Source organism: Lissotriton helveticus, chromosome 7, assembly GCF_964261635.1.
Source record: "Lissotriton helveticus chromosome 7, aLisHel1.1, whole genome shotgun sequence".
NCBI classification, from domain to species: Eukaryota; Metazoa; Chordata; class Amphibia; order Caudata; family Salamandridae; genus Lissotriton; species Lissotriton helveticus.
In genome coordinates, this window is record NC_136068.1 from 700,324,847 (window position 1) to 700,396,935 (window position 72,089).

Consider the following 72,089-nt stretch of genomic DNA (forward strand, 5'->3'; position numbering starts at 1 on the left):
GTCATGGCACCTACACTGTTCTCACTCTTTGTCAACGGGGTGGTTGACTTTCTGTCTCTGACCCCCTCGGACGCTCCGGTGCTGGCAAGAATACATATCCCAATCCTCATGTTTGCGGACGATACTCTAATAATATCAAAGACTCCAATGGTCTTCAAAAAGCGCTCCAACGTTTTGAAGAATTCTGCATTTTGCGTGGTTTAGAAATAAACACCGAGAAAACAAAATTCATGTCCTTTAATGAGCATGGGTCATTCAAGGGAAAGATTTTTATGAACAAATTGCCCCTGGAAAAGGTTGATTTCTTCACGTACTTAGGTGTTACTTTACAGAACAATATGCGGTGGAACTGCCAAATCGATCGGGCTGTTCTGACTCACAAACGCCAAGCAGGAATTCTTCTAACAAAGTTTAAGACCTCCTTGACTAAACCAATTAGCCCTGTTTTAAATATTTACTGGATGAAGGTCCTAAGTTCGGCCCTGTATGGAGCTGAGCTCTGGGGGTTTGAAAATCTGAAGTCCCTGACCCTCCTGGAGAACGCTTTCTTACGTAAGGTCACAAGTCTTCCACAGAGCACCCCTTTATTACCCTTGCTGATGGATCTTGGTAAAAAGCCCGTCTTGTTCTTAGCTAACCTTCGTCCCCTGCTGTACTGGCGCAGGTTATGGTGCATCATGGAATTTGAACATTACGCTAGGGGTCTCATGGATGTTATCAAAGCTGATTCATTCCACAAAATCAAATGGATAAAGGAAATTCGATCACTCCTAGGAAACCTTGGGATGTTAGAGCTTTGGGATGACCCTCTAAACGCAGTTTTTCCTTCAAAAGAAACCCTGAAAGTAAGGTATTGGGCATTGGTATTTTCATCGATAAGTTCTCATGGCCTCTCAACCCACCTTACGGGCCAGTTTCTCGAGTTCAAGTGCAGCCTAGGGCTGGAGAAATACTGGGACTTGATCGAGAAACCTTATGACCGTAAGCTGTATTTTCAATTAAGAGTGGGTGCGCTCCCAACTCGGGAATACACTTGCAAATGGGCGGGTTTTGGAAATGAAAGGTGCGTTAATTGTCAAGAACAATGTGAGACAGTGGGCCATATATTATTTTTTTGCCCTCTTTACAATGTACCTCGTAAAGTGTGGATAAAACCAGTATGTAGATTGTTGGGTACCAGAAGGTATATCGATGCGTTGCGCATCTTGTGTAAAGATTCTTCCCCCCTTTCTGTATTGCTGTTGCAAAGTTTTTAAGTTGGGCATGGCAAATTCGTCTGAAACAACTAGGTTTAAGGACACGGGAGTGACAGTTGATATTGATATTAATCTAAGTATAGATGACTACGCTTCCTCTCTATGTGCTGTGGCTTTTGCAACATATGAGTTGTTATAACTATGATCTGAACTAGAAAAATGAATTCTTAGATTTGTTTCTGAATCTTAATTTTATGCAATCATGGAAGTTTTAATTGTTCGATGGTTATGAAATGGTTTAATTGTATCTTAAATAGTTATTGGATGATTTTAGAAATGTAATTGTATATGTACTTTTATGACTTAACTGTCGAATAAAGTTATGAAACGGAAATGTATTGAATGAGTCCTGTTGCAACCGATCTTCTCTTGTTTATGGACTGGATCTCAACGGAGCAGTCCTGGATACTGCTATCGCCTCCATCTAGGTACTGGCACACTCTTTTACTTGCAGGTCTGTATGGGCCCGCTGCTGGTGGTGGTGACTTCTGGGCACCTTCCGCATTGGGAGTGCTTGAGGCCTTAATTGGGTCAGCTAGTCACAGAAGGTCTCCATCTGAAATGTGAAATGCGCAACCAGGTTAGCCAAGGGTTGAGGCACTAAACTTACCCAAATGGTGTTAGAGGGAGTCCACTTAACCCTGCAGAGAGCAGACGCAAGTCGACTAATATTGCCCTCCGGCACTCTCCATGCTAGACAATGGAGACATGGTCTGCATGGGCTTGTACTAGACTTAGCATAAGACTGAGAATGTTTACTTCCTGTAAATTGCCTCAGCTGCTCTTCAGCACTGCAACAGTACTGCAACAGCTCTGCCCACCGAAGCGGTCATTTCTGTAACACAGTCGAAGAAATGTAAAGGGTTACAGTGTAGGCCAGGTGAAACAGATACTTGGAATGTCATTGTCATGAATATAGTGCAGTGGGAGAGACATGCTTTAAAATTCGAATTTTTAAAAAGTACTATAACTTAAACAGCAAGCCTCACAATACGAATATGGAAAATCACGAGGACGTATTTTTTTTTTCACGAAACATCCTATAGAATGTGGCACAGACAAAAAGAATGAATAACTTGAAAATAGGCAAACTCTGGTGGGGAGCACTGAGAAAACTTCAAGGCTAAAACTGGAGACCATGTACATGCCGCCCTTGTGTCAAAAGAAGCTAGGTAAATAATCACGCTTAAAGCGCCTGGCAAGCATTATCTGACATTAAATTCCCTTGTTCAGTATTTTTAATTCTTGCCTGTAGTGCGAAGATGTATATTTTTTCCAGGCCCTGGGCTGATGTTGGGAGGGCCGCGAGGCAGGAAAGGATGCTGTGAGTGAGGAGGAGACGTGCTGCGGGCAGCATTGAGGTGCCAAGAGACGTGTAAATTGGACGTCTCGCCTGGAGCTGTCTTTGGAGAGTAGAAGCCGAAGAACCCGCAATCCAATTTCTTCAAATACAAATGTTTCTTCAAATAAAGAAGCAATTAACGTGTTTATTTGAAGGCTCGCCTGCCCATCTGGTGTCTAAGGAAAATAACATGATTCAGTCGAGTCAGACAGTTTTGACACGGACAGTAGCGATGGCCCTTTCTTTCTCTTGGATACAAGTGCTTTTTCATAATAAATCACTGGTTCTTAGCTATGTTCATGCTGCATTTCTTCCAAAGCTATCCAAAGTTTATAATACATTTAATAAAACGTGTTGCTGCATCACAACAACATGTTTTATGGGTCAGTGTTGGTGTAACTGGCTTCGAATGGCCTCATTGTGGAACAAAAAGATAAACAACTATTTCGTAACTACCACAGTGCAAATTATCCACAATTTGCCCATAAAAAAGTTCTCCTGCAAAATAGCCAAAAAAAGCAATTAGTGACCGAAAGAAATTTATGCGTGACCAAATGAATTAATATTTTTTTAATCATCAAATCATGACAACATGATTTAACCAATGACAACAAATAAATATTTGTTGTGGTTAGTAATTGTGAACATTGTGCTGGTTATGAGCTTAGAAATAATCAGGAGGCCCCCTACGTGGCTTGATTGGGACCAGGGGAAAGATACTTGAAAAGATCTAAAATGTCCCTAGAGCATGTCTCTTATGGATTACTTGGTTAGTCCAGAAGAAACTATGCATCCATCATAGGACTAAGCTATGTTTCGTATCAACCTTACAACCACAAAAGTATGAACTTACTCATATCACAAAATTGGACTCAATATGGTATGCATAAATCAATGGTATTTAGCAATTCCTAGACATGATATCTAAACACAATACTAACAAGACAGTAGATATAGGTGCACACATTTTTTTCTTTGGCAAGAGTGTGGTTGCAAAATTAAAAACATATATTTTTATTCGATATACAGTTCATTTATTGTGCAATAACAATCACACATAGACATTTCAATACATCATATAAAAACAAAATAATAAAAGATTACACAACCGTAAGTTAAAATTGTTCAAGAGAACAGGTGTCGACGCAGCGTTTCAGTGTAGATAATAGGCACCTTCTTCAGGACTGTTTCTCTTAGTATTCAATATACTGGGTTTATTAGGAGACACTCAATAATCTCACGTCCTCATCTGAATGTGCTCATTTGAGACTATACCCGCACCAACTCATCTGCTTGGTATCTAAGGTTTCATTTCTGTATATTTTTAATTGCAAAAAGTACCCCGCCTTGGAGTAGCTACCGATCAGGATTCCGTTGCGGGATATTTCGAGAATCGCTGTAACCAGGCCCAGACTGCCTTTTGCCACGGCGTTATTAAAATCAAGGGTTGTCCTCAAGATTCTAGACCGATCGAATTATATGTTGTCGGTCTCCCTGCTCCTTACACGACGGCGTCTCTGGGTTTCTGCAGAAACAGAATCTACTGTCTTGTTAGTATTGTGTTTAGATATCATGTCTAGGAATTGCTAAATACCATTGATTTATACATACCATATTGAGTCCAATTTTGTGATATGAGTAAGTTCATACTTTTGTGATTGGTTATGAGCTTAGCACACCAAAACTCTGATTGTCCTGTTTAAATTCCGAGCATTTTCCCCTTGTTATATTTCAGGAAGATTGACTTGCTGAATTTAAATGAACATCGCGCTCCTAACTTTGATCTCTGCTCAGGTAGCCATTTGTACAATAATCATATTTAAATGAGCTCTCGTACCAGGAACCAAAGTAGTCAAAGGCCAAAAAGTGATATTAGTAAACATATTGTTCTGAAACATCAGCCCAGCAAAGGTGACAGAGGGAAAAACATACATATATTTTTATGGGCTGTCACGGAAGAGCAGTAGCGCCTCGATATAATGTGTAAAGCTGGAGTCCATGTACACTCTGTGCATCTAAAGAAGTTGGGGAAATGTTCGGGCTGAACGGCCCTGCCATGAAGTTCTCAGTTTCTGTAATTCTACGTTGTCCCTACTGAGTGAAAATATGACTTTTTTTATTATGTTCATCAGGGGAGCAGAAGCTATTTGGGTGAGAAGACATGCAGTGGCAAGCATGTAGCTGCCAGTAAATGAATACCTTATTAGATAGCGTGCTTGGAGCCAGAATTTGAGTGGAAATTTCAAAGAACCCACAATCCGATTTCTTTTTAACACAAATGATCCTTCAAACAAAGTCAGAATTAACATATTTATTTTATGGCTCGCCTGCCCATCTGGTGTCTATGGAAAACTAAATCTGATACAGCTGAATAGACACATTTTGACACGGATAGTAGCAATTATCACTCCTTTCTCCTGGATTAAAATGTTTAGCCATAATAAATCCCTGATTCTTAAATAGGTTTGTGGTGCCTTTATTACACAACCACATAAAACAGAAGACATATTCACGAAAAACATGTTAGCTTGTCTTTTTACAGTATATTCAACTGTTTGGTAGGACAAACTGTTTTCCGGTGATTCTAGTATGCTACAGCATTTTAAAGGTATTAATTCAATATTACCAAAAGGGAGGCTGGTTTGAAATTGAAATTGAGACTTCGGCTGTTTCACAAAGATTTTGCTATGACTGAATATTTAATTAATTCTAAGGTAAGGACCGATTAATGAAAAATATAGTACTAACTCTGCACCAAAGATTTACATCTATGTGTGGGTGCAGAGTCACTCCCTTTTGCGACTCACAGACGTTTTCAGATGCAAACAAGAATAGACTGGGATGAGGACGACAGCAAATATCAGGTATTAATTCAGGAATTCCACCCATCACCTTTTGTATTCGTCAGTGAGAGGAGAATGCTCAGATGTGGGCCCGGTGCTCACTGTGCCACTTGAATCAAGTTGCACATTACTGATGAGGCACACATGGGCTGAACTCGGTCCGGAAAGCATGAGTTGTGTATCAGCAGAGACATGATTTGGCAGTTTGGGCTGGAATGTTACTCTTGGAGCAAGACTAATATGCATGTTGTAGGCCTCCTTTACAAGAACTGACGCATCGCTGCGTTAAGGCAGCGATTCATCAGAAATATTTGCGCTGCATTACATCATTTTTTAACTCCATGGATGCGTCAGATTTACGGGACGGGACACCATGGCGAAGGACAAATTTACACTTCCATGTGACCACCGATGTAGTGAAAACTGACGCATGTGCAGGCAAAATGATGTAAAGCTGGTAGCGTTATGTAAAGCAAAGCTAACCAATTTTGCGTCACTCTGAGTGCTTCAATCGTCAAAATGCAAGAAACAAAATGACGCTTTTGAAGAGAGAAAAACAACTCACCGAAGGCAGACATGAGCTGGGAGCGGAGAACAGTGGCTAGGGCAACAAGGTGGATGAGGATGTGGACTAACGGCTAAGGCGGTCGACCTCGAAACAGGGGAACCGGGTTCGAGTCACAGCAGGGATGCTCAATATCCTGTGATTCTGGGCAAATCACTTAATCTCCCTGTGCCTAACAAAATAAATGTTTTGATCTGTAATGCAGCTGGTGCTCATGTAAAACGCTCTGATACCTTTGGAGCGAGTTTGCGCCCTATTAAACTAAAAAAAAAAAACAACAACAACCCCTGCGCGAGCCAGGATGTCCATACAGAATCCCTGGGGTAGAGGAAGAGGAAGTGTAACTTCAGTGCAGCGGAGAATGACATCTTGATCGCATAGGTGACAAATCACAAGCATCAGCTCTTTGTCACCCCCAATTGCCATTGGGAGAAAAGAGGCCACTTGGCAGTCTATAGAGGCCAACATCAAAAGTGTTGGACAAGCTGAGAGGTTAGTGACCAATTGCAAGAAGCACTGGCATAATTATAAGCCCAGGAGGAAGGAAAAACTGCCAAATAGACTGAAGGCAGTCATGCAGACCGGAGGAGGAGGACCTGTACTGGAGTTCCTAGACAGGACAGTGCTGGCCACGAGGACCAACAAGACCGACAGGATAAGTGGAAACAAGGGACACTAGGGGACCATGCTATGTTGTTCCTTTCCACTGAGCTGTGTGCAGGGGAAAGGGTAGGAATATTTCTTATGTACAGTTAAACATCACATAAATGTAAGTCACACTGCCTAGTAACATGTTGCACAGCTCAGTCCACCTCAGTCATGTTTGTCCATTCGATGTGTGATGTGCTGCACCATGCCAGGGCCACCTTGGTATACTGGGACTTGTAGTGGAATGTATAACATGAGTCACCAGAACTGCAAGTCCCACAATACACAGCAAAAATCATGGAATGGAACAACACATCATGCATGGATACTTGAAGCCTGCCCTACCTGACTGTGACAATGCAGACCACCTTGCACCATGGGGCTAGTATGTCTAACTTGAGCCTATGCACCCAAATCAGGACTGCAAAGCAATGCTATGAAATTGGCTTGTTATAGGATAAACTCCTCGTCTGAGAGGAGGATCAGGTGTGGGGCATGTGAAGTATCAGAACGTAGGAAAATGTGAACAGCCATGTGTATACTCACTAACATGAAACTACATTGCAAGCAGTTGTCGCCGTGTGTGGGGTAAGAGCACACAGTTGTTCTCTGCCATGGTAGGGACCACACAAACTTCTGTCATGTACTAAATCAATCTGGGGTGGAGTAAAAGGCAAGGAATGCACACCAGATGACCATGTGTGTTGAAATAAAACATGGGCCCTCATTTACAGGGAATTGATGTAGGGCAGGGCTTTGCTTGGCCTCATCGATATGGTTGAGGGGCATCAAAAAAAGGAACGCTCTGGCGGAGTAAGCGTTTCATAAAAAGCCCTATGGTGTGGAGCCCGGTGGGCCCCTGGTACTGCAGTGCATTGTAAGTGTGTCTGATCACACTGAACTGGTCCTTTGGCTGAATGCGAAGACATTCATAGCAAGGAGGTGAATAGGGACATGTGTACTCCAAGTTAGCCTGACCAATAAACATGCACTGCTATATCTGAGTGTCACACTTGTGTCACAGGTGGGAAGGGATTACAGAGGAGAGCCCATTGGTGTACTATATCCCATGTGTTATGTTGACCTGGGTGAGGGTGTAACACATGGCAGGAGGGAGTTTCAAAAAGGAAAAATCTTACCATGCCACATATGTCAAAGTAGGAGGACATGAAACAGGAAGCTGTAAAGTGACAGAATGAACTACATTGCCAACACAAAGGGCAGGTTTCAGGGATGGTTGGAGGGGGAGGATTATAGACCTAGTAGTTTGGCAAACCTGGGTAGGTACATGTCACCAATTCCAGCACTACAAGCATGTGAGGTACAGCTTGACCCATAGCCCTCAAATATATGCAGCCATGTCAATCAATTTAATATGTACATGCATATTGTTAGTTTTGGAGTCACATGAGAGTCAATGTATGAACTGGGTTTCATCAGAATGTGACAGTAAGTTGAGTTCCTTGGCATAAATGAGTATTGCCAGAGGAGACATGTACACGTACAAGTGAGCGGCCCTGGGGTAAACAATTTGTGATGCTCTGCAGTTAACCAACTCTAGCAGTGATGAAAAGGGGGAGCATCAGTGCTACCAATCAACCTAGTTTCACAGTGCCCATCCCCTTAGAATCAGCACACAGTGCCCACTGTCCACAATTATGAATGCAACTATCTGTGTAACGAAATCACATGAGTATACACAAATAGGAAACCCATGGTGAGTACATACCCTCACACATACCTGCAGTGTAGCAAGGTTGTCAGCTGTGTAGAGGTGTGTGGATGTGTCTGGAAATTGAACCCTTGTACACATGAAAGCACATTGTGGCATGCAGGACAACACAATTAGGCAGAGTACTGTTGTATACTGAGTGAAAGGCAGATTGCAGGATCAAATCAAATACTTGACCAAACCCACATTACCTTCCCAGGATCTGTGGTCTGAGTAGTGGCCACAGAGAATGCAGGCACCCTGTGGACATCGGCCAATGTACACAATGATGAGTTTGGGGTAAATACATGAAACCACAAGCAATGTAGCCATCATGTAAGAGTTGGGTCATCACCAAGGCAGATCTGTCCTTTACCGCAACTTTCTTGCACATGCATGACAGTCCAACTAGCTGTGTAACTGTGTTGCAATGTGTGTCATGACAGGAAAAGTCATCCTTTTTACACAGTGGTGAACAATGCTCAGATACCAGCATCTGAAAAGGCAACAACAGTGATACTAGGCCTCAATGATTATGAGTAATATATTTTCAATTCATCAATGTAGAACTGAGAGCGATTGAGTATAAAGTCTGTATGTCAGCCAGATAATTCATGTCAACATCTAACAATATTCTCCATTAACACATCTCTATTCCATTGCAGAGGGAGAAGCAACACCAGCTCACCAGCTGCCTGTCCCGGATGAGGAACCTGCTGAGGATGACAGCATACCAAACCTTGACCAAGACACCCTCCAGGAAAATCCTGGCCTCCTTGGATTCACCCCTCTCAGGTTGCAAAAAATGCGCAGACAGCGTTGCATGGTCTCCTGAGGATCTGCTTACTGACAGGCATACCCTAGCAGACAGTTCAATCCCAGGCCTGGACTCTGAGGACCCCCAAGTTGAATATCAATAGCGTGAGGTAGGAATTCAGAGTCAGCTGGTAGATGAGATGCAGGCTGGGATGGAGACAATGGGTGGCACCCTATAGGGAGTCCAAAGGTGCCTCAGTCCCAATTAGGACAGGTCCGAGGCAATAAAAGGCAACTACTCTACCCTCCACTCCATGGATTGGATCAGTCCCTGGCTGGCATCACACGAGGCATGAACAACTGCCCTGCCAAAGTGGGACCAGTGGAGTAGCCTACGAGCTGGGGGTGATTCGCAACGTCCTCAAATCTATGGAGAGGAAGCAGGTCTCCTACATAGGGACATTGGGTGTCTTTCACTGAGGCGTTGTTGCCATGATTGCAAGCCATCATGCCTTTCTCACCACAGTGCTGTCTTCCTTGTCGGCACAGCCAAATGCTGCTGGAGATAGGGGATCCAAATATTCTGCCTCTGATGTTTGTGTTCCGGATGTATGACATTACAACGCATGCTTTTACCACGCATGCCTTTACAACGCGTTATTTACAACGCATGCCTTTACAACGCATAGCGCTTTGGGGTGCTGGATAGTGAATAGTTTAATTTACTATTCCAACTCCAGTCCCCGTGGATAGTAGGGAAGGTGTTGGATAGTAAATTAAATCTATTCCCTATCCTAGAGCGCCCCCCAGCGCAATGCGTTGTAATGGTTTGCGCTGTAAATACCTCGTTGTAGAGGCACTACGTTGTAAAAGTTGCGTTGTAAAGGTTGTACACCTTGTGTTCCTCTGTCGCCTCCTGCACCAACAACACACCCTCAGGGGAGGCAGTACACACATCAGAGGACGAAGATGTGGACTCCCACATTGTCTACCGAAGAGCTGCCCAGTAACATTTGTCTGTGCCTCATGACCTGTTTCTCATTGGACCTATGTTCAGCTTGACCCATTTCCCTGAAATACATGCAGCCATGTCAATCAATTTAATATGTACATGCATATGGTTAGTTTTGGGGTTACATGAGAGTCAATGTATGAACTGGATTTCATCAGTATGTGACAGTAAGTTGAGTTTCTGGGCCTAAATGAGTATTGCAAGAGGAGACATGTACACGTACAAGTAAGCGGCCCTGGGGAAAACAATTTGCGAGGCTCTGCAGTTACCCAACTCTAGCAATGGTGAAAAGGGGGAGCATCAGTGCTACCAATCAACCTAGTTTCAGAGTGCCCATCCCCTTAGAGTCAGTACACAGTGCCCACTGTCCACAATTATGAATGCAACTATCTGTGTAATGAAATCACATGAGTATACACAAATAGGAAACCCATGGTGAGTACATACCCTCACTCATGCCTGCAGTGTAGCAAGGTTGTCAGCTGTGTAGAGGTGTGTGGGTGTGTGTGGAAATTGAACTGTTGTACACATGAAAGCACATTGTGCATGCAGGACAACACAATTAGGCAGAGTACTGTTGTATGCTGTGTGAAAGGCAGATTGCTGGATCAAATCAAATACTTGACAAAACCCACATCACCATCCCAGAATCTGTGGGCTGAGTAGTGGCCACAGAGATTGCAGGCACCTTGGGGACATCGGGCAATGTGCACAATAATGAGTTTGGGGTAAATACATGAAACCACAAGCAGTATAGCCATCATGTAAGAGTTGGGTCATCACCAAGGCAGATGTGTCCTTTACCTCAACTTTCTTGCACATGCATGACAGTCCAGCCAGCTGTGTAACTGTGTTGCAATGTGTGTCATGACAGGAAAAGTCATCCTTTTTACACAGTGGTGAACAATGCTCAGATACCAGCATCTGAAAAGGCAACAACAGTGATTCTAGGCCTCAATAACTATGAGTAATATATGTTCTATTCATCAATTTAGAACTGAAAGCGAATGACTATAAAGTCTGTATGTCATCTACATAATTCATGTCAACATCTAACAATAATCTCCATTAACACATCTCTATTCCATTGCAGCGGAAGAAGCAACACTAGCTCACCATCTGCCTGTCCCGGATGAGGAACCTGCTGAGGATTACAGCCTACCAAACCTTGACCAAGACACCCTCAAGGAAAATCCTGGCCTCCTTGGATTCACCCCTCTCTAGTTGAAAGAAATGCGCAGACAGCGTTGCAGGGTCTCCTAAGGATCTGCCTACTGACAGGAGTACCCTAGCAGACAGTTCAATCCCAGGACTGGACTCTGAGGACCCCCAAGTTGAATATCAATAGCGTGAGGAAGGAGTTCAGAGTCAGCTGGTAGATGAGATGCAGGCTGGGATGGAGACAATGGGTGGGACACTAGAGGGAGTCCAAAGGTGCCTCAGTCCCCATTAGGACACGTCTGAGGCAATAAAAGGCACCTACCCTACCCTCCACTCCATGGATTGGATCAGTCCCTGGCTGGCATCGCACGAGGCATGAACAACTGCCCTGCCAAAGTGGGACCAGTGGAGTAGCCTACGAGCTGGGGGTGATTTGCAACGTCCTCAAATCTATGGAGAGGAAGCAGGTCTCCTACATAGGGACATTGCGTGTCTTTCACTGAGGCGTTGTTGCCATGATTGAAAGCCATCATACCTTTCTCAGCACAGTGCTGCCTTCCTTGTCGGCACAGCCAAATGCTGCTGGAGATAGGGGATCCAAATATTCTGCCTCTGATGTTTGTGTTCCTCTGTCGCCTCCTGCACCAACAACACACCCTCAGGGGAGGCAGTACACACATCAGAGGACGAAGATGCGGACTCCTACATTTTCTACCGAAGAGCTGCCCAGTAGCATTTGTCTGTGCCTCTTGACCTGTTTCTCATTGGACCTATGTTCATGATCATGCCAATGCACTCTTCAACTGGCACTGCCCCCTATTTGTTTTTCCACTTGTTGATCTTCTCCATTTGTGGACTGTAGATGTGGACTACCTTCCCTGATGGCCTCAGCCTCACTGGAAGACTTGTCTCCTCCAAATGTCGCATGCCATGGATCCCCCTTTTTACATTGTATGGCTCTCAAAAAATGGGGTTGTTGCTCAAGGACTGCTACTGTGATCCTTCATATTTGCACAGATATAAATAAATGCACAACCTGCGTGTTGAATGTATGTTGATGTTTGAGCTAAAATGACCATGTTGGATGTGCAGGTCTTACAGACACTGCCTACTATCTAAAGGGAAATGTGTTTGATAGACCCATGGAAAAATCTACACAGGCTAAGAGAAATAGTTAATGTGAACCCAATGTGCATCTAAACTAGCAAGTAGTTACCCAAGGTCACATGCATGAAGTGCAACAATCAGTCAATGGTAAGGCTGAATATAATTTCTGCCCAGGTGGGGGCTACTTCCATGGATACTAGCCAGCAAACAATGCTGATGTGACAATAAAATGGTGCAAGGGAGAGTGTGTAAGTGGCTGACTTCAGTGTGTGACCCAACACTTCCTTGATTAGACACAATGGTTTGACATAATCATCCATACAATACATGCAGCATCACTTACACACAAAGTGCAACAGCAGGTGAATAACTTTTTGACTTTGTGTCCATTCACAGCAAGAGTGCCACTTACAGTGCACAGTCATGTGTGAAGATCCCTTAAGTGACTCCATTGCAAACTTGACAGGGTCTTCTCCGTAGGTGTTTCACCTTATTACACATGTATACAAACAGTGTCTGGAAATCTTACAACACGTGCCTAACACAACCTAAGCATGTATGACAACTCCTACTCAGTTATTCATTAAGCAGGTATGTAAGTGGAAAACATTGTTTATTATTATCATTATAAAACTCTCTGAAATCTAAAAGTAACTACACTAACTTACTTATCCTATCTAAATTAGCACTAAGCTTACCTATGCTAACTAACCTACACTACCTTAACTTTAAAGTATCTTAACCTACCTAAACTTAACCTCTACTTCTCTAACATGTATCACAACAGACATGTTAAGCATCAACTTCCCACCCCCTTTAACCTCTTAGCTGTGGGGTGTTTTCCCCCCGCTGTGCAGGGGGGAGGGGGGCCGCGCACGGCGCCGCTGTGCTGGTGACGTGCTTGGCTCGTCATGAGGCACAGCGGAGCTGCCCTCATGACGAGCTGAGCTCGTCACAGCCACACCCGTTTTCGAACGTTCAGCACAGCGGGGAAATTATCCCCGCGTGCGAACGTTCCAACAGCTGTGACGAGCTCAGCTCGTCATGAGGGCAGCTCAACCGTCCCTCATGACGAGCTCAGCTCGTCACTAGCACACAAGGGGTTAATACATATTTTCGCACGATACCAAAATAAACTACACCTATACACAAACTGCCTAAACATTAAAACCTAAATAAAAAAATATTTTTTGGTATTCTTTTTAATGACCATGTCCTAAACATTAACCTCCCACCCATATAATTACTAATACTAAACGAATTCATCCCTATTCTACCACCTATCCTAAACTCTGCTAAAATACTAATCTGTAAAAGCAAGATATAAAAAACAGGGAAAGAGCAAAAAATCAGAGGGAGTCCTAAATCTGTGCAGCAATCCTATTCACCGACTGCTGCAATGTCTGCATTTACATTAGAGTGGCTATTTGAAGTTCAATGCCAGCCACATGTAGTTTGGGGTCTGAAAGTTCTTTAAGGGCCTGTTTTTCGAATTCCGATGGCTGTCCTGGGGTTGTAGTCACAGGCTATGGTGCTTGTGCCGGCTGAGATGTAGAGGTGCCCGGAACCATGACTGATCTGCCTCCATGGGGCACATTGATATTCTGGCTGGTGTTTGCCTTGTACTGCCCTTGTTGACCCTGATGTGCAGACTTCCATGTCCCATCCTCGTTTCCTTCAACATACATATGTGCCATGTGCCGGGAAACCTGAGGATGGGCTTGATGTGGGTGTAGCTTTCCAACCTCATAGGATTCTTAATATTGGTATCCTGACTACACTGTGGTGCCTTGTCCAGGTTGGATATTATTCTATGTTGATGCCTGTTGTATGAATGACATGTTTGGCATCATTGTGTTAAACTTTATGTGTTGCACATTGTTGGATTCATATATTTGTCATTTGTGGTACTTCCTTCGCAGAACAGGTGATTCGTCCCATGGCTGACATCCATCAATGCCTCTTTCTGCCTATGTGTATTTGGGGACACACACCACCAGTTTTGTTGGGACATATGTGTGTTTGGTGCTGTTGGTGTTGTAATGTTATACAGGATTGAGATAGAGACTTATCTGGGACCTACACTGACATGGCATGCCACACCTTGCGTTTCCCCGTACTTCTTCCTGTGTTGCTCCTGTACCTTTTGGTCAACATACAAGTATACTGCTATGTGTACACACTTGCTAATTTACACAGCACTTGTTCTCACCCCACTGAGCTTGTTGACCTGTGACTGATATGAAGAGCACCATTGAGGAGACACTCAGCTCAGACTTTTCTTCGCTGTTGCTTTAATACTCATAATTGACATCTCTGTAAAAGTTTGAAAAAAACGTTATCTGGTACATAAAAACATATCACCATAAATTCTATCGGTACCAATTAGGGTAGTTGGTTTCTATTCACCTTTAAGTCTTGTTTTTCACATAGGCACTATTATAAATCACCTTTTTTTGGTGCGTTATGTGTGCATATTATGGTTTCCTTCTCTCTACTTTTGTTTTGTTTGATCTTATGGCATTTAGCATGTTTAAAGTTTTCTTTTGGCATTTAGCTTTTTACACTGTGTTTCTCCTCATGGTGTTGGGCTTTGGCCTCTAGTTACAAATGACTGTACTATACTTTAAAAATATTTGTTTTTTTTTTAGAAGTGATATTAGCGAGGGCTTTTTTTATTGTGCTGGTTCTTTTGAGTGTCATTAGCACATGGCTTTCCCGAAGAAGGCATTGTGCCGACACACACTTAGATAATTGATCAAAGCCACATGAAGATTTATTTAAAAGAAATCCATCCAAAAGAATGACATAATGATTGTATTGTCTGCTGATCATAAAATCAAGCATCACTTTTGTTATGACAAAACCATTGTTATATATATCTCATGTACTCTGCTCTTTCAGGTGTGTGTATATTTTGAATGAAGTAATTGTGTGTTGTAAATTTCTCTGGTTTTATGAAGAATACCTTGACTTAAAAGTGTTTCGTATTAATGAGAATCCAAAACGAAATAATTAAACATATGTTTGTGCTACACCCTGTACGTAATTTTCTTTGAGCCCTCTTTTTTCAATATGTTTTCCAATAACATATGAATATGAATTAAAGGATTTGAGTTGCATTAGGTTCTTGTACATTGATCTATCCTATGTCCCTTAATGATTTCCTAATTTTAATCACATAAGCAAGAAAGGACACAAGGGCAAAACTAGTTTTGCATCTTGCATATCCATAAAAAATGAATAAGCTGCTGTGTGTAAACAAAGCCCTTCCCTAAAAGAGGACATAAGTACTTTTTCCTACCTTCATTGTAAAATTTACAGAAGATGACTACATGCTTTGTAGATTGGGGGGTTGCACTGTCACAAGGGCACTTATAGTCCTTGGGAGTCCAAGTACAGCCTGTGGGAAATGCTGTCAGATGGTGGAAGATTGAAAAACAAACTTTAGTCACTAGGAACCTGTGGTAGGTGTTACGAAACCTTCCCAGATACTGCTGCAGTCCATAGGAACTTTGATAAGATGTATAAAGTGCAACTATTGGTTGGGACTCGGCCCTGCTTCTTGTTATATGCCCTATTTTTACTTTAGCCAGATGCTTCAGGGTATTTTTAGAGAACCGCCTTATACCCCCTGGATTCTCCCACAGGTTAGTAATATTGTCAGCTAAAATGTACCGGGCCTTTTTAATTTCAGCCAGCCATGGAATCTTATGTGCTTCATCTAGTGACATACTGTCCCTTATAATGTCCTGGGTCAGGATAGGTTCATTTTTTGTCCAGACTGAATGCCAAAGCAGCATATGTGGCAGCGACAATTGTCTTGGCAGTATATAATGAAGTTTATTGGCTTATATAGCGCTGAAACATCCATGAGGGTATCTCTGCGTTTGGGAGGGTGGGGAGCATCAGAGACCAGGGGAAGATTAGAAGAGGTGGGTTTTTAGCATCTTTCTGAATTGGGCTAGATTTAGTCCAGAACGTAGATGAAAGGGCAAATTATTCCAAAATACCGGGGCGAGATAAGAGAATAATTTGCCAGCGCTGCGTGCCTTTTTGACTCTGGGGGTGCTGAGCAGATACTCTGTGCTGGACCTAAGAGTCCATGCAGGGGTGTAGGAGGAGAGCTTGTTAGAGAGATACGATGGGCCTTGACCATTGAGGGCTTTATAAATAATACAGCCTATTTTGACTTTTTCCCTCTTTCTTATTGAGAGCCAATAGAGTTGGTTCAGGAGGGGTGCCGAGGGTGTTCTAGCGGGGGCGTCAAAAAGTGAGTCGGGCAGCAGTATTCTGCACTACCTGAAGTTTATTTATGGCAGTTTCATTAGCTGGAAATAGGAGGGCATTACAGTAGTCAAGTTTACTAAGTACCAAGGCCTGCATAAGCGTTTTCTTGGTGGATGAGGGTAAGAGGGGGAAGATCCTTCGCAGGAGGCCAAGAATGTAGAAGTAAGAGTAGTGTTAGCGTGTGTATCATGGGTAAGTTTGCGATCAATCCTGACAGCTAAGTTCTTGATCACTTCTTTAGGGGTTGGGGCAGTACCCAGCTCTTCCGGCCACCAGGTAGGTGACCAATAAGTGGCAGCTCCTTCAAACAGCATGATTTCAGATTTGACAGTATAGTTGGCCCGCATCCAGGCAGCGATAGATTTCATGCCTTCAGAGAACATAAGTTCGATGTCAGTTGTGTTTTTATCAAATGTAAGTAGGAGCTGAGTGTCGTCAGCGTATGAGATGGGATGAATCCCAAGGATCTCATGAGTCTGGCCAGAGGGGGTGACGTAAATGTTTTTTTCCCTACTGACAATTGAGGAATCATGAAACACGTGTCTAGGGATACGAATTGAAACGAATAATACAGCACTGGCTATGAACACTTTGAATTGAATTGAGCGAGAAATAATGAACTACATGAACCACCATGCAAGAGGTAATGACGTTGGGGCGTGTCTGGTGCGCTCCCACCCCCCTAAAAGTATCAAATTCCTGTGAGCTGACGAGCTAGGGAGCCTGCACCTTCATGCTGTGAGTGGAACTGGTCCTGAGAGATGAGGCAGCATGCCCTGCAGTCTATGAACTTTGCTTTTTTTCCCTACTGACGATTGAGGAATCATGAAACACGTGTCTAGGGATACGAATTGAAACGAATAATACAGCACTGGCTATGAACACTTTGAATTGAATTGAGCGAGAAATAATGAACTACATGAACCATCATGCAAGAGGTAATGACGTTGGGGCGTGTCTGGTGCGCTCCCACCCCCCTAAAAGTATCAAATTCCTGTGAGCTGACGAGCTCGGGAGCCTGCGCCTTCATGCTGTTAGTGGAACTGGTCCTGAGAGATGAGGCAGCATGCCCTGCAACCTATGAACTTTGCTTTTTTCCCCTACTGACGATTGAGGAATCATGAAACACGTGTCTAGGGATACGAATTGAAACGAATGATACAGCACTGGCTATGAACACTTTGAATTGAATTGAGCGAGAAATAATGAACTACATGAACCATCATGCAAGAGGTAATGACGTTGGGGCGTGTCTGGTGCGCTCCCACCCCCCTAAAAGTATTAAATGTTAAAGAGGGTCGGGCTCAGGTAGAAGCCTTGCGGGACCCCCTTGCTAACCTTGGTAGTGGTGGATTTGAAGGTTCCCATAGTGACGGTCTGCGTTCTGTCTGTTAGAAAGTTGGTAACCCACTTCAGTGCCATCCCTTGAATGCCTATTTCATGGAGTCTGTCAAGTAGAATCTGATGGGAGATAGCATCAAACACTGCTGACAAGTCAAGCAGCACCAAGAGTGCTGCTTGACCATTGTCTATGGCCATGCGAATGTTGTCAGTGACCTCAATAAGGGCGGATTTGGTGCTATGTTTAGCCCGAAACCCAGATTGAGAAACATCAAGATGTTGGTAGGTCTCCAAATAATCGGACAAGTGTCTATTGATGTGTTTCTCAATAAGCTTGGTCTGTAGGGGTAGAAGAGATATAGGTCGGTAGTTGCTGATTTCAGTAGTGGGGATCTTGGGGTCTTTGCATATAGGTTTGATTTGGGCATCTTTCCATGCAAGGAGGGAGGTGGCCAGAGCTTAGGGAGTGGTTAAGGATCGAGCAAATGGGAGGGGCCAGCTGTTCAGCAAATATGGCAATAATCCTGGTGGGGATGATATCCATCGGTGAGCCAGATTTGGTAGTCTCAAGGAGGGATGTGACTTCCATCCAACAGAGTCGAGGGCAGGTGTGAAGTTGAGCGGAGGTGGCGTGTGTATCAGGGGGCTAACCGTGGAGGGGGAGGAAATGGTATTGGCAACAATGATATTCTGATAAATGGAGTCAATATTTTGAGTAAGATATGACGCAACATTATTGCATAGCGACTGCGAGGGGGATTCCACAGTATCACATGCAGAGGGGTTAGAATAGGCCTTAACTATTTTAAATAGTGTCCTGGAGTTAGAGCATGCCTTCTCCAATTGATGAGCAATGCAGATTTTACGTGTGTTTTTGATGTTGTTATGATAGGCTGCTAAAGCGCTTCTGTGCGTAGCTTTATCTTGTTCTTGATAGAGAAGTCACCAAGTATGTTCTAGTTTCTTGCACCCCCTCTTTTCGGTGCGTAGGGCAGGGGAATACCAGTCAGAGGCAGAGGATTTGTGGGCGTGGGTGACCGGCTTTAGAGGTGCTGCTTCATCCAGGATGCTGGAGATGATGTTATTAAAATGCAGAAATTGTTGTTCAACATTGAGGTTACGAGTGTCAATGTCCCAAGTCAGAAAAGGGGAAGTGAAATGGTGGACCTTGATTTTATGCCATGATCTGTACCTCTTGTCCGTAAGGGGTAAGGAAGTTGGTGTGGTGGAAGGGCTCGTCAGATAGAAGTTTATTAAAGAGTGGTCCGACCAAGTCAGAGGAAGTGTATCCCCACATATAATATTTTGGGAGTTGGAGAGGATGAGATCTAGGGTGTGCCCCGCTAAGTGTGTGGGGTCATTATTGATTTTGAGGAGACCGGAGGAAGCCAGATCCTCCAGACAGGTCACTGCTTCGTGATTATTGATGTCCTCGCTGTGAATATTAAAATCCCCTAAAAGTAGGAAATTGCGGGAGGCAACAATATGGGGGAGATGAATTCTAATAGACAACCTTTAAAATCATGCATCAGGCCAGGAGGTCTGTAAACCAGGGCCCCTTTCCAGCTATGTGGGGGGTGTAGATCAAGTTTAAAAATAAGACATTCAAATAAGTCTGTGCAGAGCTGGTCAAGTATACTGACAGATATCAGATCTTTATGGATAATGGCTACACCTCCACCCGCTCGCTCCAACCTTCAAGCCTTTGGATGCGGAAGCCGGGTGGCAGAGCTAGAGCGATCGCTGGAACCGCTGAAGGTTTAATCCATGTTTTCGTAAGGAATCCGATATCAGGATTATTGTCCTGAAAAAGATCACAGATAGCGGTGGCATGTCTGGGGAGGGATCTGAGATTGGCTAGAAGGCCATGCCATGTTGTATGATTAGGTGGGTCAGCGGGGGATTACTTTGGGGCCCTGAATCAGAGATGGAAGGTATGCCAGCAGTAGTAGGGTTGGGGGTAATGGTATCATGTCCAGTATACGCTTCGACCCAAGTTTAGCAGCAAAAATGAATATAGTCTTGTTATTCCTGACCATGTTAATGACGGTAACATCTTTATGAATTATCCATTCCGCTTTTTTTGTAAAATCCAATGCCAAATCTCCCAAATCCTTCCACATGATTAAAGTTTATATTTTTTAGCCAGTGCAGTTGAAGTGGTTCAATCTATCCACACAGAGTGAACAGACACATTGAATCCGAGTGACTTTGTCTCTACTGCTATTGACAGATTAGTTAGTGCAAATGAATGTGGCAGATCATTGTGTACAGGTTGCAGTGATATGTTCCTACTATGTGCACATGGCACATATTTTGGAGTGTGGCACCGTGCAGTGCATCAAACACTGCACGGTCACTGAGTAAGGGCAGTAGTGCACAGAATTTAGGCCATACAGCACTTTTCAGAAAATCCAGCCTACACTCACACTCAATGTGCTGCAGTGCAGAACTACATAGACTCTTGCACCATAGATGCCAGGGCATGCATTGCAGGCAGGATTGTGTTTGTGCATGAGGGTCTCCTTCTAACTCCCAGTTAAAAATAAGCACCTAGATGGTGTCGTTGAGGTTGACAAACTGTTTTGTATGATTCTCTTGTCTTCATATACAACATCCAATGTGTCATTTCTTATTTCTTGGTTACCAATGTGCAGGAATGTTGATGTATTTCAGGCTCAGCGCCCCGCTCACAGACAATGCATCACTTTTAGAAAAATCCATAAATATCACAGCATTAGTTTTGTGGAGGATTTTGGGTGGGAATGCCTACCTTGCATATAATATTTTCTGCATTGTGCAGCCGGTTCTGGCTCAGATTTATTCTGACGCAGGCATAGAAAAAACAGATGAATTTGTCCAGAGTCGTCTACTTGGCCTGTACATCAGTGGCATGGCGGACAAAACAACAAAGTACAGGCCTGTTGCCATAGTATTTACTAGGGACTGAGATGAATTCAAGCATTCCACCCATCACTTTTCTGTATTTCTCAGTGCAACACCCTAGGGTATGCCTAGACTTTGGTCCATCCCTTGCTCACTCCATCACGGGAACCAATCTGTGCCATACCAACAAGGCCCGAATAGGATGACACTCAGAGCGGACATGCTCTGGGAGTTTGGGCTAGACTTTTCTATTGTAGAAGGACCAACACTGAATTATATACGGCTGGTTCCTTTTTGAGGTGGCAGGGTAGGCAGAAAATGATGGACTAGTATGTGACCCCTGTATTTACCAGTTTTGTAGATTAATTTATTCATTCCACCTGGCACTTTTTCGTATTCTCCTGAACAACAAGTTTTGAACTCTGAAAAATAAATGAAAGCAGGAACCTGAATGGTTACAGACTTCACTGTATTTTTATATGACAGTTGTAAAGCCTGTAGTCAAAAGAAACCCACCATTTTGAGGTCACCATTTTTACTTTCTACTCAGAAATTGAGAGAGAGAACTGAGAGAGGAAAGCTTCTGTTGTGGAACATGTATGAACGACGTACTGGACACAGCCAGCAAGCTGCAGCAGCCATTTAAGTCATCTGGTATTGAACATCACGAAGATGATATATTTGAAGTGGCAACCACTTCTAAGGGGGGAAGATTATCATTAGCATGAGCATTCTTAGTATGGGAAAAATTCACACACTCCAGGCAGAAAGTGAAAATAAACACATACATGTGATATGGAATTTGTGATACCAGATCCTCCAGTGTGGACATCTCGTATGTACTCTTTAGGCATAAATGGATTGATTAATCTCAGAGCCATGCACCTCACAAACACTCCAGAGACAGAGTAGAAAAGCTGTAACAGGATGAATAGGAAGACAAAACACAAAGATGTAGCCCAGAGATCCCAGATATTTTGCACATACTCAGCGTCCGCTCCTTCGCTTAGAAGGAGGAGTGTTTCACCTCCGGAAAAATAAAATTATAATAACACCATGTTATTATCATTTTATTTTTTGATCTTGGCTTTAGGTGTTGGGTGGGGTTAGGCTGCCTACAGAGCAGGGGGAGGAGTGGTGGGCACTTTCTAAGTGCACATCATGATTTGTCTGACCATGTTGGGCCATCCAAACAGTCATGCACACTTGCCATGTCCTCCATCTAGGCTGTCTTATACTGCCTGGGTTGAGAACATGCACAGGCTCCAAGTTTCTGTCTGAGCCCCGAACCATGGCACTCAGACCAATCATGACACTGCTGTCATGCTGGTGACAGCAGTGTTGTGATTTGCTAGGGGAGTCTGGGAGCATGTGGGCTTCCTGTTTCATGGATTCCTGCATCGGACGGAGGAGAGGGGGCAGCTTGCAGGTAAGTGGATTTTACCTTTTTCCCCCTCCCACTTCCCTCTGTGCCCCACCACTACTGCCCCATAGCTGCTACTACTGCACATACTGCAATCATTGAAAAAAATATTTTGTTCTGGAGAAATGAGCAAATCGGTTGTCTCGAGTGCATTGAAGAAATGTCAAAAAGCCTTCTATATAAGTTTGAAAAAGTGAAGAAGCCACAAAAACAGTTCAACAAGATAGTTAAAAATACTTTTTGAAAAAGGTAAAAAATATATAAAACCAAAGAGGCATAAAAGTTAAAAAAAAATTAAAAAGAATCAAAAAAGACTTCAGCAATATGTGTCTTATTAAAAAACACTCAAACACACACAAGAGAACCTAAATCAAAGTGGGGGTTGTCCACCCATGGTGGGTTGGCAAAAGTGCCAGTGCTACACACTGCTGAAGGGCCAGGACCATTAGCCTGTCAGGCCTTGCACACTTTCCCTGCCGCACACAGTTGAATGGCCAGGACCTGCAGCCACAGGCCATGCACAGTTTGGTTTGGCCGCCTGCAGCGAGTTGGGCGGAGGGCTGGAAATTAAGTCAATCGTTCAAAGCTAATGAAATGCACTGAAATTTCACAGTAAAAGCTCAGTTATAGTTCGGGCTCAAACTCACAAAACCAACAAATTCACCTGTTGTAGGTGCCAACACACATGCCTTAACCCGCGCCTCCCTCCATACTCCAAACAACAATTTGACAATGGTACAGAAGCAAAGTAATGTGCTGTCAAGAAGAGAAACTAATGGGGTGAGGTTGACTATTCTAGTTCCAATATCACAAACATTTGGGAAAGAGCATTTGTTGGAGATATGAATATTTACTCTTGTAACTGTAATCTGAGTACAACTGAAGAAAGGTTATAAATAAGAGGAGTGTGATTTACTATTATAACATCAATTTAAGCAAACAGGCAAAATGCATAAATAAAATGGATGACACTATCTTAACCCCTGTACTACATATGTTGGGGACAGTTCATAACTCGGGGAAAACAACATTTATTATTTCAACACTAATCCAAGTAAAATTTGGGAAAATGTATACATAAAAGGGATGAGCTGTACTATTTTCTTTAATGGAGAATGAGAAGCACACACAATGTGTCACAATATTTCTCTATCATATCAGTCAGTTGTAACCCATTTCATAGTCTTCTCTTTTCAATAATGAACTGTAGTAAAATATATTTGTCTCAATTTTCCCAGGATCAGCCAAAGAAAATGGTTTGGATGTTCTTGAGTGGAAAATAATTTGTATTGATCATATGTGTGACTTCATAAGATAGATAGAAAAAGTAGCCCAGCTAACTTGTATTATGCCTCACTGGGACTGCATCAGGGATCATTTCAATAATGGTCAAGAAATTAGTATCCAAGCTTCTTATTCAATCAGTTACAAAATCTCAAAGTATTACTTTTATTTCTTAATCATGGACAGTCTGTGTATGCTCAAACATATTAATTCTCTCACAAGGTCACTACACGATCCCCCCTGTTCCAAAAGATATTCTTTATTCTTCAAAATGTAATGCATCCATCAGATCTTCAGTAGTGTGCCTAATGGATGCTACTAATAGAGCCAAACATCACTTGGGTCAATGACCACTCACAAATTAACTTGAAACTTGGGAAAAGTGGCCTATATACAGCCAGAAATACATAGTGTTTTCTTCTGTGGCAACAAAATGGTGTTTTTGTCTGTGGTGGGCAGACAACCTTAAAATGATAAACTAGTGGTAGTGCATTAACTATTGTTGTGAAATCTAATATTATGATTCCAGTCTCGTAAACGTTGTGGAAAGTACATTAAGCAGAGGGATGAGATTTACTAAATGAACTTCAATCCAACTGCAATTGTCGAAATAACATAAATTAAATGGGTGAGATTTACCTTTCTAACTCCAACTAAGGAAAGTGCACATGTTAGAGGATTGAGATTTATAATTATTCTTACTCAGGTGTAATACAAATGTTTACATTTTAGAAATTGGTATGGATCATATTAAAAGAAAATATATAAATGTATTGTATATATATATATATATATATATATATATATATATATATATACATACATACATACATACATACATACATATATATATATATATATACATACATATATATATATATATATATATATATAAAATAAAAAATGTGTTTCTCATATAATATACTTTCAGTTTAAAAGAAAGACATTAGAAATATGACATACTAAAATAAATTAGATAACTATATAAAAAAATCAGAACGCAAATTCAGTCTAAAATCTAAAAAAGTGATTTTGAAAACATTTAAATACATCAGAATTTTTAAACCTCTTAATTCACAATTTTTAAGAAAACACAACCCACAAATATTGGAACCCCCACAAAAAGCACCCTGTTTAATAAAACACAAACCGCATAATTAGATTTTTACCTCCACAAATGCACACTACTCATCCTCCCCTCCGGTAAATGCCACAACCCGTAATTGTATTTAAAACAAAATATATAGCCTAAAAACAATTACCCCCAATCCATGCAAAAAATGTACACAACTATAGATTTTATGTTAAAAATTAAAAATATTGTTCATTATAAATTAATCATTTAATATTCACATTTTAAATACATCATTGTCAGCCCTAGCTCATTAAATAACCATCAACATGGACACTCCAGCTCATTCTCAGGTGGAGGCCATGACTCTGTCTCGTGCTAAAACATTTCAACAGCCATCATTCCCAGAGCTTGGAGACATTGCCCATCCAGGCTAATTTAGGCCTTAAAGCACTTGTAGGACTCACCCATGTGAGACTGGGCAATTGGCAGAAACATCAAAGGTCCCTCAGAGGCTGGAGGAGAATGGATTGAGCCCTACGTCTTACCACAGGGAAATGGAAGGCATCTGTGTCACCCTCTTACTTCATCTCAGGTGAAAAAGAGGCCTCTTCCCTCCACTTTATGAATAATTTTTGCAGAAGGCCAAGTCTGTGTTAAGCACAGAATTTGAGCATGTTGTTGTACGCATTAAAGCTGCTCAATAAGATGGGCAGCATCTGATGTTACCATTTGGCATGAGATTGAATCAACTACAAATTGCACTTTTATTATTCGAGTCCAAAAGATTAGGAACTCTGGGACTGTACATTTCACCTCTGGAATGACAAAGGGCCTGATTACGAGTGCAGCGTTGGCAGTGGTGGAGGTCGGTCTGCCTTATTACGACTACATGTTATGTTATGTTATGTTAATTTTATTTTTATAGTGCGCTGCTGCCCCAGCAAAGGGGCGTCCAGGCGCTCAGACAGGTACTATAACATAACACGCAGAAAATAAGAGGGAGCGGCTACTCAGAGGCAGAAAACAAAAAAGTTTTAATAGCACGCCTGAAAATGGACAGATCATTCAGAGCTCGGATGTGCACTGGGAGCGAGTTCCACAGTCCCGCGGCAAGCACCCGGTAAGAGCGACCACCCATTCTACTAAGTTTGAAACGGGGGCAGACCGCCAAATGCAAAGCCTCTGATCTTAGGGATCTCTGAGGAGTATAGGGAGTGAGCAAGTTAACAAGAGCCGGCGGCGAGGAGAGTTTCATGATTTTAAAAGCCAGACAGAGCGCTTTAAACTTAATCCTCTGTCTGACCGGTAACCAGTGAAGGGCAGAGATAGTACCAGAAACAGAGCAATGTCTGGGAAGACCAACAATGGCCCGCGCCGCGGCATTTTGTACCCTCTGAAGCCTGGATGCCTCAGCCTGATTAACCCCTAACATCAGCGCTCTTCCGCAGTCCAACCAAGATAGAATCGAGGCTTGGACCATGAGCTGCCGAGTGGGAGGATCGAAATATTTAAGAACCGGCCTTATGCCTCGCAGGATACCGTAGCATGTGGCTGCAACCTTCTTCGTATGCCCTGTGAAGGTGAGCGCAGGATCCAGCCAAATCCCTAAGTTTTTCACTTCGGATGCTGGAATGGGAGTGACGCCCAGCTCTGGAGGCCACCACTGGTCTCCCCATAGCTCAGCATGTTTCCCTAAAACCAACACTTCAGTTTTAGTGGCATTCAGTTGTAAACAATTGGTACGTAGCCAACTAGCTACTGCCACAAGTCCAGCTCGGAATCTGGGGGCCTCCACTTCCGGGTCTCCACTCAGTGTCACCGCTAGCTGCGTGTCGTCAGCATATGAGGTCATCGTCAAACCCCACTGTTTGACGACTGCCGCTAGCGGTTTCACATATAGGTTGAACAGAGTGGGACTCAACGAGGAGCCCTGTGGGACCCCCAGATCCAAGGGATAGATGGTGGATTGGCAGGGTGGTATAGCCACTTTAAAGGTTCGATCTGAGAGGAAAGATCGAAACCACTGAAGAGTGGTTCCAGCTACTCCGGCTTCCTCAAGGCGCTGAATCAGTATACGGTGGGACACAGTATCGAAAGCAGCGCTCAGATCTAATAATAGGAGCGCTGCTGTACGTCCGGAGTCAAGCACCAGGCGTAAATCCTTGATAATATGGAGCAAAGCAGTCTCGGTACTGTGCCCAGGTCTGAAGCCATTTTGGCTAGGGTCCAGTATCTGATTACGGGCAAGGTGATCAGATAAGATAGAGTTAACGTGGGCCTCGGTGACTTTAGCAGTCCAAGGTAAAAGAGATATAGGGCGGTAGTTCTCAGGCAAGAGAGGGTCTAAATTTGCCTTTTTCAAGACTGGGGTAACTACCGCCTGCTTCCATAAGGAAGGGACCATCCCAGTTGACAGCGACAAGTTGATAAGAGTGAGTATCGGAACTCGACACAACGGGGAAAGCGTACTGATGAGGTCTGGCTTCAGCGGGTCCAGAGGAGAGCCTGATTTAACGCTGAGGCTAAGTTTGTTAAAAGCCTCCGTAGACAGGTCAGGTAAAAAGGTCAGAGTCTCGTAACCCAAGAAATTGGGGTCAACTAACTCTGGGTCCAGCCGACACAGGTCAAACCCTCGGTATATATTCTGCACTTTCTCCAGGAAAAAAACTGCCAAGTTCTCGCAGTGGGAATCGGTGCAGATCTCTACCGAAGTGGCTCTCTTATTCATAAGGTCTTTTAAGACCTTGAATATTAATTTGGAGGGATTGGTGCTGGCTTGAAACTCCTGAGCATAAAATGCGGCCCGAGTTCTGCATATTGCTCTATGATAGGTCTTAAGTTTGGCAAAATACAAGGTTTTCAAAACAGGATCGTAGGATCTTCTCCATTCCCTCTCTGGACTGTAGTGTAGTTGTAACAGTGGAGGACCACTGGCTGCACCAGGGAACCGCCTGTGGGTGGGCTGATGGGTATTATCCCACACTTTATTTTGTTCTCCTAACACAAACTACTTATGAATTTACTAGTTTACTGTAGTTTTCTTTTCTCTTCTTTTCTAGACCCTTAGCATCCCTGTTGTGTTTAGATAGTTGGACTGGGGGATTGGATGCAAGCTGGTCTTTAAAATATTCCCCATAGACCCCTCCCACTTTTTGTTGTTTGATGCACCAGGGAACCGCCATGGTGGTGGTGCAGATAAGGCTCATTGCAATATGCTGAGCCGGACTGTTGCAGTCCCTTTCAGCATATTATGAATTCCGCCACCGGGAGCCTTGCCATGAAAAGGCTGGCGGTGAAGGAACAAAGGGGGCCCTACATGGCGCCCATACCTCCCCACCCATGGGGATACATTCAGGGGGCACAACATGTGGTTCTTTGTCTGTATTCACCCCAGTTCCAGCACGGCATGGACGTCACAATCTGTGCAATGCTGGAACATTTTTGCCGTTCCCCTTGTGGTGCCCTTTTTCGGGGCATCATTGTGGGAAAGGCAAAAGGACTGTCCGTCCGAACGAGAAAAACTCGTAATCAGGTGGGAAATCCTTCTGCGGCTTTGGCAGTGCTGTATCGGTGGAGAGCTGTCGCAGCACCGCCAAAGTCATAATTAGGTCCACAATTCTACTATAGATAAAAAGGGAAAGAAAGTGTCTGCCACACATATACTTATGCAAGAAAGCAATCCTTATTTCAACATTGATATTCTTATAGAGTTTGTATCATTATTTTCTCCAGTTTACATAAAGATTGCTCAAAGGTTGTCTGACATTGAAAGTTGCCTTCACCATAACCAACTAGCTAGACCCACCAGGACCCATCTTCACACAACATAGTTGAGCCACCTCCAGACATGACTTATCCTAAATCTTGTGTCAAATCTCATGAACTTACTTCTTCCCGGAAATCTCTTCCCAATATGTATAATATAAACAGAAATGCTAATTGTTGTTCAATTACTATTACAGTTGCCCACATGCATGTACATATTGCCAATAGAAGTATTAAACTGCCGAACTCTGATGTGTTACAACTATTCACTTAAACCATTCCCTATGTTATGTGCTAAAAATGTTCCCTCCTTCCATCAATCTCAGAAAGCTATCCATATGAAACTAAAACACAATGTTGTTTACTGGCTGAATAAAAATATTAGCCAAGTAAGGAAGAATGTATGTTGGGCCTGACTCAAGGAAAATGACAGGTCCCGAGTGACTCCCTGCAGGACGGCATGAGAGGAATACTGCATTGTGGCGGTTTCTCTCCTTGACAACTCTTCTTATGCAGAACTAAGATGGTCCTGTGGTGCGGCAGAGTTTTTTAACATCACCCATTGCTGAGAGGAGACTCACATCATGTTTTCTCTCAGCGACGCATTTCCTTGTCTTCAGAATGCCCACCAGAATGAGGAGGCACATACGCTGTTTTTACTTTTACATTTGGGCCCCTGCTGATAACTAGGCTCACCTTGTTTTTCACACCTGCTTGTTCTTCAAAGGGCATTTCTCATGAAGATATCTATCAGAATAACTAATTAACGTTGTGCTTTCCCTAACCTGAACTTTTTGACTGACTGATATTTTTTTTGATAACCATATTACAACACATACTAGCCGTTAATCACTTTATGAAGATCATTTCAATATACTTTTTACGTCTATTGCATCTCTCATCATTTAAAGGCATTCCACTTATGTTCTTAATGTTGAGAAGTAGAATATTTCACTGTACATTTACTGATAACCCTTTTGGCTGTTTACCTGTCACTATTGTGAGTATTAAGCAGCAACTTCTTATACAAGAAGGCTATTATTCAGATGTTATTTCTGGCTTTTCAGCGAACTGAGCACTATATACATTCCTATTTATGAGTACAGCCCCCAGCAGCACCTGCGGCCGGAAGCAGCGAGCACGGAAAGCGTGCCAGGAGGCGCTCAAATTGCGGCGTTTCTCCCGGTGGAGCGGGGGCCCCACCTAAAATCGCTAGGGGTAGCAAAAGTGACCCTTGCCTTCCGACAGTCCTGCAATCTTTACCCCCTTGCTGCCTCGGCTGCGCCAGCTCGCCTCCCGCCGCTGCTCACCTGCACCAACTTGGAGCGACCGCTGTGTGGAGGTCGGGCTTGGGCCAGGGAACTACAGCCCCCAGCAGCCCCTGCGGCCGGAAGCCGCGAGCCCGGAAAGCACGCCAGGAGGCGCTCAAATTGGGGTGTTTCTCACCCCATGTCGCGGGGACGCGCGCGGGAGAAGCCCGGGACAAGAGCGGGACAGTCTGTGCAGTCCGGGCAGACCGAGGCAGGGCAGGGCCACCCCCCCTGGTCGTTGCTATACTAGAGAAGTAAGCATTGGACATATTATTATGACTGTTTTTTCTTGTTTTTATTATTACCTTTTGTTTCACATCATTAGATAGGAAGTACTTTGTAAGGTCATAGTAATTGTTTTGTCTGCCTAACCCCAACAAGCCGTGATTCCAACAGTACTAACGTTCTTGGGGTTTATACTCAGTTATCACTAATGGCTAAGAACAAATCAACCATGGACAACTATTTAGTTAAAATGGTGAGCAAGATTAACAACGATAGAAGGAAATCACTGGGTCGGGATGATCCGCCAATGATAATTACTACACCCCCTGGTGCCAGTAGTGGTTTGATTTTGGCCCCTCCTCCTATTTCTGATGTTCTTACTGATGTCCCACTAGTGGAGATTCCGACAGATCAGGATTTACAAGATGACTCCATGGACGCATCACTACGGTGCTCTCCAGTTAAGAGAGCGGTAAGGAAATGCAGGAAAACACAGACTAAGCGGGGAGGAACACACCACAAGAAAACACCTGAAACAGTGCAGAGGAGCACCATTGGTCACAAGGAGACCATGACCATTACCAGTGACGTTATTATGAATTCTGACATTCTGGACCATATAGCTAAGATGCTTGAGGCTAAATTAGAAACTGTTGTAAAGCCTTTAGTGGCAAAAATAGATTTTCTGACAGCTGAAGTGTCTAGATTGGGAGGTCTTCTAACCCAGACAACTAGCGATGAGAGCTTGAAACGAAGGGAAAGGGACATTCTACCTAATAATGTTGTACAGAAGCCATTGGAGGGGAGAGTGAGCACGGCTAAAGTTAAGGAGATGAGCCGATCGGATGGTCAGACTACACAGAATAAAGTGGTCCCAACGAATATAGTGGGGTCATCAGTTCAACCGAGGAAAGTACACCCAATTAATCTCCCATCAGATTGTGAACCATATGTTGTCGTACTTTCCAATGTCCCACCCTTAGACACTACACAGCCCAATTTCGGCCAGGAATCACATGATTCGCTTAAACATAAAACTGTTTTGTGGCTGAATAAGAACTGTGGGTTCCCGATAAACTATTCAGACCAGATATTAACAACGAGACGGGTACCCTGGATTGGTAATGCCAGGAAAACTTGTAGGGGCGAATGTATTGTTATCAATTTTAGACATCCTCAACACGTGGCGACTGTGCTACTTAGAGCAGCATCCCTGAAACTGGGTGAGAATAGTGTGGGTGTGCATCCCTTGAGATACTTTTATAGCCATTTAGCCAAGGGTCCTCTGCATAATACCACAAGTAGGCCTCCAAACTCTAGCATAAGCCCAAACTTCGAGATCCCAACTCATAATAGATATCATGCATTGAGTACTTTGGATCAGAACGATTGACTCTCGTTGGTTGGCAGTCTTGGTTTGGGGGCATCTCCTAATACTCAGGTTGGGAAGTTACATACGAATAATCTAGAGTTTGAGCAATTACGGAGCGTGGTGCCCACTTTGAATAATAATGATAGCCCTAGACTTGGTCCTGCTCTGATGGCAGCGGTGAGCGTTCAGATTACTAATTGTGCTGGGGGTAGCAATGGCAGCCCAGGAGATGCAGGATTATGCTGTACCAGTAGTACCATGCCTGAGGGAAATATCACTGGAAATATTCCAATGGAAGGAACAAGCACTATAACTATTCCCTTAGATAGTACATCTATGCAAGATACATTGTTGAATCCAGCCCCACCCAGTCCCAAGGAAAATCTACCCGTAAGATTAATATCATGGAATATAGCAGGCTTAGCTAGAAATTTACGGGACCTGGTCTGGTGCACCTACATTGAGGATTACGATATTATCCTCCTCCAGGAGACTTGGGCCTTAGATACCCCGCATAGGCTCGGGTATAAAACTTTTCACTGTGACGCAATTCCGTCAGTTAGAGGGAGAGCGTCGGGGGGGCTGGTGATCTGGGTAAGAGTTAATTTAGAAATTGAAGTTACTCGATTGTCCATTCCTTCCCCGGATTTATTGGGATTAAAGATGGTGACAAGGAAAAAGGAATCTGTATATCTAATAAACATATATAATAGACCTCATCCACTTAATAAGGAATCAAAGGTAGTAGAGCTACTGGATTCCTTCTTAGACACACTAGGACCAAATGCGTTAGTGGTAGTAGGGGGGGACTTCAACTGTAAATACGAACCAGTGTTGGGCCTCGATAACATACTCGATGAACAGGATATAGCAAATGATATCCCGATTTTGGATTCCGCTGGGTCAGTTAAATGCACTGTAGCAGCTACTCAAATTCTACAATTGACGGTGGGGCATGACTTAAGGGCATGTAATGGCCGCTTACAGTCTGATAGACCAGCAGCCCCAACCTTCTGTAAAGGTAACTGCAAGTCACACATAGATTTTATATTGGTCTCTCTGAGTCTGTGGTATTTAATTATTGACTTTAAAATAGATATCAGGACAGAGAGTGACCATCTTCCACTTCAACTATGGCTAAACCCTCAGCCTTTCATATCTAAATCAGCTGAAGAGGTCGCACTGAATAATTCTAGTGGGGAACTGCAGGTATCAAATAATAGACATGCTCTGAGATGGCTTTACATTCTGGCTAAAGATTCGACGATGCTAAGTATTTATAACACTTTCTCTGACACCATTGCATCTTGCCAGAAGCCCTTATTGGGCTCCCAGGGTGTGTTAGACCTACACTATCAACTGGTAGATGCTCTAACTCCCTTTTTGAGTAAAATTTGTAAAAGGGATAAGAACCCAAATGAAAGTCACTTAGAGTTAGCTAACCCTTGGTATAATAAAGAATGTTGTCTAGCAAAGTCCCACTTGATTCAGGCTGTTGAAACTAAGAAGTTCCAGTGCATAAGAGATAGTAGGCATGCATATAATAAAACCCTGACTCAGGCAAAAAAAGTGTGGGATGACGCATTATGGGATGATCTACTAACTGCAGCTAAATTGAGAGATCAGAGTACCTTTTGGAGTTTAATATCGAAGGGGAATAGAAGGGGTAGATCATCTAAGGATATCTACCTAGACGAAAAAACATGGTGTGACCATTTCACTAAACTCTACTCACATGACGAAGAGTGGTTGCCAATACAAGACCAAGAGAGCAACTTAGCATTGAGTATTGTTCCCTTACGATTTAGTATAGAGGAGGCCATGCAGGCATAACAGGCCATCAAAGCAGGCAAAGCCCCAGGACCTGACAAGATCCCCGGCGACTTATTAAAACATGATGTGGAAGTATGGGGGCCTTACATTAATTGTTTATGTAATTCCATAGTGGCTGGAACACCAATTCCCGATAGTTGGAAAGGGGCAGTAATTGTAACAATTTTTAAAAAAGGGGATCGTTATGATCCCGGCAATTATCGCCCAATTAGTTTAATTGATCTTTTACAGAAGGTTTTTGCCAGAAACATTTTAAATATACTTTTAGAATGGATAGAGGAGACTCAAATATTGACCAAATATCAAGCAGGGTTTAGGTCAAAAACCAGTATGGTGGATCAAGTTTTTAGATTCACGTGCATCTGTTGGAAGTATATTAATATAAGAAAGGGCAGCCTGTATGTGGCGCTTATAGACCTGAGGGCCGCCTTCGACCTTGTCCCACGTAATCTACTGTGGACCACACTAAGAAATATGTGGGTCCCCGGTGAGCTACTCCAAGAACTCATTAGACTACACACAGGGAACTATGCCAAAGTCAGATGGGGAAGGCAGGTGAAGTATCAAAGCCAATACCAGTGAGTCGTGGCGTGCGCCAAGGCTGTGTGCTGGTGCCTACGCTCTTCTCACTATATGTTAACGACATACCTACATATTTAAGGGACTGCGATCATGACTCCCCGAAGCTAGGAGATGAGGCAATCATGGCACTTCTTTTTGCCGATGATACAATCCTCATCTCTCAGAGCCCGAAGGGTCTCCAATATCTGGTGAATTCATTCTATGGTTATTGTGTAGAGAAGGGGTTAGAAATAAATTCGTCTAAAACGAAATATATGTCCATAAACCCGCAAAAGTCCTTTAGGAAGAATTTGGCCTTAAATAATCAAAAATTGGAGTATGTGGGGAGTTTCAACTATCTAGGTATTATGTTGTATAGTACCCTTTCATGGAAGGGGCACCTGGTAAAAAGTAGATTGTCCTTTAAACAAAATTCGATGCCCATACTAAAAGTGCACGGCGCAAGTCATTCTAAAGCTATCACGCCGGCACTTGAAGTATTTAAGGCAAAGGCCCAATCAGCGGCACTTGATGGTGCTGAGGTTTGGGGGCATTGCTGTAAAAGCAACTTTGAACGGGAAGAAAATAACTTCATACGTAGGTTGCTAAAAATACCAACTAGAACTCCCCTAGTTCCAGTGTTCCTGGACATTGATCTTAAACGGACAGATTACCAAGCAATTTTAAGGCCATTGTTGTATTGGGTAAGGCTCTGGACAACCGCGGAGCTGTGTAACTATAAAAGTGGATTGAGAGAAGTTATTCAGATTGATGAGTATAAGAAAATCGCATGGTTAAAACATATTTCCTTTTGGTGTACCAGGTTAGGGTTATCCCATTACTGGGAAGAACCTCGGAATATGACACCCCATGTAAAAAACTCCTAAAGTCCACTTTCTGGTTTTATGTCAATGGTGAGCTACTCCATAGTTCATCCATTGGCATATTGACACAGAAATTCCTGAATGTAAAGGATAATGCTGCAATTGAACCATTTATGGACGAGATATGACCACCAGTAGCAAAAACGTTATATTGGCAATTTAGATATGGGGTGCTCCAGACGAATGCAAATACCTGTGGGTGGGGGGGTAAAAATGATAGCGGTTTTTGTATTCTCTGCTCTCTAAAGGCAAAAGAAGACGCCGTCTATCTAATTTTTTTTGTCCGGTCTATAAGTCACCTTGACACCGTTGGATTAGACCCCTCTGTAAAAATATGGGTGTTAGATCCTATAAAGAGGCAGAGCGTATAATTAAGTCTAATACCTCTCAACTGGTAGTGGTTTGTATAAGCAGGTTTCAATTCAATGTGTACCTAATCAGAAAACAGCTTGGCCACAAGCTGTAATGTAATAAAGGGGTCCGTAGTCTTCTTCACCCTGCATAAGTCACCATAGATAGTACTGATTTTATCTTTTAAACATTGCTTTTAAAGGTTTTAAATTCTGGCTTTTTAATCATGAAAATTATTTATTTTATTTAAATTATAAAGTGAGATCTTGATTTTAATGTGGTATTAGTAAAATTACTGATATGGATTGATTGTTCAATTGCCCCATTTCATTCATTGTAACTTGATTATGTGACTATTTGCTGGTATAAGGTACTTTATATAATTGTCGGTAAATGTCTTTCTTTTGTACTTCCTGCTTTTATGGCTATTTTAGCCGAAATAAAGTTGAAACAACATTAGCTACAGGGGAGGTATCAACCAAGAGACTTAAAATAGACCCCTCAGCATCCCCCACAAAATCTCATCCCTGGAAGAGGTCCAGGCCTTGCATCCTTACTTGGCAGAGACGATTCTAAAATTTCAAAATCTCAGTGACAGATGGTCTCATATGGAAAAGAGGATCTGAACAACTGGGCAACAAATTACAGTCTTCACTGACACTGCCCTCAAAGTGAATATCCTCCAAATACAAGTTTCTGTTCTACAGAGACAAGTTGATGACCATAAAAATATAAATAGCTGAAGCGATGTGTGTATCTATGGTCTCCTTGAAGGTACTGAGGGTACTGATACTACTGTATTCTTTAAATACTTCCTTCCTCATTTATTGAACATGTCAGAAATGCCCTCACTTAATATTCAACAAGCTAAACAATTGGGTCACCTACCTACTGTTGCTCTTCTTCCCAAAAATCTGAGGAGTTAATATTTACTGCATGGAATATACAGACTTACTCAAAGTCCTTTCTGCAGCCAAAATAATGAAGCAAATTTCATGGTCAGGTAACACAGTCTTCTTCTCTAAAGGTTATGGATCTGATTTAGTTCTTGGCAGACAAGCTACTACTACTACTGGTGATGGATATCCCTTCTGTCAAAATATAAATCCCATAGGAGATAATTGGATTTGTATTTTGGCGGACAGGATATCCTTCACCATTGTGATGGAGTAACCAGTCTGCTGAGATCTAAATCAGGCCCTGTGCCAAGAGTACTGCAGATAGACGCAAATATTTTCAAAGTATGAGACCAGAACTTCACTCTCTCAGTGCACACTTTGGATTATTCCATCCTTCCTCATTCAAAACGACTTACACGAACAAAACAACAACATATGAAGACCGTATTCGATTGAAGGCTTTTCTTGACACTTGCAGGCTTGAGCACATGGATACTTGTCTTTGTTAACTAGTTCATTCGTTTATATTAAGATGTTGCTTTGATATGATATTATAGTACTATAGATTATATATACCATCACTTATTACTTTTTGCTGTTAAATTATTTTCTCTCTTTTATGTGGTCCCACTGAAATATTTGTAGGTATGTTTTTCTTTCTCTTTACTTGTACTATATTATTTCTCTTTCTCTAAATTCTAGAACTTTACCCTCTACCTCCTCTCCTTTTTCCTTCTCCTTGTGAGCTACCTATTCATTGTACTATTCCTTTGTCCTATGTATAGTTAAAGCTTTTCCCTCATATTACCAAATCCATTTGCTGTTACATAGTTCACATATAATTAACTATTTATTTTGTCTAATCTATTTCTTTTATCTTGTCTTTTCTTATGTCTTTGAAAATTGTATCTTGGAATGTTAGGGCCCTAAATCCTCCAATTAAACAACAATTTTGTTTCAACCAATTTATCAAAACTCGGTGCAGATATTGCACTCATACATGAGTCACATCTTACAGAAATGGAGTCTTTGAAATTGAAGAAAGGGTGGGTTGGTGAATTTTTCTTTTCTCCTGGAAATGATATGAAAAAATATGTTATAACTTTATCCCACAAATCCTTACACATTAAATTGATATCCCTAGAAACTGATGAGGATGGACAATGGTTGCTCATCCAACTGTTGATTGATAAAGTACCAATCTCTCTCTTTAATGTTTACGGTCCCATTATTATTGACTTTCAGTTTTGGTCTAATGTTGCTCAAAATCTGAGGCAATGCCCATAAGAGTACTTTATTTCTGCTTATTATTCTAATGAAATTATTGATCAATTTATTGGCTGAAATTCCACATCTGAGTATACTCCAAACAAATCACAAAAATTGATTTGTTCATGCATGTAAACAGATAAATGTAATTGGTGCATGGAGATTATGTAATTCCATGTTACTTGAATATATATATTTATTTCCAATCCACAACTCTACAAGTTGGCATAATAGTTTTAATTTAATAATAAACCTATCTACTGAAAAACCTGGATAACAAAAGGTTTAATTTGGGTCAGACAACCTTTAGGTCACAACCATCGTATATATTTTGTACAAGCTCTATCGCATACACTCAATTGCAGTCCTGCATCCTATTCTATCCTACACTACTCACTTAGGGGATCACATACGTACAATTCCAAAGGCCTCTACTATTTATCCCATTTACAATGTGTCCCGCTGACAGAGACAAAACAAATATAGAATTATCTTGGGAAAATGATTTAGAAGTGACATGGTCTGTTTTATTGTGGAGGTAAATTTGAACAAAACATAGAAAATCCTCCAGAGCAGCAAACACTACACAACCACTTTTCAACATATACAATACACTCCTACTATCTCCTGTGAGTGTATCCAGACCTTCCTATAGTACTTGTTGCTGATGTTCATCACATCATGCAGATGTAAAACATTTACTTTTCACATGCCCCTTCAATTATAATTTCTGGTACAAATCTGAAATCAAATTGATTCCATATTTCACTCTAATGTGCCTTTCTCTATCACTAATATTTCCTTAGGACGTTTTGCCTGATGAGTGGGACAATGTTTCCTTGGATTTACGAGTATTGGATTTGTTATTAGCAGTAGCATTTCAATACATTATAAAACATTGGAAAGACCTTTCCTAATTATGTTATCAAGCATGGTGGTACGCAGTATGCCATAATCACACACTGGACACTGCAGACATGCAACCTGTATCACTAGTTTTAAAATTTTCAATCTTATGTACCTCAGTCACTAAATATTTAGCTAGATATGCACATCCAGCTTTCACACGCCAACCTGATGAAGAAGTTCTCTGACCCCCTGGTCTTTCCTTTTAGTGATATTATTGAGACTTCATTCTTGAAGCAAATTTCAGAAATATTAGCATTTTTCTATGCAATCATCAGACTACTTTTACCATAAGCCTTGTATACTCTGCTCTCTCTTCTAAATGGCCATATATTCCCAATTCCAAATGTATTTTAATTTTGCATTGTACTGCATTATCTAATTGTACTTTATTTCACTTCTAATAAACTTACTTTTAAAACTTAAAAGAAGAAAGAATGTATTCTAAGGACATCAATTAAATGGGAAGGGTGGGTGTGTAGGCTATTCTACCAATTGTTCCTTAAGTAACTACATTATTGTTCATTTTAGGCATCTTATGCTGGTTGGTAATTTGATTGCATACTCAAATAAGAATTGAGGCTTCTGTGCTTCTATATCATGTGTTTGCTAAGCATATATTTACAGCTATAAGTCCTCCGTATCATCCACATGTTTCCCTATAAAAGGTAAAAAGCTGGATATTGAAACACAAGACATATGCACTACCCTGCCTCCACACCAGACATCACCATTGCTGTGCCCGAAGGCTACAGGATAACAGAGAAAGACCTAACCAACAAAGACCATTATCTACATGGACACCTTCCGCTGGACAACACCCCATATGAACCGACCCTGATAATGGAACACCCCAACTGCCAACACCACATAAAGACCACCAGGACCACGCCCCAGCTTCTGCAACATCATCCCGAACCTCATTGCCAGATCACTATTGAGTCTCAGCACTTTATCTTCCTAGGGTACCTCCTTTTCCACCTTGATGACCTCAGCGATGTTAACAATACAGGCCTCCTAGATAGCATGAGCAACATCTGCCTCAAACAACTTGTCAATGACCCTAGCCACATTGCATTTTTACCTCCAGTAACATACTAAAGTGCAACCACACCACACAACTCACCTGATCCGACCACCACTGCGTCCATTTCTCCTTCTCAGGATACAAAAATGCCCGCACTGTGCCCCAGAGCACCATGCGCAGAGAATGTAAAAAGATTTCCGAAGACCAATGAAACAATGCTCACTGTTCCCACTTCCCTGACTTCACACCCAACCAGGAACAAGTAGCAAAAAACTTCTCCCAGTAGATCACAGAATTTGCTGACACAATTGCTCCCGCCAAAACAGTCAAGTCCAGGGTACCAACGAATAAAGCCAGCTGGTTCACCAAGGAACTGCAATCTACCAAGTGCAACTGCAGGCAATTGGAAATGAAGGGGCACATCAGCAAAAGACGTAAGACCACACCACCTTCAGGACAGCCCTAAACCAGTACCAAGTCCTCTTGAAAGAAGCTAAGAAGAATGCCCAGCAGACTGTATTGAAGTCAGCACAAACCACAGTAAGAAACCTTTTGACATTGTAAAGGAGTTCTCTAAACCCACTGGGATTGAGACCAACATTATGCCCTCCCAGGAACTGTGTGACAACCTTGCTGACTTCTTCCAAGACAAAACTTCAAAATACATTTTGCTGCTTCTGACAGCATCAACCAGCTCACACCCACAGACGCAAACTCCGAACACCTGCTCACCCACTGGGACCTTCTCACCATGCAAGACACCATATCCATCATGAACTCCATGCACCCGGTAGCATCCACAGACCCCTTCCACCACCATGTCTTCAACCTCGGAAGAAAGACTATCGGAGACGGGCTTAGGAAACTCCTAAACACATCCATCACCTACCTCCTTCCTGGAGGACTGGAAACATACTGAAGTGAGGCCCCTACTGAAAAAACATCACCCGACCCAGCCAAACTGAAGAATTGCCAGCCTGTCTCCCTGCTCCACTATGCAGCTAAGGTCCTAGAGAAAGTGATCAACGAGCAACTCACGTAACACCCAGAAGACCACAACCTCCTGAACCCCTCTCAATCTGGATTTCGAGCTAACTACAGCATCAAAACAGCCCTGATCACATCCACCAATGACATCAGGATCCTCCTGGACCGTGGGGGAAATGGCATCCCTCATCCTCCTGCACCTCTCAGCTGCATTTGACACCATCACATCAGGATGCAGGGAGATGCCCTCAAATGGATCGCCTCATACCTCTGTGGTAGAAATCAGAGGATCCATCTCCCTTTGTCCACCTCAGAGCCCAAGAAGATCATCTTCGGAGTTATCCGAGGATCATCCCTAAGAACCACTCTCTTCAACACCTACATGACCCCCGTGGCTGACACCGTCAGATCACACAGACTCAATATCATCTCCTATGCCGACGAAACCCAGCTCATCCTGTCTGAAGACCCCTCCATCACCAGAGCCTACATCCACAGAAGCATAGTGAAAATCACAGACTGGATGAAGAACAACTGTCTCAAACTGAATGCTGGCAAGACTAAAGCCCTCATCTTTCGGAATAACACCTCATCATGGAGTGACGCATGGTGGCCAGTGGAAATCGAAACACCCCGCGCCTGACCACACCCGCAACCTCTGCATAGACCTTGACAGCATGCTATCTATGAAAAAACATGCCAAACCAGTCTCATTAGCCTGCTTCCACACCCTTCGCATACTCCCCAAGATCTTCAGGTGGCTTCCAACCAACACCAGAAGGACTGTCACACAGGCCCTCATCACCAGCAGACTGGACTATGGAAACACATTCTATGTAGGAAGCACCACATACCTCCTGAAGAGTTTCAGACAATGCAAAACTCACCAGCAAGACTCATCCTAGACCTCCCTACAAAGACCAATATCACACCCCATCTCAAGAAAGTTCACTAGCTCCTGATGCAGAAGAGATGCCAGTTCAAGATGCTGACCCATGCTTATAAGGCACTGCACAACTAAAGACCAGCACACATCAACAAATGACTGACCTTCCACCAACTGACCAGACACCCTCAATCTGCTTCCCTTGCCCTCCTGACACCCCTTGGATCTGCCAAATTAATTGCGGAGGATGTTCCTTCTCACACCTAGTGGCCAAGGGATGGAACAACCTTCCCCTGCATCTCAGGACCTCACCATAGATCCAGCAGCTCTCGAGAGAACTGTAGACCTGGATGTTCGAATGATCAACCGCACAGCAACCAACAACTCTTTCACCTAAACACCCTCATACTTTATACATGTTTGATTGATTGATACATCTAATCAATGTTTACCTTTGAAATGACTTGAACACCTTAACTATCTAACAGTTGCTGTTACTGAGTGTAGAGCCCTACTTGCAAACAGGGCAGTTTCTCTTAGATCAGTCTCCTTGGTTGCTACAACAGCTCATATGACAATTAAGGGCATTAGTCTCATCTCTTATAATATTGCTGGTCTGTGGTCAACGCTTTGTGATAAGGAATGGCTGCACTTTATTATTCAACGCTGATAATTATCTTACAAAGAAAATGGTTGATGCAGAGTGTGCCTTTGGACAGATGTGCCTTGTTCATAGTTCTTGTGGTGGAGCTAAAGGAGGTCTTTCTACTTGGATGGCGTTATCATTTAACTAAGGGTGGATGGAGCTCGAGGAGTTGCACTATGCGGAATTCCATGGCATAAAAACTCAGTGGAAATCTGCGGAGTTCCTCTTACAGCAGAATGCCTCCCAGTCCTATTTTTAAAGTTTTAATGTAACTCCTTTTCTTCCTTCCAACGAACTAATGATAGCCTTCAGCCTTTTGGAAAACAGATAATATTGTAGAAACTTTTCAAGACAATTCAAACGAGATATTGGCTTCAATCTGTGCATTTTGTAATGCATGAAAGGAGAACATTTAAAGCGATTCCACCCCAAAGCAACATTGTTTAACACTAACAGTTTAGCATGGAGAATACTATGTGCAGGTGCACAACAATTCGAAATACAAAAACTCAAGATGCTCTTCACCAAAGAAGAGTCCTTGCCCGACCCCTTCATTTAGGTGGACTTCACAGAATGGTGTATCAGGTGCAAGCTACAAATTGCTGCACACTCCATGTCAGGGGCATTGTTGTACCATAGCTCATGTTAACCCTAAGATGTCCAGCGATCCTCCGCCTTGAGGTCGGGCTATGCCTGCTCACGTATTCACTTGGAGCTAAAAAAAAAGCTCTCTTTACATTACATAATAGGGAATCAAAGTCAACTCAAGGCTCGGTGCACTGGCGTTACGCATAATGATGCCCCCGCAGAAAATGAAGAGTAGCCTCAGAGTCTCCCATACGCAATTTTAGCAGAATCAGTAGAGGCTAGAAACCTGACATTAGATCTCCAGTGAGATACACTCCTTTGAACCTACAGCCTCCATACATAAAGCTGCCAATTTTCACCACACTGTCACTTGTATGGGGGCTGGAATATGGACTATGAGGACACCAACTGGGATTTTAGGGGCAAGGCCAGCGAGAATTCTGAGATGTATGCAGAACAGTTTATTCACCTATCCCCATCTTTCCTTTTCCCAGCTTTCTGCTCCATCCACGCTAATTTGTGCCGATCTCTAGCCAGGGCGCTGAATGCAAGCATCACACTCTGTGGTAGACGGAGGGGGGCAACAATGCATTGCTCCAGGAGCGGCAGGGTCTTAGGTAAACTCCAGGGGATGCCTCTCACCCTTGCAGCTAACGGACTCCACTGCCTGCAGCACTGTTTGCCATGCTTTCAGCTCCTCCAGTTTCTCCAAGTCCATCTTCTCCCTGGAGGCTGATGGGGGAGGCAGGGGTGCTGCGGAGGGCAAGCAGGTTTCAGTGCTATGAAAGTCGCTAGGTTCAGCATGATGGCAATGCATTTAAGATATTTTACGGAAAACGATATGTGTTCTATCAGAAGGAATTATTTTAATATTTTGGCAGGTCATATGAATGTCAAATTAGTTCTCCTATCTTTACATTTGGGAAATATATATTAGTATGAACACAGAAATCACCTGTCTCTACATTTTGAGCTTATTTTCATGTGAATGTTATGTAATGCTCTATCAACATTTTATATGGGGGGATTTTATCCTCCAACATTTGCAGTAAGAGGCTCGTTTAGATTTATAGCTTATATAGTCACCTCTGACAGTTTCAAAATTATAATGTCTGGGAAAGTGAGTATAATGCTAATAATCCGCTCATGATCTCCTTTCATTAACAACCTTTGATCATGTTTCTGACTCTAGTCTTTGTATTTAAAAGGTAACTGGGGAGGTAGAAGATGGCAATGGACACTAGTTGATACCCTTGCTTCCTTAAAAATTATCAAATAGTAACTCTATACTGACATAATGATTTGTTTGCAAGATACATCTGAAGCAGTTGATGCCTTGAATGCTTTTCACAATGCATTTGAGGTGAATTTTTGAATGTAGGGCCCCATTATGATGGCGGAAGGACTACCACCGCCGGGCCGGCAGTGAGGTTCGCCGGCCCTGCGGACAGCAATTTTCCCACTGCCAGATTTCGATGGGCAGACCGCCCATCCCGCCGGCCTTTTCTACGCTGTTGTGTAGTTCCTGTAAACCTATATAGGATCTGCGCGCGTTTAGACAACATAACCTGAGGGCTTGGTGTCCAAACTGATGCCGGACACCCCCACCGAGTATGTGTTGGGATCTGCTTGGAATGTGTAATGTTGAGCTTGTGTGAGCTCGTGTGGGTTTATGGGGTTCCACTCTAGAATGTGGTGTCCCACGGCAGTTCAGTTGCTGCCAGGACCTGAAGGACGTTAGACCGAATAAACTTGGTTCCTATCTTCATTGTGCTGTCTTCCTTTCAGTGGCGACGAGTTGGTCTGGCGCCTTCAGTTTCCCTCCTGTTGCACTTCCAAAGCTGTGCCACACTATATTCTGCGACTTGGATCCAGAATGTGTAATGTTGAGCTTGTGTGAGCTTGTGTGGGTTTATGGGGTTTCACTCTAGAATGTGGTGTCCCACGGCAGTTCAGTTGCTGCCGGGACCTGAAGGACGTTAGACCGAATAAACTTGGTTCCTACCTTCATCGTGGTGTCTTCGTTTTACTATGTCAGCCTGTATACCAGCTAGCTCACAGTGCCACTAGAAACTCCTCTTACTAAGCGAGAGAATAGATATTGGCAACTATCAAACATGACAACCCTGATCCCTCAGAATCGTGGAAAAAGTGCTACTAGTTGCTTAGTCATTCATGCTCACTTTGTCTCTGAGAGAGATGCACAGAATAAACATTGGGGATGTTTTCCAATAAGTATTTATTGAACCAACATCATTCTAGTGTAAAATAGATGTGCTGAAACAATCATTAGACAGTAACAGAACTATATGATTATAAGCACTAACAGAGTAAAAGGATGGTAGATTTCTACCATAGTGCTAAGACGAATAATACAGGCAAACATAAGATTGCATTACAGTAATAAAGGCGTACTCTACGATGCAACCCTAACTAGATGTACCTAAGTGCACCTAGCATGTATGTAGGTGTGGAAGCCAAGAATCCCTCTAGGATAAAGTCAACCCCATTACCTGAAGTGAGAGACTGTGGGACCACGTTCTGCTCTCTAGGTGGACACCCGTAAGGGATGTCAGACCACTGCGAGCTGGGGTGTCTGCATGCAGGAGCCTCAGCGTCTCGCGTCGGCATGGAAGTCCTTTTCTCCTATCTCTACCTTAGCAAGAGATGTGTATATATACCCAAAGTGATACCTCCTGGGGATATACCTCGCTGTGTCATGTCGAACTAGGATGATGGAAGGAATGACCCTTGTACATCGTTTTTATGCAGGAGATGTTCGGCCTGCTGTCCAGCTGTGATTCCAAGAATTCTCATGCATAATGAATGAGGGTTAGGCCTTATGGAGAAAACCTCTAGTCATTACCTCAACAAGGCAAAAGGTCAGTTCTAAGAACTGTTATGTAGTGCAATATTAGGGCAATGTAGGTGATAGGTGCAATTAGTACCTGAGCCGATTTTTGGGTACCTATATGGAATATAACAACGCCACTGGATGGAAAAATGTGTCAAAGTGAGGAAGAAACGGTGAAAATATGTACAAGACTAAAATAAAGAGGTAGTGAGAGTCTGGTGGTGGATGAAAGAGGCATGATGTGAAATCAATACTACACAAGCTTAGCATTCAGCACCCTGATATTTGTAAAAACAACAAAAAACAACAGCGAGCTTCAGAGCAAAAATTTGGGACTGACACTTTTTGTTTTACACACTATGGGGCAGATTTATGTTAACTGGCGCATCCCCAGGGATGCGCCAGTAAATGTGCGCCACAGTGCGCCACTGCTCCGCCACCCATGGTGCAAGGCAGTGAAGATGCGTGACGCATCTCTCGGCGTACGGGCTGCGCATTGCAGGAGTCATGTCGCAAGTGCGACATGACTCCTGCAATGCACAGGGGCCACCTCTTCAATGCATGGTGCGTCACCCTTACGCCTGCTTCAAGCAGGCGTAAGGAATTGACGTAGAAAGTGACTGAGTGAAATCTCATAGATTTCACTCAGCCACTTTTAGGAGGCGTTCCTGCGCAGGAACGCCCCCCCCCTGCGCAGGAACGCCTCCTTATGGCGCAGGGCTTTCTAACGTGACGCATCTCCTAGATGCGTCACGTTGTAAATAGGGTGCATTGTTTGCGCCGCGTCACATTAAGTGACGCAATTGCGGCGCAAAGAGGCGCAAGGGCCTCATAAATCTGCCTGTAAGCATTGAGCAAGCCAATAGGAGTCTGAGGGCTGCATTGAAGCATTTTCTCTAAGATTTGAAAGAAGTTAGGAAAAATAGATATGTTAAGAAGCAAACCCTTTATGACCAAGGACCTGCCTACTTGAACCACCGACTACACTTCCACCATCCCAGCAGGAACCTCCCCTGCGCACACCTCACCCTCACACCTCACCCTCGCATATGCTGCTACCGCGCCCAAGGACATGCCTTCTCCCATCTTAACGCCAATGCCTGTAACACCCACCTCCGCACCTTGCCCTCGCTGACCGACTTCAGGAAGGAGCTCAAGATGTGGCTCTTCGAATGAGACCTACAGCAAGCAACGGGATACCCTCTCAGGTAACAATCAGATCTTTATAAATACTTTTTGATTTATTGGTTGATTGATCAATTGAATAAGAGAGACGTCAAACGATGCAAGCTTGTTTTGCAGCAGAAGGTGTTGGAGGGATTGTGTATCGCCTATGATGCAAATCATGTTGCTGCTTTCTGGAAAGTGATACTTTCAAGGCACTGCGTCAATCTCCAGGTTTTATGCACACATTACTGCTGACTTAAACATTTTAAATCAACTTATAGTTGCAATAGTGTAGATAATTTTAATTTAAATTCATCTAACACATGGTCCGACCTGGAATTCCGTCATGACAAGGTCGCTGAAGCTTTGAACATGAATATGATACTAGCTATGAGACTGTTTGTTTGTGAGTATTGTATACTCTCCAAGTAACAAGGAGATTCCAAGTTTCTTTATTTAGGGTTTCATTTAGAGACTAACATACAGGGTACTCCATCACAAAAGCAATGGAGGGCCCTGTCCGCCAAACTAACATTCGGCTTTCCTCCTTCAAAGTTGGGTTAAGGTCGATGGAGCCCCCATATGCTCAGTTGATGGCCTCTACTTCATCAGATCATCCTCACTATTTAGAGGACAATTTGAGTTTTTGTTTCTGTCCATTACAAAACAATCTGGCGGTAAGAGGAAGAAAGAAAATAATGACCACACGCACCCTGGAAGAAGACTCCCAGGATGCGGGTTTGAGTATTCTTTTTTTTTTAAAGAAATTCAAAACATTTGAGTGGACAATTGTAAAAAGCTATGGCAGTCACCCATCAAACATTTTGTGCCTTGAAGATGCATGTGGTTGCTGGGGTGATAGTCACCTTTAAACAGAATGGACTGCCGGCACTCTGTCCACCAAGTATGGCTCTTAATATATTATTATAACATTTTACAAGAAGGACGATAGAGGTGATCCAAAATGTAATTGCCTTCTTTGGCTAATTGATTGAACCATCTAAGAATTATGATGACCAGAATACAGGCGTGGGATACCATGCATGGGATCATAACTAAAAGTCTTTATGGGTTCAGATCTGGATTAAGCATCGTACAACTATCAGCAATAGGGGGTAAAGGACAATAAAGGTGATCCCAAATGCTATCAACCACTATCACTCATTAATTTGATAGTGAAGATAGTGGGCACATCCTCTTGGCTTGCCTGGAGTCATGGGCTTATGATAATAACATTCTCTATGACTGGGTTTTGTGCCAATCTTGGCATCATAGAACAGTACTTTAATATCTACCTTTTGATCAATAAACACACTATTGCTAAAGAGGGAAATTTATATCTACCTTTCACGGATTTAAGCTCTGCTTTTGACCATAATAGCTTATCTAAATTGTGGAGTTTATTGATGGGCTTGAGGATGGACAAGCATATTATAATTTTTTAAAGGCTAGTGCATTTTAAGAGGACTGCTAGTGTGAGAGTGCAACAGTAGGGAAAATGTTGGATAGTCGAGGGGTAAAAGTGAGTATTCCCACTCCACTGATTGCAACAGTAGGATAAGTGTTGGACAGAGGAGGGGTATAAAACATGTATTCCCACTCTAGTGCATGCAACAGTAGGGAAAGTGTTCGATAGCGGATAGGAAAACATTACTATTCCCACTCCAGAGAGTTCAACAGTAGAGAAAGTGTTGGATAGCAGAGAGGTCAAAATTATGATTCCAACTCCAGTGAGTGCAACAGTAGGGAAAGTGCAGGATAGTGGAGAGATAAAAATTCCTATTCCCACTCCAGTATATGCAACAGTAGAAAAGTGTTGGATAGCGGAGAGGTAAAAATTACTATTCCAACTCCAGTGAGTGCAGCAGTAGGGAAAGTGCAGGATACCGGAGAGATAAAAATTACTATTCCCACTCCAGTGAGAGCAACAGTAGGGAAAGTGTTGGATAGCAGAGGGGTAAAACATTACTATTCCCATTCCAGTAAGAGCAACAGTAGGGAAAGTGTTGGATAGCGGAGGGGTAAAAATTACTATTCCAACTCCAGTGAGTGCAACATTAGGGTAAGTGTTGTATAGCGAAGGGGTAACATTTACTATTACCAGTCAAGTGAGAACAACAGTAGGGAAAGTGTTGGATAGCGAAGGGGCAAACATTACTATTTCCACTCAAAAGAGTGCAACATTAGGGAAAATGTTGGATAGAGGAGGGGTAAAAATTAGTATTCCCACACCGGTGAATGCAACAGTAGGATACTTGTTGGATAGTAGAGGCGTAAAAAATGTATTCCCACTCCAGTGAGTGCATCAGCTTGGAAAATGTTGGTTAGCTAAGGGGCAAAAATTACTAATCCCACTCCGGAGAGTGCAACAGTAGGGAAAGTGTTGGGTAGCAGAGAGGTCAAAATTACTGTTCCAACTCCAGTAAGTGCAACAGTAGGGAAAGTGCAGGATAGTGGAGAGATAAACATTACTATTACCACTCCAGTGAGTGCAACAGTAGGGAAAGTGTTGAATAGCGGAGAGGTAAAAATTACTATTCTGACTCCAGTGAGTGCAACAGTAGGGAAAGTGCTGGGTAGCGGAGGGGTCAAAATTACTATTCCAACTCCAGTGAATGCAACAGTAGGGAAAGTGCTGGATAGTGGAGGGGTAAAATTCACTATTCCCACTCCAATGAATGCAACAGTAGGGAAAGTGTTGGATGCCGGAGGAAAAAAAATACTATTCACACTCAAAAAGAATATCATCATAATAAAAAATAATAATAATAAACAATATTAACAAAATATATATTAAACATATAAAAAGAACACATATTACAATATGAATTACATATAACAGAAACCTACAAATATTACATAAAATAAAACAATAAATACATTTACAAAAAAATAATTTTTTTAAACTAGAACAGTAAATGTATTAAAACATAAATATATTTATTTTATTTCCTACCCTAAAACACCACACCAATAAGAAAACACTTCAACATTTTTAATTAAATGTATTTACATAACTAACATAATTAATAATTAATTAAAATATATAATTAATAAAAAGCAATAAACATTAATTGACTACACACACTTTTAAAATGAAGAACTATTACTATTAATAACTAATACCTAATAATTAAATATAAAAAATGCATTTACTACCCACCCTTCCCCCTTGAAAAGTAAAAACAACACACACACAAAAACAATTACCCAAAATAAATATCAAATAATTAACATTGATATTATAATTAATTAAACACAAATCAATTCCTACCCTTTACTCCTACAAACACCACAACACACACCTAAAATTAATTAGAAAATGACCATAATGAATTACCAATGAATTAATTAAAATTAATTAACAGCCAATTATTACTTCATCATTTAAAAATAGATTACTTCCCACCTTTCACCCTTTACACCTATAAAAACCACAACACACACCTACAATTAGAAGAATGGGATTGTGGAAGTTAGAATGGGAACTTTACATAATCACCTTGTCCGGAAATAGTGGAATAGTTCAAAATTTCAATCCACAGATGCAGAATGAGGTGGTTGTGAATCAACAACAGTTGTAGCAGCAACAGCTAGTTACAACACAGGTACAACAGGTACAAGTGCTCAAGGAGCTACACGAGTAAACAAATTGATAAGAATCAAAATGTACAAATGGCTCCACAATATTGGTTGCAGTGTTCTGAGAGTGATTCGGATTCATCCCAATGACGGTGCCTGAGGAGGGAGGAAGAGTGCGTGCTTGGCGCATCTCTAGAGGTAGATCAGTCAGGTCCTTTTATGGATGGGAAAATGGAAGGTAATGGTATTACTTGTGGACACTTGTGCTACCCGTTCTACTGTGAGAACATCAGAATTCCCAAACTATCCAAGTTGAAGGAGTCTCAAATAAGCATATTAAGATTCCAGTGACCAAACCAATGGAGTTTCATATTGGTAAATCCAAATATTTGCATTGGTTTGTGGTGTGTGATTCAAGTCCAGGGAACCCTTTAGGTAGGGACTTATTGTGCAAGATGAATTGCACCATCTATTGTACACCGGATGGTATTGCTTTCCAAACCCCAGATGGGGATGTTGCTTTCAAAATGATGCTAGCAAAGCAGGGGCCAGAAGTAAACGATTTGTATCCTATGTTTACCACAAATGATTTGCCTGTTGAATTGAGAGACACAGTGACAGTCGATGTGTGGGATTTTTCAGGGAAAGACATCCGATTGATGAAGGGTGTTGATCCTATTCAGATTTTGGTTAAACAGGGTGCAGACTTTCTGAAAACACCACAGTATAAAATGAGTCTATAGAGGGAGTTACTCCGGTAATTGAGCAGATGATTGAACAGGGTATTTTAAGAGAGATACAGGGAGTCCCTGTAATTCACCTATTATGGGAATTAAGAAACCGAGATAGAAATATAGGATTGTGCAGGATTTGCGGACGTTGAATAAGATTGTGGTACCTGGTTGTCCGATAGTGCCCAATACTGCGGTGATATTTTATCAAATGTCTTGTGATGCGGTGTGGTTCACAATGATTGATTTGTGTCAAGCATTTTTTTTCAAAACCCCTGAATCCGGATAGCCAATATATTTTTGCTTTCTGGTTCGGAGACCGTGTTTTGGCATGGTGCTGAGCTCCTCAAGGGTACACAGAGAGTCCTTCGATTTTCAGTCAGATTTTGAAAAAGTGTCTGGAGTCATTGGTTATGACAGAAGACTCAGTATTGGTTCAGTACATTGATGACCTATTGGTGGCATAAAAGACAGAGAAGCATTTGTGACGGATACGATTGCTTTACTGAACCATTTGACAGTAGATCTCCTGTGGCGGTAGGTCAAGGTGTTCCTCAGGGCTCTATATTTGCACCCACATTGTTCAACCTCTATTTAGAACCACTAGGAAATCTCCTAAGTAAATCCGGGATCCACTATCATCTCTATGCTGACAACACTCAAATCTACCTCAAGGTTGCCTCCACTCACGATCTCTCTATCCTAAGCTCTTCTCTCGACTCCATTCATAACTGGATGTTTACTCATCAACTGATTCTGAATCCCTCCAAAACCGAGTTCCTCCTCTTCTCCTCTTCAATCTCTCCTCCCCCGGTGCAATCATGGATGGATCAGTTGAATCTACTGAACACTAAACCCATCATTGCAGACAGTGCAAAATCCCTGGGTATCATTCTCGACAAAAAACTCAATCTACCCCCCCACATCAATTCCATTGCAATGTCTGCTCGATACCATCTGCGCCTTCTTTGGGGGTTCCGTCGCTTCTTCCCGGAGCAGGACCTTATAACCCTGGTGCAATCGCTGGTCCTCTCCAGACTTGACTACTGCAATTCTCTTCTTACTGGCCTCCCCAAATCCCACCTGTCCCCCCTTAAATCTGTTCTCCATTCAGCAGCATTTATGGGGCCAAAAGAAGCGACCACATCACACCGATGTTATCCACCCTCTGCTGGCTTCCAATCGAGGCTAGAGCTATCTACAAGACTGCTTGTATCACCCACAAAGCCTTGCACTCCTCCTCTCCTCGCTACCTGGCGAATAAACTGAAACTCCCTGGAGGCTCTAGACCATCACGTAATGCGGAAAATCTTCTGCTTGAACCTCCCACTTTCAAGAAGGAAAGAACAATGGCACAATCCTTTTCAGGCAACGCGGTGAGAATCTGGAACTCCCTTCCGCCGCAGCTTCGGACCACCACCTCCTCCCAGGCCTTCAAAACTAACCCTTAAAGTTCTCCTCCTTCAAAGACACTTCCAAATGTAATCCATGCCCTCTCTATTATCTGAAGGAAGCCCTTCCATCATAGAAAAATCTACTGTACATGACTATGGAAGTGTCTTCCCAGTGTGTTCTTGTGGTTTGAGAGTCTGCCATTTATTGCGGTATTATCTTTCTACCTGTGTTTGGTACTCGTGTGTAACATGCACCCGTCACTTTCTCTTGTAACACACTGTTTTCTACCTCTTACATTTGTTTATTTTCGATACCTGCACAAGTGCCACCATGGCCTACGTAACGTTTGTTCTTGTGCTTGAGGGCCCTCCATATATTGCAGTATTATACCTCTGTTTACTTTGTACGCTTTTGTAACCTGCACACGTCACTTTTTCCTCCTGTAATGCACCGTTTGCTACCTTCTATATTTTGTTGGTTCACGATTGTCACTTTTGTAATGCACCGTTTGCTACCTCTTGTATTTTGTTGGCTCACGGTTGTCATTTCTGCTTCATTCAATGTAACGTTTGCTTTTGTTTTTTGTTCACTTGTAATGTTCTCATGTATCAGTTCTGTTCCTATTGTGAAGCGCTCTGACACCTTCGGGTAAAGTCCGCGCTATATAAAAACGCACAAATAAATAAATAAATAAATAAATAAATACATGGGCATAAAGTGTTGCCAGCAAAATTACAGTTTTGCCAGAACGAAGTTCAATATTTGCGACACAAAATTGAAAAAGGAGTCATGAAAGTATCACAAGATTGAATTGATGGGATTTTGCAAATGGGACCTCCCAAAACACAGAAAGAAGTTCAAATCATTTTGGGTATGGTTAGATACTGCAGACATTGGATTAGTGGATTTTCACTGACAGCTAAACCATTACAGAGATTGACTCACAAGGATGTAGCTGATCCAATTCAATTGGATGAAGAATGGCAAGTCTTCCAGTGGCATATTTCTCTGCTACTTTGGATTCAGTGGCTGCAGTGTTGTCAGGTTGTTTGAAAGCAGTGGCTGCCACTTGTGTAGTTTGGAGCAGAGTGAATCAATTGTGATGGGACATCCAGTGAGGGTGTATGTGCCACATTCTGTTGAGATTCTATTGACATGTACTAGGACTCAGCATATGACCAGTAGGCGTTTGACTAAATTTGAGAGAGTAATCTTGGGTGCTGAGAATGTGACAGTAAAGAGATGCACTACACTAAACCCAGCAACATTGTTGCAGAGTTCAAGTTATGAAGAAGTGAAAGATGAAGCAGATCACGATTGTTTGGATGTGACAGAATTGTGCACGAAGCCAAGGCCTGACATAAAAGAATTACCATTGTTAGAGACAGATTGTGTGATGTTCATGGATGGTTCCTGTCTGAGGGACGAAAAGGGTGTTCTGCATGCTTCATATGCTGTATGTACAGTGGCCATGGTTCTTGAAACATCTTGTCTAAGAGGGATAAATTCAGGCCAAATATCTGAGTTGGTCGCTTTGACCAGGGCGTGTATAATTGGCTAAAGATTGAGAATAACCATATTTAAAGACAGTCAATATAGTTTCGTGGAGGTGCATGATTTTTGACCAATTGTGGATGCAACATGCATTTCTGACTTCCCCAGGATCCCCAATTCAAAACGGTAAAGATGTAAAAGATGTGTTGAATGCACTACAATTGCACCAAAGAGATTGCAGTGGTTAAATGTCCAGCACATAAATCAGGAAATGATTATGTGACTAGTGGAAACAGATACGCTGACCAAGTGGCTCGTTTCTGTGCACTAAATTCAGTATCAATTAACAAAGTATCAGAGAAAAATAATACAGATTGTCATTTAGACAATTGCAGGAATAAGCCAGTGAAGAAGAAAAATAACTTTGGATTAAATCAGGTCGCAAAAAGAGGCCTGAAGATGAAATATGGGTGTTTACTGATGACAGAGTACTAATGCCTGATTGTTTACTTTTTCAGATGTCCAGGTTTTACCACAGAATTACACATGTGGGGAGAAATGCTATGATTAGACTGTTTAAGCAAAACAAAAAACAAGGGGGAGTAATTGCCTCTGGTTTTTCATAGTTCCAGTCGGAAGTTGGAACCCTCTCACCTCTTTAAAGACCACAAGGCACATTATTGCTTCTTAAACAGTATCTCATCTATATTATATGTTTTGTTATTGTCTGTCTTGTCCACGGCTCAGTCACAAGGAGCATTTTTAACTTTTAACTTTTATTTCAGAACAATAGCGCCTAAGTTCCATTATGATTTTAGGCAAGCATGAATTGGTTTTTCTCACAGCTCTGCATGCAAAACACACGATGGCAGAGTCTAAGCACACACCATAAGGAGCATTTGGGTATTGCAACTAATTCTAACCTATCCCAATGGGGGGCAGCGATTCTTAAACTATGTTCTCATTTCATTTTTCCAGATACTAAGTACCATACTACCTGACTAATTTGTATTGTATGTATTACTAACGCTTGCTTATCTTGCAGCGTATTTGTATTGTTTTTCACCTTATCTCACTGTAGGTCACCTTGGAGTGGTACACACAGGGCTGGACCCTGTGTTGTCCTGAAGAAGAGCTCTGGGGAAGCTCGAAACATGTTGACGTCTACTAGAGACTCCTAACACATCTGGATAGGCCCACTAGAGACTCTCCCTGTTTTAATAGACCAACTAGGAGCATGAATAACGTTTTTTCTGCCCACTAGTTAGGTACTTTTTAATACACTCCAATCCACCACACCACTGCACTACACATAGCTCCTCACTATACAGTGCTCCTACATATGATCGCAAGTCGTAGCACACCTCAACTTTTAGCCGGTTGAGATGGCCCCAGTGATGAAGCATGTCACTGTGAGGAAACCCTGGTGAGTGAGGGGACTCAAGAAAGGAAATAATTCCTTCTTTATTGGTTTTCTATCTCAAACTGAGCGAAAATCCATTTCCCAGCTAGGTCCCTATCGGTAACTCGGATTATGTAAGTTAGACTGTTTAAGTAGTCATGGTTTAACCCCAAGTTTAGGGTTAGTGGAGAGAGTCTATGCCAGAGGTGCATAGTGTGCCAGCAGCAGATTCCAGGCAGAAAAACTGTTGTTAGTTGGGGCAGAATTGGGAATGCGGCCGGACCTTTTACTAGGTTGCAGGCCACTTTCATTGAGGGCCCGCCTTGTAATGGACTGAAATATGTGTTAGTTGTTGTTTGTCTGTTTTCTCGTTGGGTAGAGGCTTATCCAACAAGAAGAAGTGATAGTCTAACAGTTGCTAAATTGCTTTTGAGAGAGATCTAGATTTGGATTTCCAGTCTCTTTAGAAACAGATAGAGGTACTCATTTTAATAATGAGATAATTCAGATGATTTGCGCACCATTACAAATTGAACAAAAGCTCCATTGTGCCTATCGACCAGAGGCCTCAGATGTGGTCGAGCACATTAACGGTACTCTTAAATCTAGACTGTCAAAGGTTTGTGCATCCACAACAATGAAATGGCCAGATGCTTTACCCTTGGTATTGATGAGTCTGAAAAGCATTCCTGATTAAAAAGACTGGGTTATCCCCTCATGAAGTTATTATGGGGAGAGCAATGAGACACAGATTGTACCAGCAAATCAACTGATGAATATTACTGATGATCTAGTGCTTGATTAATGCAAGGGATTGGCTGATGTGGTGCGTTCTGTGTCTCATCAGGTTGGAGAAATTGCAACCACAATACAGCAAGAACAAGCACATGCTTTAAGTCCAGGTGAATGGATCCTGGCGAAGAAGCATGTGAGAAAGTCGTGTTTGGAGCCTAGATGGCACAGCCGTTAACAGATATTACTGGTGACGACAACAGCAGTGAAGTGTGGTGGCTTGCCTAATTGGATACACGCAAGTCATACAAGAAGAGTCCCAAGTCCACTTGAAAGACATGAAGAAGAGCAGCAACTGTTGGAGAGACAAGACTAGCCAGAAACTGAAGAACCTGAAGCTGCAGAGTCTGAAGTTACAGATTCTGAAAGTGTTGAACCCGTGCTTGAACAGGGAAAAGGTTGACTAAAGTGGACACCAGCTACTGGGCCTCGTAAGACCGCTGTGGAAGGTGACAATGGAGAAGAGTTGAGTAAAAATCAAGAACAAGTGCAACAAAGGAAAGAACTAAACAAAATAACTAAATAAGAGAACTTGTGTTCTTGACACCGAAGCAGAAGAAGCCGTACAAGTTAAAAGAGCAAGAAAAGGTGATCTGCGGCCAAAAAGGAGTGAAAAGGCTGAAATGCACTCTAAGAGAAATCACCAGAGATAATAACTGAAGTACTAGATCAGGTTGAACAAAGTGAGTCAGAAGAAGAATCAATTAGAAAGACAAGAAGAATAAGGGCTATGAACAAGAAATATACAGCTCCAGAATAGACATATGTAGTGTTAGAAGAAGTTGAAGATTCAGATCAGATCAAAGAAGACGTTGATACAGAGCAAAGTGAAGGAGACAGTTTTGAACCACCTTAAAAAGAACTGTGAAGAATAAGGTGCAGAAATCCGAAACTGAAAGTTCATTGAAAGAATTGTAGAAAATCAGTTGAAACAGAAAATTCGAAGAAGAAGCTAAAAAAAACAAAAAAAAAGAGGGGGTAAAATAGAAAGCCATAAAGTGTAGGAGTACACTATTTTTGATAGTTTTAGTTTTTGAGATTTTTCCTTAGTTTTTTTTTAGTTTTTAGTTTTGATATACATTTTTTCATGAGAAATGGCAGAAACAGCAGAGACTGGACATCACAATCATAGTTTTAAACGTAGATGTATTGAAGCTTGCTTATTTAGTATTCTTTTACTAATGGTGATGTGGTTAATATTAATTGTTGTTGTGCCTGTCTTGATGGTAATTAATCACAAAAGTAATACTAATGGTGTGATGGATGAAAAAGTCGATACTAAAAGTTCTAAAGAAGTTTTAAATACTAATATAGAGATGGATGATGACAACATCTATCATCATGATAAATCAATTATTAATTTTTCGTTAAATGTATTCACGAAAGTACTTTATGAATATGTGGATATAATGGACGCAGGAGACAGTTATGTGTGCATGGAATAACTGTCATCTGTCTCATAAAAGGTGACTTACCATCACCTACCTTTATCATGTGGTGTGTCTTGTAATGTGCTAATTAGTTTCTTTTATGAGACAGGGAGACTTTAATATTTTTATTCTAACATGTATTTAGTTTTTTAAGAAGTTTCTATTAAAAAGAACAAGAATGAAATAAATAGTGCAAGAATTGTAGAAGATATGGGAGAATTTTTTCATACTGCACAGACAATAGATACAGTATATGCACATAGACATAACCTCACATGTAGTTTACGGTTTGAAGAGATAGAATTCATTAACATGGTAGAAGATAGAAAACAAGAATTTCAGAGAAAAGCTGCTGAGCAAAAGTCTCATGTATCTCCATGGGCTTTCAGATAGGGAGATTACAAAAAAGGCAAGACATACGCTGCCATGACCCTAGACTGGTATCATAGAGGGAAGCTTTGTTTGCTTAGACAAAAGACTGATTATAATAATTATTTCGTTCAATTGGGTCTAGTGAACGTGATCATACCTATCTAATTACAGGAGGCTGGGGAATAAAAGGAGGAACTGATCCAGTTTTTCCAGTAATGTATTATGTGTGTGGTAAGAATGCCTATTACAGGTTGCCTGCACATTGGTATGGATGTTGTTATTTAGCCATAGTTTTCCCGAATATTTACCATGTGGATAAGAATCATAGAATCAATGAAGTAAAGAATGGACTAATACGTAATAAGAGACCGAGTTTTTAAGAAATAATGGGGGATATTTTTGGAGCATTGATACCTTCAGTTGGAGTTATTTTGAATTTGCACAAAATTTGAAAATTGTCCACAGTGGTTGATCGTTTATCAACAGACACTACTGGAGGGTTCTTAATGGTTGATACTGAAATGGTTGTAATTAGGTCTATGGTTTTACAAAGTTGACTTGCCCTTGATGTAATATTGGCTAAAGAGGGTGGAGTCTGCAATATGCTGAAAATACAACAATGTTGCACTTATATCCCTGATAAGAGTAAGAGTCTTGAGGAGTATATCAAGAATATTACAGATCTTCATCAAGATTTGTCTGAATTGAAGCTTGACGGTGCTTGGGAGAATCTTGGTAAAAGTTTTCCTCAGTGGGAAATTGGTTATCCACCTTTGGAAATAGTGTATTAGGGAGAGTATTAACACCTATGATTGTATTAGCTACAGCAATGCTAATGTTTTTTCTGATCTATGAGTGTTGTAGACGCAAGAGAGATTCATCTGATAATAAATGAAAAGCAAGTAAGACAAAGAGAGAAGAAATAGAATTAGAAGACATGAAAGGAAATTATTATGAAATTATGAAGGATTTAGATGGAATAATGATAAAACGAGAGAGAACATCTGCTTTCTAAATACATGATAATCTATATTGGTGGGTATTTTGGTGATGGCTTAAAATGCCATCAAAGGGGGGATTGATGGAGCAGGGTTTTTCTGAAAAATAAAACCTGCTTGGATTAAAGCCTCAGTAACATTAACCAACTGTGTGCAGTGAAAATTATGCAGAAACAGGCCTAACCTGAAGGAAAATGCTACTGTGCAAGCGCGTACTAAAGTACTGAAGTAGGTCACAAATACTTTTTGACTAAGGAAAAATAAAAGAACTAATGCTGCTCTAGTGCACTTTATGAATGACTAGGCCTGGGCGTAGGACTACGCTATGCTCGCATAGTTTGCGCAACTACACGCTACGCGAATTGCACGTAGCACAGTGCAAATACGCTTAGCGTAGCGTAGAGGGCATTTCTTGCTTGTTCGCGGTCCTCAACGTCAAGTTGGCGACCACAAGCGAGCAAAATAACTTCCCGGTGAGACTTTTTACTCGTTCGCGATCAGCAACATCAAGTTACCGATTGCAAGCGTGGAAAACAAACCTCCCGGTATGCTAGCGCCCGCTCGCGATGAGAAACTACAAGTCGGCGTAGAGAAAGCTGCTGCTCGAGTACAAATCTACTCAAGCGGCAGAAAAGGACCGCTTGCACTGTGCAAGTTGCGGTTTGCACTGATTGCACAATGCGGACAAGCATCCGGCACTGTGCAATTAGTACGAACAGCATTTTGCACAGTGCACTACGCAGTTTGCGTAGCTCGCGAAGTGCACTTCGCGTAGCTACGCATAGTGCTACTACGCAATCTATGCCCAGGGTTATTAATGACAGCTAGAAAGTGGTAAGGATTAACATGGGTTGTGCAGAGATAAATGCAGCATTGGGTTGGTGCGTAGAGAAAAGCATTATAAGTGAATAATAATGTCTGTGTTTGTTTTCCGTAGAAGAGTGGCTTTCTATTCTGCATGACAAATAATCGGTCAATGGAGTTTCAGAAATAATATCCTTAGAAATTGGGAAAACAAGAGAAACAAGGCAAGTGGGACCTGACTTTGTCCTTCGAATCCTAAGTGCCTGCCAAGACTTGTATGAAAGAAAACAATGCGACAAGCGGAGGGAAGCTTCCTCAAGCCACAGCACTATCAATATAATATTATAAAAAGATTGACACATATTGCCGGAGAAATGACAGTGGCTCTAATTTGTATTTCCTGTGGTGGAAGTTTATGTGACTGAATGAATAAGACAAAGGAGCTTTTACTGAGATGGTCATGCTGAGAGTGGTGTGACAATACACCCCCTTCTTTAACCAATCGAATGGAAAGAAACCCCTTAGTTATACATGTGTGGGTTGGACATTTGGGTTTTAGGGTGTAATTGAGGTGCCTGGAGGGAGGGGTTTAGGCAGACATTTTTGCTGACTGTTGAGGTGAGATCGTCCTCTCTCTGTTTCCTGATTTAGTCTTTGCCTCTTCAAATCTTCTTGAGGAGCCCCTGCTGCTCTCATGGCCAGGGAGAAGTATTTCCTTGTTTCCTAATTGGGTTAGTATAGCCAGAAATCTGAATTTGCATAATCATTTACAAATGTATTTTTGTCTCTGAATCTTTTGCTTCTTCCCCTATCCACTTTATGCATTTTCATTGATATGATTTTGTCATTTTCTCTTCTGATGTTGTTTGCCTTGTGATGATCTATGAATTGTACTATATGATGGTACTTGATGAGCATTATTCCACATTATTTAGATACACACTATAAAATGTACAAACAAGTCTGTCTTTATTAGGATTGATTTTATTCTAGAATCTAATCAACTGTGTAAAGATTGCATTGCCAAATTTGGTATACTAAAAATGAGAGTACAGATGAGAATTGGTAAATTGGTGTAGTCTTTGGAATTACACTAACCCAGTGTGAAGGGACTTGTTGGGTAATGGAATTTGGTCCTTGTCTTTGGAAAACTTATTAGTCCTGTAGCACTGGATCAGTGACTATGTGACCAGTTTCCCAACACAATACATTCTGAGTGAATTAGAATGTGACAAGCTTTGTGATCTTCTGGATTTCTAGAATTGGAGATTATGACATGTGTTCTAATCCTCTAGAGTTCTCCAAAGCTTGGGGCTGTTACCAGCTTTCCACATCATAAGTGAGACTGACAAGCTTCCAAACCCTAATTTTTAACGTCTCCTCCAAGTGAGATTAAAGCAAGATGGCCAACCCTCAACATCTCCTACAAGTGCGGATCTGACAGGCTTCATGAAAAACCAAGATCTGTCTTGAACTGGATTGGGACAAGTCAGGAAGTGACAACATATTGTATGAATGAGATTATGATAAGCTTACCAGCTCTTGAGATGTCCTCTAAGTGAGACTGGAATAAACTGTGATAAATGTGACAAAGGAAATTAAGGCTATCTTTCATATTAAGCAATGTTCTTGTATGTTCCTTATGTTATTTTGTTATGTTATAGATTTGTTATAATTTAGCTATGCTAGTTTTGTTATCTAAATTCTTATTATAGTCTATTTCCAAAATGTATATGGTCCTCCAACTCTGTGAGTGCCCTTTAAATTAATTTGTTTTATTTAGTTTTACAAGTTTTACAAAAATTAAATATTAAATTAGTCTTATCATCATACTGAGATCAATAAATATGCTGTAAAGAAAAATGTATCTTGTACCCAAACAACTTCCAACTTAAAATCCAAAGTTTAGCCAGAATAAAATGACATCTAGATGATAGGATTCATCAGTGAAAATTCATAAAAGTATCTCAATTTAGCAATATCTAAATGCAGTCACACTACAAACTTAACCATGCATTCATGATTGCATCAATAATTTAAGCATCTTCCCATAACTGAACAAATTTTATCCAGCAAAGTTAACATTTCACTAGCTTATGAATATGGGCATTAATGATGATACTAATATCCCAGTTGACTAGCTTTAACCATTTTTGAAGGTCAATCAAAAATGTTGTAATAATAGTGATTTTCCAGGACACAGACTACATTTCTTGGGGCAATTGGCTTTGATTCAAAGACCAGTGTTTTATCCTGGATAGAAAATTGGATATCTTGCTGTATAGGTCCAAATTAAGGTTTGGTTCCCTGTGCAAGAGATGCAAGAATACAATGCTAGACCCCTGACCCTCGGTAAGTGACCAGCTCTTCCTCCGCAGCTCCGCTCGTCTGCGCACAGCCCACGGTCCCACTCTGGCAGGATTTGAGACCTCTCCCTGCAGGGTCCCGCATTTTTATTTTATTTTTCATTGGATTTATTTTCATTGGATTTTATTTTCTTGACTCCTTTCCATTTGTATTGGCTCCTTTCTTTTGTATTTGATTTCCTTGGCACCTTGATTGTTTTGCCCCGCTTCCCCCGTAGCCCATCATGCTGCCTTTGCGTTCCTGCCTCAACCCGCCCCGCTCCCGCCTCCCAGCCGCACCTCCCGCCCCCTTCTTAAATGGTGACCGCACGCAGCGGGCGTGCTGCTGCCATGCCAAAGGCGCACCTGAGGCAAGCCTGTCTGCGCCTGCCCATGCCTGGACCACGCCCAGTGCCAGACCCCATGGTCCTCGCAGGAACCACGACATCCGACTACGCTATGATGCTGACTTCCTCCACTCAATACCGGACGATCATCAAACTGCTTCCAGCCCAGCCCAATACTCACCCACAGACCCTTCACCTGCCGTAGCTGCAGCTTCATTAACAACCGAACACTCACACACCCTACCTGACCCGTCAGAGCAGAACGCAAGCACCTCAGATCCATACTACTCAACACCTGCTCCGTCCACAAGCACGTCAGCGAACTCTGAGACCTACTCGACTCAACCTCCCCGGACGTCGCCTTCTTAACAGAGACATGGATGAACCCCTCCTCGTCACCCAACATTGCCATAGCCATCCCATATAGGGATGCAAGATCACCAGAAGGGACCGCACCAACCGACCAGGAGGAAGAATCACCAGGAATACCCTCAGAATCTCGACCTGCACGACATACAACTCCAGCACCGCCGAGCACCTGCACTTCCAGATCCACACTGACCCCAACACCACCCTCAGGGGAACACTTGTTTCAGGCTCCCCAGACTCGGGCACAGTTCATCGACGCCATCTCCGACATAGTCAGCACACACACTCTTGTGTCCACAGACTACATCTTCCTTGGAGACCTGTATTTCCACCTCGAGAATGAAGACGTCAGCAACCCCATCCCCCTGCTCGATAACCTCGCCAACCTTGGACTCAAACAGCTCATCACAACCCCTACCCACACCACCGGACACACGCTCGACCCCAGCCTCTCAGCCAGCAACCATGTCACCTTCAGCCACACCACCGAACTCCTCTGGACCGACCACCGCTCTGTCCACTTCACCTTCAAGAAACCCACGGCACCACCACCCACTATGGATTCCCTACCGCAGCTGGAACAAGGTCCCAGAAGACCAGCTCATCATCGCCCGAGGCCCACCGTCAAAAGTCACCGACAGCAACACAGCCGCCAGCAACCTCAGGCAATGGATCGACGATTGCGCCAACACTCTCGCCCCGGTCAAAAACCCTCAAACAGATGCACCGACAGAAAGGCCAGCTGGTTCACCACCGACCTCCAGGAATCCAAGCGGACTTGCTGGAGACTCGAGAAAAAGTGGTACCACGAAAAGACACCGGACAGCCACGCAGCCCTAAAGAATGCCAGCCACAAGCACCACCAACTCATCCGAGCCACCAAAAGGACCTCCTTCAAGGAACGCATCAACAACAACGCATACAACAGCAAAGAGCTCTTCAACATCGTGAAGGAGCTCTCCAACACCAGCTCCAGCTCCAGCGACATCCCGCCGTCGCAAGATCTATGCGACTCCCTAGCCATCTTCTTTCACAGCAAGATCGCAGACATCCACAACAGCTTCAACACCTAGACCCTCCCCACAGCCGCCTACACTGCAAATTCCCAGCACCCCAGCCCCACCAACCACTTGCCCTCCTAGACAAATGTTAATGATGGCAACACCATCAAGACCATGAACACCATCCACTCCGGCTCACCATCCGACCCCTTCCCTCACCACATCTTCAGCAAAGCAAACCGCATCATCGCACCCCAACTTCAGAAGATCATCAACAGATCCTTCGAGACGGCCACCTTCCCAGAAAGCTGGAAGTACGCTGAGATCAATGCTCTACTCAAGAAACTCATAGCGGACCCAAAGGACCTCAAGAACTTCCGGCCCATCTCCCTTCTTTCGTTCCCTGCAAAATTCATCGAAAAGATCATCAACAGGCAACTGACCCACTTCCTCGAGGAGAACAACATCCTGGACCCATCCCAATCTGGATTCCGCAGCAATCACAGCACCCAAACTGCCCTCATCGCTGCCACAGACGACATCAGGACCATATTGGACAACGGTAAAACCTTGGCCCTCATCCTCCAGGACCTCTCGTCCGCCTTGGACACCGTCTGCCACCACACCCTACGCACACACCTACACGATGCAGGAATATGCGACAAAGCCCTGGACTGGATCACCTCCTTCCTCACCGACAGAATCCAGAGGGTCCGCCTCAACATCGTCTCCTATGCCGACGACACTCAACTGATCCTTTCACTCACCAACAACCCCACCACTGCCATAACCAACCTCCACGAAGTAATGAAGGCCGTCGCCAGCTGGATGCAAACCAGCCGCCTGAACCTCAACTCAGACAAGACAGAGGTCCTCATCCTCGGATCCACGCCCTCCGCCTGGGACGACGCCTGGTGGACCTGCACCCACACCCACCAACATTACACGCAACCTGGGTTTCATCCTGGACTCATCGCTCTCAATGACCCAGCAAGTCAACGCCGTCTCCTTCTCCTGCTTCAACACCCTCCGCATCCTCTGCAAGATCTTCAGATGGATCCCCACTGGAACCAGAAAGACAGTCACGCAGGACCTCGTCAGCAGCAGACTGGACTATGGCAATGCCCGCTAGGCAGGGACCACGATCAAACTCCAGAAGAGGCTCCAACGCATACAAAACGCCTCCGCGTGCCTCATCTTCGACATTCCATGCCACACCCACATCACTGCCCACCTGAAGGATCTGCACTGGCTCCCAGTCAAGAAGAGGATCACCTTCAAGGTCCTCCCCCACACCCACACCCACAAAGCACTACACAACGCCGGACCAGCATACCTCAAAAAGCATCTCACTTTGACAGATCCTTCTCCTACCTCGCTGCCAAGACATGGAACACCCTCCCCACAGAGATGCAACAGACCCAGGACCTGCTGACCTTCAGGGGACTTCTCAAGACCTGGCTGTTCGAGAAGTAGCTGCACCCCTCCCCCGCTCAGGACCTTGAGACCCTCACGGGTAATTAGCCCGCTCTACAAATAAGTGATTGATTGATTGAAAACCTGTGGGAAAATCTGTTTTAATATAACAGATGTAAAATTTAGCATTCATCTGTTAAAAATCTTCAACCAATAGAAATCTGCACCCCGTAAATGTCAATATGGGAGTTGATTCGTTTCTCACCACTTTTCACCTAAATATATAACTCCCAACTGGTCACACACTTGCTTCTACTATCTGTAAATATCTCAGCTGTTCTTTGCTATACAAAATCTGTAGTCTAGTGCAATTTTGCTTTGATGGATGTAGGTTGTTAATCAAATATGCTGTTCTATCAATACCTACTTTGCACAAAACGTAGTGTAATTGTACATTAGCAAAATGGAGCAAGCCTATCATTTAGTCCGCTGAAAATGTAAACATTCTTTAATGGTGATATTATGTAAACAACCCCAATATCTCTTCCCGTTGTTTAACAAAATAAGGGGTAATGATGAGGGACAATTATTTGCAATCATCTAGGAAGTTATATGCATGGATAGAGGGAATATGAAATGCCTGTTAAAATGTTGCTCATTGTTTAATGAGTACATGTAACATCTTATATTTAACAGCCTTAGGTGTTTTAAGCATCAGAATAAAAAAATGTGAATCTGGTAATTTTATCTCTTCGAGCCTCTTCGATACAATGCTAATATTGAACTCTATGACATCAATTGAAAATCACCTGGCTTGGATTACAGATGCTACAAAATAGTAAGGATGCTAGTCTGGTAGGGCTAATTACCAATATTTATGTAATAGCCTCAAAATATGTATTTTATTGTAGGGGGAAGAGGGGAGGGTTCCTGCCCAGATTACACTAGCAAATAATTTTCTGTTTTTTCAGAATGCGTTAGATAGAAAATGCAGAATTGTCATAAAGAAAAAAGAAACAGAGGTGACACTGACATTTAAATTAAGTGTACACCACTAACAATGGAGAGTGGCAGTGTATGCCATCATTGAGACTGGTTTGTACATTACTGAACAAGACGGCATAATTAAAATTGAATATTGCATCAGAATCCTCTGAATATCTCACTCCAGATATCGTTTTCGATTACTATTATAAGTGACATGCAAACCCACTGCTATAATGTCCAATGATATATTAAATGGCAATACTTCATTTTTAGACTCATTGACTTTTTATTCACATATCAACCCAATACCATTGACAGCTTCTAGCGTAGGTTTCATGTTTGATAGATCGTCTTGAAGAACTAAAACTACATCATCAGCTCATAATATTACAACACAAATATCCACTACTCTAGGTAATAGAGTTTTAAAAATAGAAGGTAGACAGCCAATTGCACTATATCAGAGAAAAAAGAATGGGAGACATAGGACCGTCCTGAAAGGTGCCCCTTTTCGCTTGCACCCGCCCATTTTTTTACTTGCTGATAAATATTGTTGTTGATGCTATCTTGAACAAATAAGTTATGCAACCATTAGCTGGGAAAACAATTTTAGGAATTCAGCATTAAAAACAAAACATTATGAGATCAAAAGGCTACCTGTGCCTAACAATACCAAACAAGGAATTTTTCTGAATATGAAGAGATCCACTGCTTCTGCCAATAAATAGGAATTTGCTGCTAGACAGTGACCAGGGAAAAGAAAGTATTCTGCTCAACTTGAATAAAAAAAGAAACAACTGCAATGTCCAGGTTCGATATTTGCAAGATCTTGTCATCTATGTTTAATATTACAATGGAGCACTATGAGCCAGGTTCCATTAGAGATTTCCCTGCCACCACAACATTTACTTAGACTCCGTTCCTAAATTAAGATGTAATATTTCCACCTGAGATTATAAAACTGTATTACTTTGTTGTGGTTTTATCAACTCAGTAATTAACAGTTTAAACATTTCTGTGCCATAACTGTCTTCTCCCAGTGCTTTATACAGTGATGTGTGATCTCAGCGACTTCTACTTCTATATTGGGATTTGTCAATAGGCATAAGACTTCTTATGATAACGCAGGTTTATGCACACTATCTAAAAAGTTGCTGCTATCCTCCATGGAAGTTGTGGGACTGGTTTGATAGAGTATTAATGGTGTCTTGCATATAATTTTATTTACATTAGTGCCCTGATCGATCTCTCTCCCTCCTCCTTTCCTGTGCCCCCTCCTACACTGCCTTGTCTATCCCCTAAAAACAATGTCTCTTGGAGTCAATTCACACCCCTCAATGACACTTCAACTTCAACATACTCCCGACCTTAAAACATTCAAATCACTTTAATATCCCCTTCCTCCCCAACGTCGTTGAAGAAATGATAGGATCATTAGCCCTGATATGGTCCAAGATCATCAATGCTTCCCTTCTTCAAGGTGAGATCCCTGACTGCCTGAAGGTGGGCCTAGTTCACCCTATTCTAAAAAAAAACACGGCGGACCACGAAGAACAGAATAATTATCGACCGATCACAAACATCCCTACCCTCGCAAAACTCCTTGAGAATTGTGTACATGAACAACTGCGCAAACACATTGAGCAATTCCAACTCCTTGACCAATTCCAATAGGGTGTCCGTCCCGGTCACAGCACCGAAATGGCCATCACTCATATAGTGAACGACACGCTCACTCTGCTTGACCAGAATGAATCCTGCCTACTAATACTGCTCGATCTCTCGTCGGCATTTGACACTGTCAAACATGAAAATCTACTTAACCTTTTGGAACGTAGGATGGGGCTCTCAGGCAGTGTACTAAAATGGTTTGCTTCTTTTCTCAACAACAGAACGCAGAGTCAAATCCAATCAAACACTCTCCACTCAAAGCCCCTACTCTCTGGGTGTCCCTCAAGGGTCCTCGCTCACCCCCCACGCTCTTCAACCTATTCATTGAACCACTTACGGTAATCCTCAAAGCAGCTAACATCCAATACCACATGTATGCGGATGACACACAACTGTACATGAAAATCTCTTCCCCTGAAGATATCAAATCGTTCAATGGAACCCTGCATAAAACCCTTAATTGGCTAACCTCCAACCACCTCAAACTAAACGCCCTAAAACGGAAATCCTCCTCATCTCACCCTCCAGGCAAACACCCATTGTGGAGATATTTAAAAAAAAACTCACCGCCCTCAACTGCACACCTCATATCATTGACTCCATGAAATCTCTAGGAATTGCGCTAGATAAGAACTTAAACATGCAAGATCACATCGGAGCATCTACCAAAGGAGCGAACTATCAACTGAGCATACTAAGAAAACTCAAACCCTACCTTCCTCAAGATGATTTCAAGTCTGTGGTGGAATCACTGGTCATCTCGAGACCAGAATACGGCAGTGCTACTCTATGTGGGCTACCAAAATTCAGTTTATCCCCACTCAGAGTATCTTAGAATGCCGCAACTAGACTCATCACTGGTTCCAAGAAAACCAACAACATTTCTCTGGACCTGAAATTTCTCAACTGTCTTCCGTTTGAGTCAAGGATCAAGCAAAACATTTCATGTATGACCCATAGAGCACTACACTTCAACACTGCTCTTTACCTGTCAAATAAGCTCAAACTTTCGGGTGGCTCCTGGCCCTCAAGCCGCACCAGCAAATTGCTCCTGAAGCGAAAGAAGTTTAAAAAAATGAAACCATACAATCGCTCATTCTCTGGTATTGCCCCGAGAATTTGGAACTCCCTTCATGTGCAAACAAGACTGATTCCCTCACCTTTTACCTTCAAAAGGGAAGTGAAAGTGATACTGATGAACACTGTGCTGAACTAGAAACCCTTCTCCTCTGATCTCCTACTCGTTTTAGCCGGCTAATCGGCTACCTGACACTTGATACAGCCTCAGTGGCGCCAGCTAACATGTGTACCTGATGTATATTGATCTGCTTTTCTCCCACAGCTATTTTCCCATGTCTTTCGCAACCCTATATAAAGCAGTCTGATACCCTCTTGGATCATGTTCACGCTATGCAAAACTTAAAAAATATAAATATAAATAAATTAGTAATTTCATTTGATATAGGATCTCTAATGGCTGTAATTAGGTCATGATGTATGTATTCCCTCACAGACCATGCTATAAAGTGCATTTTTTCCCCTTTTCCAATCCGTCTGCACTCTTAGGTTCTCTATTGTATGATTTCTTTATGGAGGTACAAATCTTTAATTGACTGTTTAGGCCTTTCCCACCTTTCTTATGAATTCTGTGAACGGGTTTGTGTGAAATTGTGTGAAGAAGTATTTAGCTCATTCTACAATCATGCCAGATCCAAATATTCAATCTTACGGCTGTGGAATTTAAGTGAGATTAATTTTCCTCTTAACGTTGGTTTAAATGCTTACCAGATTATCTTTGGGTTGGCAGAGCCTTTAATATGCAAAAAGAAAACTTAATTCCAGTCTATTTTGAGTACATTATACTGAATTATTTCAATTTTAGCCAGCTTTCATCTACTTGAATTCGATCTGAACACTGGACCAAAACAGAAGTATCTGAAAAACACATGGTCTGAGAAAGAACACTAACCCAAGCCAGCGCCATGGAAGCTAAAAGGTAGATAATTCTGGAGGTGACGCAAACCGTACAGGAAATACAAAAGTAAATCCTATCATTGGAATTATCTCATCACTATGGATCTATTCAACTTAATCCTTCACATATCTATCCATCTTTCTATATAAATACAAATGTAAATGTCCGTTTGTTCAAAATCGCAAATCTCCGAAAGTACTTCACCGATTGCTTTGAAATTTTCACACAACGTTGGATTCGAATAGGCGCGTGTTTTTATATACACAACGTTGGATTCCAATACGTGCATGTCGAATACGCGTGTTTTTTTAATCAAAAGCCCGAAAAGACACATAAAAATGTCAATGTTCGTTTGTTCAAAATCTAAAAATCTCCAAAAGTTCTTAATCAGATTGCTTTGAAATTTTGACACAACGTTGGATTCGAATACGTGCGTGTCCAATACGCGTGTGTTTTTAATGGAAAGGGTGAACAGACCATATCGATTTGGTTGCTGCGCAAAAGTACTTCACCGGTTGCTTAGAAATTTTCACACAACATTGGATTCGAATAGGCGCGAGTTTTTATACACAAAATGTTGGATTCCAATACATGCATGTCGAATACGCGTGTGTTTTTAATCGAAAGCCCGAAAAGACACATAAAAATGTCAATGTTCGTTTGTTCAAAATCTAAAAATCTCCGAAAGTTCTTCACAGATTGCTTTGAAATTTTGACACAACGTTGGATTCGATTAAGTGCGCGTTTATATATTCACAACTTTGGATTAGAATACGCGCGTGTCCAATACGCGTGTGTTTTTAATGGAAAGGGCGAACAGACCCTATTGATTTGGTTGCTGCGCAACTACAAGGGAGGCATAGAGACAATAGTATTATTAGGATGGACAGTTGGTCTCAGGATGGCAGACTGGGAAGTGGGTGGAGGGAGGGGGGAGGAGTTGGTTCACTTTGCAACATTAGCGCATGTTTATATATAAACAATGTTGGATTCAAATACGCGCGTGTCCAATACGCGCATGTTTTTAAGGGAAAGGAAGAACAGACCCTATCGATTTGCTTGCTGCGCAACAACTACAAGGGACACATAGAGGCAATAGTCTACATATATTAGGATGGACAGTTTGTGTCAGGATGGCAGCCCGGGAAGAGGGTAGAGGGAGGGGGGAGGAGTTGGTTCACTTTGCAACATTAAGAAAGGACGCGTAGAGATAATAGACTACATATATTAGAATGGACAGTTGGTGTTAGGATGGCAGACCGGGAAGTGGGTGGAGGGAGGGGGGAGAAGTTGGATCACTTTGCAACATTAGCGCGTGTTTATAGATACACAACGTTGGATTCAAATTCGCGTGTGTACAATACGCGCGTGTTTTTAATTAAAAGGCCGAAGAGACCCTATTGATTTGCTTGATGCAACTACAACTACAAGGGACGCATAGAGACAATATTCACAAAAACATATTGTATACCCACAAGCGTTTTGAAATTAAACATATTTGAAACGTGCGCTTACTCTTTTCTTTCTCTTCCATTTAACCAGAATGAGCCGTCGCAACGCGTGGCCGGGTGCAGCTAGTAGTGTAATATTCATGAAGATTTGTTTTTTATTCTGGAAATGCAGAGGGTTAGAAATGTGCATTAAATGCTGGGGATCAAATTACAGTCTCCAAAAAATGGCTAAGCCCATCATATGGTCTTCTTGCCACCATACAACTGTCAACATCTTCAGATCATCATTCATTGGCTTGTTAAAGGAAACCACAATAATTAACTCTATACTTAATCATACTGGTACTATAACCTAACGACCTTATATATCATCTACGAGTATGTGGACGGCACCTGAGATTTTTCATTTAATACGTTCGCTAACCATGCCTCCCCCCACCATAAATTGCTGGAATAGATTTTAGAAAATGTCGGCCCTGAAATAATTAAGTTTATTTTCCGATCCAAAAACAAGGTAAGCATCTTTTCACAAAATATCAAAGACGTTTATCTATTTAAGAAACTTCAGAACTCTATCTCCATTTCCACTTGTTATTTAGGCCTTTCAAGTTTAAACTAACTAATATGAATGTAACCATTAGTATTTTGATAGTTGCAATGCAGGCTTTGCCTTATGTGCTGCTCCAATAGGCCAACAGGTAGCTTCTTGAAAATGATGCATCCATTTTCTATGGGTGTGTGTACTTTCATTACAGGAGTGTAATCTCATATTGAACTTATTGCAGGGTTTGCCTGTAGATCTCTGAGTTATTCCATTAACTGCAATTAAGCAGTTGTACATTTTTCTAGTTGCCTGGCCGATTCTGGCATTTGTATTTGTTGCGAGGAAGAGCTATAATACTTTTGTCATGCTTGCAACATTTTTTCAGTCAGCTTTTTAATTTTGAAGGTCAATCGCATCCTTTCTTGTTGCAGTCAAGTGCCACGAACCATAGATTTTTGAGTGAGAACAATATTTAACTGAAATACAAATAATACTCATAGGGCCAGATGTAGGTTGCCTAATACTGGTCGGTAACGGCCGAAATTACCGAATTTCGGCCGTTACTGACCGGAATTTGGCATTTGGAATGTAGGTGGCATTTTTGTAGGATTCGGTATTTTACCGAATCGGTAACTTAAGGAATCGGTAAATTACCGATTTCTTAACATACCGATTCGGTAAACTACCGAATCCGTAATGTAGAGGGCACTCAAGTGAGTGCATTCCTCAGTTAAGGATTCGTTATTTACCACC